Source organism: Platalea leucorodia (assembly GCF_965183815.1).
Source record: "Platalea leucorodia genome assembly, chromosome: 8".
NCBI lineage: Eukaryota > Metazoa > Chordata > Aves > Pelecaniformes > Threskiornithidae > Platalea > Platalea leucorodia.
The window spans coordinates 10856136-10928078 of NC_138830.1; the positions used below are offsets into that span (position 1 = coordinate 10856136).

The 71943-nt window shown below is 41.4% G+C and overlaps 4 protein-coding genes across 4 annotated transcripts in view; all 4 read right to left on the reverse strand.

Moving 5' to 3' along the window:
- KNG1 (kininogen 1) overlaps positions 1-2857 on the reverse strand; it is a gene marked incomplete at both ends in the record, with an annotated part of 17093 nt that extends 14236 nt beyond the window's left edge. Inside the window, one exon of the mRNA XM_082319017.1 lies at positions 2663-2857. Coding sequence (XP_082175143.1) covers positions 2663-2857 — 195 coding nt within the window. The remainder of the gene's footprint in view (positions 1-2662) is intronic.
- A 3566-nt stretch (positions 2858-6423) lies between these two features.
- On the reverse strand, positions 6424-16702 carry HRG (histidine rich glycoprotein; the record flags this gene model as incomplete). The annotated part of the gene is given in 12 exon segments (XM_082319018.1): positions 6424-6576; positions 8063-8179; positions 9856-9870; positions 9874-10022; positions 10543-10564; positions 10568-10630; positions 11638-11745; positions 15202-15209; positions 15212-15380; positions 15382-15394; positions 16273-16428; positions 16659-16702. Coding segments are annotated over 12 exon segments (1017 nt in total).
- Positions 16703-24258: 7556 nt separating this feature from the next.
- LOC309593882 (fetuin-B-like) lies at positions 24259-34030 on the reverse strand (the record flags this gene model as incomplete). Its single annotated transcript, XM_082319019.1, has 7 exons — positions 24259-24666; positions 25148-25237; positions 26155-26268; positions 27154-27320; positions 27862-27949; positions 29347-29457; positions 33809-34030. 7 exons carry the CDS (start codon positions 34028-34030, stop codon positions 24259-24261), a joined length of 1200 nt encoding a protein of 399 aa, XP_082175145.1.
- A 5794-nt stretch (positions 34031-39824) lies between these two features.
- Positions 39825-46358, reverse strand: AHSG (alpha 2-HS glycoprotein; the record flags this gene model as incomplete). The annotated part of the gene is made up of 7 exons (XM_082319238.1): positions 39825-40109; positions 40981-41061; positions 41861-41974; positions 42264-42427; positions 43303-43387; positions 44624-44734; positions 46155-46358. 7 exons carry the CDS (start codon positions 46356-46358, stop codon positions 39825-39827), a joined length of 1044 nt encoding a protein of 347 aa, XP_082175364.1.
- Positions 46359-71943: the final 25585 nt, after the last annotated feature.

Below are 71943 nucleotides of genomic sequence, written 5' to 3' on the forward strand. Positions count from 1 at the left end.
GATATGGTATGCTCAACTACCTCCATTTTAACTTGTAGTACCAAGGGCTTTAAAACCACAAAGAAGTGATTAGGTTTATACTTACATTCAAATGTACTCCCAATAAGCACATTTGGGTTGCTGCTTAGCTAGTTAGCATAATTACCAGCTTGGACTGGGCTCCTGTCTGACTGCCTCACTCTCGCTCTTGGCCTCCTCCCAGATCTGTCTACTTTCCTTCTGTACAACTCTACAGGCAGCCCCGAACAGCAGCCAGCAGCCCTCAGGCAGCCTGGCAGTGCCCAAACTGCCTCTGCCCTATGGTAACAGGGTACGTAAGCTGCCCTGCCGGCGAGGGGGGCATACGCTCCGGAGACTGCCTTTGGCGGTGCCTGTGGTTTTCCTATAGGCATTAAAGGCTGAGCTTCTCGTGAGGGTAGCCTCAGGAATCCCATAAGATGAAATGCAAAGTATTAAGCCAAGTTTGGCCTGGCCAGTGGAAGCGTTTCTGATGTTGGTATATCAGCAGGGGGGCATTTTCTCCTTGCCATAAACTGAGTAGTGAGCCTATGCCTACAGGTAACAACACACTGTGAGGTTTGTGGCTCATCCTTTCAAGGAGGTACAAAGCCAGAAGTTACTAATGTTTTACAGCCACTAAAAATGCTCTGCTGATGCACCTTTTCAAATACAAACACAGGCAGTTGCTGTACTTTAAGGCTGGTTATCCTCAAGTGATACTGCTGGGAGAATTAAATGATAATTCTTGCCTTAGTTGGTACCAAGAAAGCAACGCTGAGCTGACATGGGTGGAATATACTGGATTTATGCTGGTGTAGACACAGAATTGTGTTCTGTGTTCTCTCAAGTCCTGTTGTGTGTTGCTACAACTATGAAGAGGTGTAGAGGTACCTGACGTAATGGTTGCAGGTTGTAAAACAGGATGAAAGGGTCTCCAAAAATGTAATGGACTTAATCTTCAGCAGGTATAAATTGACATTTATGGAGCTGCATCAGACTATACTATCTGGGATGTGGACTTAAAAAGAACCAAATTCTGTTCTCGGTTACACTGTTTTAAATCTGCAATAAATCACTCAGTGAGTAAACGAAATAGGTGAGAGAAGACCCTGTTTCTGTATGTTATTTGTTGTTAGTTTATTTCATCATTATTATTACGAACAGCTATGCCTTTAAGTGGGGCAGGCTCAGTCTTTCGCCAGTCAGCTTTTATGTTTTATTACCTTATCAATAATGAATGTACATGAATATGTAATAACCAGCTATTTAATTAATGCATTCAACATTGTGAGACTAGTGATGAGTAAAATCTATATTCTTTTTAGAAAAGAATATTGAATATGAGGAAGTCTCTATTGCAGATTCCTTTTCACTGTTTTTTACTTAGCATCATAGTCAGATCAATGATTAAAAGTAATAATTGATTTCCACCTCAGATCTTTTAAGAAACGGAAAGATGGATATCTAGAGAAGGAAAGATGAATAATAATTGCAACAAATGTGTATTCTTAAAAACATATCATTGTTTAAGATAAAATACCAAATCTAATATCTGTCCTTTGGGAACATCAGCAAAAGGAAGGTGGCGTTACAGATCTGATATAAAGGTGTTTGCATTTGGCTGTTGTTGAGGATGTGTGTAGTTCAGTGAAGACAGTGGGACTATTAATTTGTTTAATATTAATTGTATAAAGGGTTTGCCAGGTTTTAGTCTTTGTCACTACATGCTGAAATCTCCCCAGTTTGAAAACAGGAGAAGCAGAGGGTAGGTGCCAGGAGATGTGGGTCGTTTGCTGTAAGGCATTTAGCAATTCATGTCCCCTTTCTGAGGTTAATTTCTATCTGGGTAAGTGTCTTGTGATTTTTGGAGTGCAAAATATTCTCTCTGACACTGGCTTTCTTGTGTTTTACATCTGAAAATCCAATCCAGTTAAAAAAAAAAAAAATGCTAATGTTGTTTTCAAGTAAAGTGATGCTTGTCATTATTATGGTAATATCATCTTTGAATGCCTCTCGGAGGTAAATACTCTTTTGTTAGATTAATGCTATACAGGAGGACTCCAGGCAAAGGATCATGTTTCATTCTTTTTTTTTTCTTCTGTAATTTTAGCTGTCACCCTATTTGACTAAAATACCACCCAGTGCTTTTAGATAGATCTGTGACTCAGGACGAGTGTCAATCAAATAATATTCACAAACAATTTATTCAGAGTATTGCCAAATGTTTATCAGGTCATTCTTTTTTATGTGTGATACTAGCTTTTCCCAAGTCAAGATAACATTCAGGTTTTTCAGTAAGTGTGGTTTTTGCCATTGATCTGAAAATCTTACTGATGATGGAAAGGGGTAGAATTCCCAACAGAGAAAGGAGAAAACAGAGCGGACTAGTAAAACAAATTGTGTTAGTGATAGAAATTTTCTATTCTTTAGTCCTTGCGTTAATGAGCAATTCACCAGCACACACAGTTGTATTGATAAGAACATAATATACATCCCTGCTTGTCATGGTAACGAGTATCTTACTGTGCAAGTCACTTCTTTGATTTTTTTTAAAACGTTTTTGGAAGACATTTTGCTGTCATGCCTGCTCTCTTATGAACGAGATGATCTGATTCAGAGTGCATAAACAATTCCAACATTTTTTTTTTTAAAGTCTACTTACAGTTCTCTTGGCTTCCATCACCATGTATAGAGCAAATTGATTACCAGTTGCTCTGTCTCCATTGTATTTCTTCAGTGCTGTGTCGACAACTTTAAAGACATCAGGGTCATCACAGTCCAAAAACTCAAATGGAAGAGGGGTGGCTCTGCTAGAGAAAAAACTACAGCAGAGTGCTAGTACAATGAAAGGCTTCATAACTGGACAAAAAAGGCCCCCTGAATTAGAAGGCTCTCTAAAAACCAAATGGAAAAGGAATGCCTGACAGGGTTTTAGTCACTTCTTCTGTTTTTCAGGAGCAATAGCTAAGTAAACAGAATGAGTGGGTTGCTGGGGTTGGTCAGTTCTCATCATACTCTGTTTATACTGCAAATAAACTTCTGAGTTTATCTAAATAAACTTTGTGTGGTCACCCGAATGGCACTAAGGTTATCCACCTGCCATCAAGATAACAGGCTCAATGGCTGCAGCTGGGGACAGGTTTAGACTAAGCAGGATGGCCCCTGAGCAAAAGAGAAAGAAGAACGTTTGTAGCTTTCTGGCTTCTTTTCTTAATAGCTAAACTGCTACTGAGAATAAATTTTAGAAGGCTTAAATAAAACACCCAAGAAGGTCACAGTGGCAATGAAGTTCTGGTTCTGGACAACAACCCTGTAAATTTTATAGATCTGTTTAGTGTTCAGACTGCAATAGTTCTGAGAAGTCAGAACATGTTTGAAAAAAGCCTTTGGACAGATGCATATCATTGAATGTCACATAACTCTTCAATAACACTTGATAAACCTTGTCCTTCATGCTACTGTTGGAAGCGTCCATCTTTGCCGCCATGTGGAGACTGCCTTTGGACCATGGATTAGTCAGTCTTCATAATGTTTTGTTATCATTACAGATAGGGAAAGTGACACCCAAGAACAAGGGATTAAGTACTGTTGCCTGTGTCTGGCAGAGCCAGAATTAGAGCTGGCTGGGAACATCTGGTGCTTGTCTCCAGTGCTGAGCACCAAATAGCTTTGCTTTGAATCTGTGAACACCTTGGGATCACCTCAGCTCCAGTGCTCCAGTTGTGTCTTGCTACAAGTTTTGGTTAAAGAAAATGCACTTTAGAGACTTTGTGGATAAACTAGGCCAGAAATAAGGTTGTTTGTACATAAGGCAGTTTTAAAAATTAGACAGCCTTCACTCACACAAAATGCTGTCCCCATTTTGTTTCTTTTTTTCAGTGTAGCCCTCACACTGTATTTTACTTTATGCCATTAAAAAGCTACTTTGAGGACCAAATTACTAATTTTTTGAGATTAATCCCCTGTTCTTGCTTATGAGATAACTGTTCTGAACTATTTCATTGGGGTCCCAGGTCTGTCTGAATGATGGGGGGCTAGAGTACAAAGAGACACCAGTAGTCTTTCCTCCTGCTCCTCTGAACTCAGTTTCCAGTGAGGAACGTTCAGTGATAAAGAAAACATTTACATGAAAGAGTTATTACATGCATCTGCTTTTCTCCTCCCCTGAGAGCAATTATGAACTATTTGAAAAGGGCTGTCCTTGAATGCGGTATTTCTGGTATATCACCACCAGCAACTGCAGCAATGGAAGTACCTGTGCGGGCCACCCTGCAGTGTTACACTAGAAGTCATTAACTGTTCTCAGACCTTTTCAAGATAATGGTGGTAACCCAGCTACCATCAGTCAATTTATGCTCATGGTTGCTTACTGCACAGCTAAACATTCATAGTAACAAAAAAGAGAAAACTCTGGCAACAGTGCTTACATATTTTTATTTTCTTTGAATCTTTATAAAGCATGAATGTAGTGCCATGGATTTTTTTTTTTTTTTAAATGAAAGGTGGTCAAATTTCCTCTAGGTCAGATTTCATCAGAGAAGTATGTTATAATTATGAATGATGAGAAAATGAAAGATTTTAGATGGTAGTTTTTCACTATTGGGGAATTTTCCTTTTTGTCAGAACTAAAGGAGCATTGTTTGCTGGGGAGATTTGTACCCATTCACATTATCTGAGGGACTTGGAATTTTGAGCCTTTCAGTTACAGTGGAGTCTGAGATAGCTGGGATCAAGAGGCAGGTTGGAATACTTGTTTTAATCATTGTTTTCAGTGCTTCTCCTCCCTAGAAATTGTATGCTTTTTCCCCTTCTCCATGTGCTGTTTTCATTCATTGTACAACTGTTGTTGGCCCTGCAACTCTCAAGCCAGGAGCATCTTTCTCTGAGGTCATGTAAGACAATTTTCTGCCATGGAGCTACATGGAAATAAGGGCAAAATTTTTGGAAGAATAAGTTTGGAGTTTCCTGGGCATGACTTTGATTATGTAGGGTGATCTGGAAAACCTGGAGCTTTTGGCATCTCCTTTAGGCTTGAGTCAGTGAAGGGAATACCTTCACCAGTGCTGGAGGAGTGAGGGTTGCTTTGGAATAGCTCAGGAAAGTCTGCGCTGGGAGGTGTGAGAGAATTCTGCTGATTTAGAACTGGAATGCGATAGACAGCTCCTGTTATTTGGAATATAAAATACTGTCCTGATATGCTTGTCTTGTTGCAGTGATGTCTGTAATAGTAATGCTAGAGATGAGGAGGGTGATGTGGTCCATGATGGGGAGGAGAATGGTGGTGATGTGGTCTATGAGGAGGGGGAGGATGATGTGGTCCATGATGGGGACCAAGAGGAGGATTATGTGGTTCGTCATGGGGAGGAGAAGGGCGATGAAGTAATTCCTCTTGGGAAGGAGAAGAATGATGTGGTGCATCATGGGGAGGAGGAGCAGAAGGGGGATCATATGGTTCCTTTTGGGGTGGAGGATGTGGTCCATCATGGGGAGAAGGAGGAGGGTGGTGATGTGGTCCACCATGGGGAGGAGGTGGAGGACAATGGTGTGGAGGGTGAAGGTGGTGATGTGGCCCACCGTGGGGGGGAGGAGGAGGAGGAGGAGGAGCAGGTCCTTTGTGGCTGTCTTGATGTTCTTTGTTGAAACTATGTTTGTGCTTGGGGTCTTCAAGCCTGGATTGAGAAGATGGTGGACATCCATGCCTGTGGCAATGCCTGTGACCAAAATGATGATGAGGATGTCTGTGTGGCTGTCGCAGAGTTGAATATCTGCATCTTTGTCCATAGTCATGCTGCTGTTTATAAAAACACCAGGGGAGGAAGTATTGAGATTTTAATAGGACAGAAGAAAGTGGTGAGAAAAAGAGAGAGGTGGGAGTTAGTGGGCTTCCATTTACAGTTCCGGTGATCTGTAAGAAGAAGAAGAAGAAACAAACAAACAAACAACCCCCAAAAAACAAACAAACAAACCCCCCAAAACAAACAACAAAACCCTATGTTTTTTTCAAGATAGAAGGAGTAGATGATAAAATGCCAAATTACTGAAAATCATCTGGAAACACTACATCATAACAAAATGAAATGATATAACCAACTGAGCAAAATTTGTGATGGATCCAAACAAAACCCACACTGGAGTAGCTGTTTTAATATAAACTGGAATACCAAATATGATAAAGATCCTCTCCCCTCCTCTTGCTTTCTAAAATTCCTTTGAACTTGTTTGCCAATCTCTACTCACTTTAACTAAGGAGCATGACTGGACTGAGAGAAGACACCCTTGGAGGGAGTAGTAGGGACAGCTCAATTCTAATGCATCCTCTGATTGACCTAGCAGACAAAATCTAGTCTGTCCTGCCATGCTGCATCACACCCAGGCAGTAGCAAAGGGACATAAACCACTGTTGCAATCATCTGTCAGTCTGGACTAAGTGAGGTTGCTGTAGCCTGCGTGAAGATATGGCCAGAGACATTTCAGTAAGTGAGTGCGTACCCAGGGATGGCAGATTTCACAGCTTGTATCTGTTCCGTCAGGTTCATCTGGATCACTGATAACTTTTGCCTTGCAGAATCCCACATGCTAAGCAAGAGAAAAGAAAAAACTAATGCACATCTGGGTTCTTGTGATGGAGTTAACAGAAGCTACTGAAAGTTCAACATTTTAAAAGTTAGACTAGTTCCTTCAATACCTAAGTATGTTTACATAACTTAGCTAGATCCTGAGCTTTCTGACCAGTGACACTTGCCAGTGATTAATAATGATTAAAATATATGCCATTTTTGAGTGTTCTTGACTGTGAAGACCACTTTGCCATGTGCATCTAGAGGGCTACTACTCTCCATCTTACTTCTCTTTTGATCTCTGTGAGAAATCGGTCAGCTACTGATGTCTCCAAAATGAGTACTCTGTGGGTGACTGATTTTTATTCCTTTTTTTCTGTCTTTGCTTGCCAAACATTTGTTCAGATCGGGCTATTCTGAAATTTTGTTCAGAGCCCTCAAAAACAGACAACATGTAGCTATGCTGTTTCAGACAAAGCTTAAGGTAGAGCTTTCTTCCATATTTATCTTTTGAAAAGTAATTGGTTGTAATCTTTTAGCATTACTTCCCTTAGCATCCTATTAGCTGTGACTTTCACCTGCTGCCCAGTCGTGTGTGGAATTGCTCATGTGGAAAAGCACAGAGCTCGGGTAAGGGCTTCTGTGTGTGCTTGCTGTGGTGGATGCTTTATCTTGATATATGTTTAGTAGCCTATTACGATCAATGATTACAGATGTTAATAGCCTTTTACATACACGCCAGTGGTGGCAGCATTGAGAACAGAATTCAAAACCTCTAGCTATCTGGCTTGTGCTTCATTCTAGTGAACTTTTGGCTCCGCTACCAGTTCATTCACAACCTTTTCCAGTCTTCTGCAGTATAAAGAGCCAGAGAAGAAAATGGATGTAGATAAAACAAAAGTTCTACATGTTCTATTTTTTCGATATTTTTGTTTCATTCCTTCAATTTAAATTCTGGGGAATAATTTATTCTGAAATTATGATCTTGCCTAGTTGTTTCTTTGGTGTAGACTGTTGTTGTAATGGGAAGGTGGGGCGAGGAGAGTGCTTTGATAGTAATCTGCAGGCAAGCCTGAATTCTTCCACTCTCCGTTCCCTTGCAGCAGAGGAAAGAAAAGTAACCCTGGGCTCACTGGGATGACAAAATATGTGTATTTTTTTCAAGATCTATGACTCGTGTTAGTGTAAAAATTTTTAATGAAAATAGCATGAATGATTTACTAGGGAATGGCCACAATTTGAATGCAAAAGCCAGATCCAAACTGAAAAGCTCAGCTCTAGGTCTGTAATATGCTGGAATCCAATTACATTGAGATTTGAGAGTTCAGACTGGCTCCTTATAGAATGAAAAGGAGCAGCTGTAAAACTAGGATCTGGACTTGGACGTGCTGGATTTTTAATTTTGAGTTTGGGGTGCATGCTTATAGGAAACACTTGGAAATAATGTGGGAAGATCTTCCTGGTGACACCCATTGTATCAGTTTATGTTCTAAGACTTAACTTACAGCATGCCAGTCATCTGGAAAATCACATTCCAGTGCCTGATCTTCTTGTTGTGTGGTTTTGGAATAGTTGGTCTCTTTTATAGAGAATCCTAAAATGTGACCTTTACAGGAGGCAGTCTGAAAGCAGGAGGTCAAACAAGAAGTGGTAACTAGGTGTATTTAAAGTCCTGTAATTTTAAAAGCAACCATACTTTATATTGTTGTCAAAATGCTGTCTACCTCATGCTTCCGTTGCCTGTGCTGTTAAAATGTTCACACATATAAGTGTATTCAGTAAGGAAAATAGATTAGATAACTTATACCTTACTTGCCTCAAACCTTTGAGTTCCAGGGATGGTTGCTTTATTTCTTTGTCTAGTATGTGTATGTTACAGAACCTGTTACTCTTACAGCCTGTGTTTATAGAAAGTAGTGTCCTTCGAGTCTTCTCCCTAAATTGAACTGGTGCTCCTGTGAAAATACAGAGATCTACTGGATGGCAACCACCCTTTTCCAGTGATAGGAATGCATAGTACTACAGTGCTGATGTTAATTTGGGATGAAATTCTGCCAGTTGCTGTGAGATTGTTGCTTTCTCTGTTGTCAGTGGCATTATTCATAGAGACGGCATTACTCCATAAGAACACGGGAGAAGGCCTTTGTGATCCTATTAAAATCCATAAAGGGGTGTTTCATTTTGATTTCCAACTGTAGCAGTAGTTTATTTCAAGTCTGTGTTGAAGATATCCATAGAATGTGTGTGCACACAAGTTTCACTAGTTTAACTAAATTGGTTAAAAGCAGATGCACATACTTTATGGTATATTTTTAAATCATAATTCATAGTTTCTAAGTGTTATGCAGTCTGAAATCCAGTGATGCAATCTAAATTGTCACTGTAGCTAAAGATGGCGAAGTGTGAAGACAAAGCATTTAGGGAGAACTCCATGAATCCAGGCAATCTGAAAACAGCCACCTGCTAAATGGGAGTAGGGATCCATCCTGCATGGGACTACAGCGTAGAACGCTGTCAAGTTTCCAAGCAATATCAAAAGCTGCAGGGAGGTGGGGTTGGCATGCTATAATTTAGGCAGTTTCCAAGATCAACATGTATTATGGTAGGGGCCATGGGACATCCTTACAGAGGTGTCCTGAACTGACACGTGTGTTGGCAGAACGATCCTGTGCTGTTTAAGTGAAGGTCTCCAGTATCTACCAACAAGAAATTGTGATGTGAGAGTTATACTTCAAATCACCCAAAGAATAAGTCTTCATGTCAACATCACTCAAAGATGGAGGAGTTATTTACCAGAGCCAGTAGCTCTTCAAGAGGTATGGCACAGACACAAATTTATGTCTTGCCCTTCAGAGCTCTGAGTGCTGCTTTGCCCTGCAGCAGAGAGTCAAATTTATCTGACTTCAGTTAACAGAATGTATGAGTCTGATAATACACATGACTGTACATCTTGAAGAACTCTGGTCAGTAGCAAATAAACTCTTGTATGTTATGATAGGATTGGTAAATAGGCATTCAAAATAAAAATATGCCCACAAAGAAGGCTCTGACACTTTGGATGCCATCACACTGCCATAGTTTTTAGTGGATGAGAAATCCTTTTGCTTTCACATGCCTAAATTAAAGTTGATAACAAGTCTTTGCAGAAGTAGGACCTCCAATTTTAAGCAGATGTTTATGCTGAGCAGTGACAAGCAATAGTTCTGATCCTAGAAGGGTTTGAGTTGTGGTCCCATGGTTTTGGAGCTGCTCAAAAAAGTTTCATTCATAAGTAATTCTAGGACAAAATGCCACTTACCATCTTTAAAATCTTTTAAACTTTGTCCATGTCAAAGTAGTTTGTGTGGTTATCCTCACAGTTGAATTTCTCCAGGGCCTTTGCAGCAACGTTTTTATGTTGCTCAGTGACTTCTAAGACTTCAGCTTTCACAGGACAATCTTTGCACTCTAATAAATCAGGAGGAACTGTGGAAACAGAGTTTACTAATACTGCAATGGATATTAATACTCCTGGGAGTGTGCATGTGCCTTTAATGTGAACTCACAACAAGAAACTGAAATGCAAGCGTTTCCTTGGAAGTGAAGTACCTATCCCTCACTCCACAAATACAGATTTGTCCTGTAATGTGAAAAAAAACCCAAACCTGTGAAAATGAATAATCTTAAGTCTTTTAGCTCCACCTTAGAATCCTACCGCCCCAAACAGGCATTCTTTCCAAGTTTACTTTTCTGATATTCATTATCATGTTTTGGTGGACTGGAGTGGTGGTATCATCTGTCATTAATAAAGTCTGCTTTGGGAAGAGTAGGGTAACCTTAATTCTATTACTCATTCTTAACATTCCATTTGAATTATCTAAAATGTGAATTGCAAGCAGATGAATGAATCTGTTACGGTTACCATACGCTAGTAGTGCACAGATTTGTCATTTGGTAGTAGGGCTGGTTTGAGGTATGCACTGGCTTACAGCAGTGGTTATTTTACCTGGACTTACTGTACAGTTAAATTAATACAGTTGAGGTTTCATCAGCAGCTGGCTTGTATGTGTGATAATCTTATGTTGCCCGAAGTCCTGAGAGGAAAAAGAGTATGTGATTATGACGTTATTTTCACTGGATTTAATTGGATATAGGTGATCGTAGAAATTATGCCTCCTTTTAATGTACAGTACTTGTAAGAATAACAGATGTGGTCGTTAATGGAATGTTTGATCTGGTACCACTCAAAATTTGTGTTCAGATAAAATGGGATCTCCCTCTACAAGAGCCTTTATTTTAATTCTCAGTTTGCATGACTGAGTAGATAATGGAAAACTTAAACCAGCCTTCTCAGTCATTCTTATGATTTTAATCATACTTATTTACAGTAAGATAATACTAGCTAGCAGGGGAAGTTAGGATGCCAGACATATCCAAGGTTACATAAGTCTTTATAAAAAGAGTGGATGGACCTTTTCTTCCATTCCTTCTCCCCATCTTAATAAGAAGAGTAAATGCCTTCTCTTCTCACCTCATGGCCTTCCTGTTTTGTCCTGTGCGGTAGTATCGCCACTCTCCTATTGAAATAAAATTTTGGACTGGTAGTTCTCATCCCAGACTGCATCACTGGACTGCAACAATAAAGGACAAGTATTGCCACATATCAGATGTGTACTGACACTATCAATATTTCACATTGTCCTACCACAAACGCTATGACAGAAAACTGACAAAATATAACACTAGTATTTCTGGCTAATATACTAGGAACATGCTTAAAAAAATAATTTCTATTGCCTTTCAGTTGTCAGCAAATTATTTTAAAACACCAGTGCTGCTACCAGCAGTGGAATGTAGAGTATAGCTCCTTTGAGACAAATAGTTAAGTAAAGCTGTTCTTATTGGAGGAGTCAACCCTTTTCCAAACCTTTAGCTTATGTTTAACAACCCTAGAATTCAATAGATTTTATTTTATAGTGAGCCATATTAAAGCCTAGTCTTCACTTCGAGATTTTGTGATGCAGAAATTTCTGGGCAGTTCAGATGAAGATCAAGTTCATGCATTATTAACATATGAGTCTGCCTGGGTGACGTTACTTGCCATGGAATAGGTGTCGCTGTACTCACAAGACTCCCAATGTATTCTGGATACTACAGAGTATTCAGTTTCCAGCACATCCAAAGTCAGGTAGAGGACTGATGAATTTCCCTGGAAGAGAAGTGCAGGTAAAAAAGAGTTTGTACATAAGAAGTTTGGTCTGAAAGAAACACTTTTTGAAGTAGATATGTTTAATCTTTAATGTAGCTTCCCTAGTTCCCTAGTAAGGTTTGTCTGAGCTGACAAGTGTAGAAAGGGTTTAGGCTGGAAGGGACCTTTGGAGGTCATCTTGTCCAGCTACTTGCTCAAGGCAAAGCTAACTATAGAGTTAGATTCAGCTGAGGTCTGTGTGTCACCATGGCAGATGTTCTACAACCTCTCTGGGCCATTCCAGTACTTTACCAGTTTCACCATGATTTTTTTTTGGCCTTACGTCTGGTCAGAATTTCCCTTCCTGCAACTTCCAACTGTTGTCTCTTGTCCTGTGAGAAGAGTATGTTGTTAACCTGGCATCCATCAAGTAAGGAAAATGCCAATGTTACAAAGTTGCCATTCCCTCTTTCTGATTTTCACATAGAACATATTGATCTATTAGGAAATCTGTTGTCTAGGCAGCCGATTACATAGCTACATCCATTTCAAATGACCTTAGTGACCAGATACTCTTTTGGAACTTTGCTTCCTGCTCCATTTATTCAGGGAGTGATGCATCAAAGCTGTAATAATCCCTACAGAGTCCAGAGCCTTAGCTCTGAAATTCTTCTAGTATGTTCTGAGCAAATAGGATGGAGAATCAGATTTTGAATTTGGCTGCCAGCATAATGGGATGTGGTGTTAAGAATTATCTGTGGCCCATAGAAACAGTTTTGTATTTTTCTGCAGGAAAATTAATCTCAATTCACATTTGGAATGGATTATTTAAACTTCATGCAACCCCTGTATGGACATTTGGAATGAACACAGACATATTTTATTTTGTCATTTAGATAAAATGATGCAAAGCCCTTCACTGTGAATGTGTCCTCAGGTTTTATGAAATGTCATCCATTTAGATTCTGTTTTCAGAGTGTTTCTGTATAGATGAGACCTTGAGAAATAATTACTGCAGTCTAGTGTAATGTTTTTATTACTAAGAGTCCAGCAGTGTCATGTTAAACACTGGTTTTGCATTATGCGTATGTCTTAGCATTGTCCCTATCATTAAAATAGGGGCTAGGCGATTTGCACGAAGACACATGTTATTCAATGGCAGAATCAGGAAAAGAATATAGTTGTCCTGGACACCCATCCTGCCCGCTAGCCACATTCTCTGCTTAAGGGTAGTTAGTTTCTATTTAATAAAATAACTTTTTTAGTTTATAAATCCCAATAATTTCAAGCTGCTAGTCAACATATTAGTAAAGGGCAGACAGAGATAAGAATAGGGCCAGTGAGAAAGACTATTTGTTTTTTCTGATTTGTATTTATGGAATTGCACTGAATGGAAAGGTAAGATAGGTAAGACAGCCTTTTGTAAAGTGTGCTATTCACTAGGAGCTCTCTAAAACTGAAATGACTAAATACATTCACTTTGTCATCCAAACTTGTGAAATGCTAAAGAAGCCAATTCATCCCTGACAAATATTTATTTTCTTCAGCAGGTTGCATTTGGATTCAGTAAAGCCTAAAACAGATCTTGGTGCGATTAAGCATCTACATCCAAATACTCAGTAGAAAATTCCTCTGTTCGTCTGTTAGATAGCTCTTGGAAAAAAAAAAAAAAAATTATCTTATGTGGTGCCTACTTGGTTGTTTTAAAAGCATCTTGGGCACCAGAGTTCTGCACTGCACAAGCCCAGAACTGTTGTAGTGTGAATACTTGAGTATCTTACGCTTCTAGAACTCCAATGTACACCCAGTAGAGATCTGGCTGCTAGGAATTGCTCTGCTTAAGTTTCTAAGGGGGTTGATGTGATAGACTTGATGCACAGTATTGCATGGAGATAATCAAAATAGTGTTCTGGTCTTTTCTTGTATGTTTTTTTTTAATGTCATCTTGGTAGTGGAGCCAGTGTAACTTCTTGCACAATAGTGTATGTATGTGATCAGTATGCAGGAGACCACATCTGGAGGCTTTGGGTCTAAGAAGGTACAGAGACCTTATAGGTAGAATTCTTTAGCAGTAAGATAGATGGAAGGGTCTTTTCTGTTCTTGTAGACTCTGTGTGATAGCAGAAGCCGTGGCCCTGGACTGCAAAGACGGCAAAATTCATTAGGGGTACGAAGCAAAACATAAGCATGGTAACATAAGTGGTTATAGCATTCATCTGGAAGTGTGAATCCTCAGCTCTGGTCCCTATTCCAAGTTATGGTTCTATAGTTTATATAGTCAATAATTGGTTAAAATGTAGAAACACTGTGATTTTTCTTTTTAGAAACAACTATGGTTTTTCTCATTCATCCAATGAATTTTGCATGTCGTACTGCCCGGTGGTTCCACTTCACAGGGGTGGCACACACTTGGCTGCATGGCAGCAGCATTCTTCAAGGATGGGAGACTTGTGGGTTTAAATCTCTTAATGCTGAAGAAGACTGATTTTTTCCTAGATGAGCGCTTTAACTACCTGGCTATTGCATAAACCCCAATAGTACCCCTTGCCACATTCTTGTCTTTGAAAAGCAAAATAATCCATCAGGTTTTTTTGAAAGTATACCCAAAGACCTGCAGGAATCTGGGCTTTGGGTCACTTTCTGAGCTCTTTCTTGTCCTAACAGGCAGTCTTCAGCAGCTCCATCAAAAACTAGCCTGTTTTTTCTGTTGCCATACTGAGATGTGTAATACTCTTCTTAAGCAGTGTATGTGTGCCTGGATTCTAGTTTCATAGCTAAGCAGCTAAAAGGTAGCCAGGCGCATTAGTAAATCTGCATGCCCTTGATCCATTTTATCCACTAGTTAAAGAAATTTGGTATTCTATTGCTTTTTCTGCTATTGGTTTTCTTTGGCATTTAGGCAATCATTGAGAAAGGCTTACGTATCCTCTCTAGGAAACAGAAATAGCAATAGGAAATGACGGATATGGATTCTCTATCTAGCCCTTCCTCTGTTTTGCTGAGTGGCATTTTCATCTCCTTTGGCTTCTTCTGCCTTTTTCCTTTCCCTCAAGTTATCCAGCTATCTCCAAAATTAAGATAATAACAAAATACCAGTCTCGCAGGATACATAGATCTAATTAATGTTAGACATTTGTAGAATAAGAAACCCTCTGAATATAAATTTTGAATACAGCATCTGAGACCTGACAACAGACAGGACAGATTAATTTCTGGTGTTGTATAAAGCTGTTCAGAGCATCTCTTACACTAACACCCCGTTGGCCAAGAGAATAGAGGGTGTTCAGCATCGTTCAAAATCAAACTTAGGTACAATAAATCATGCAGAAATGAATACTGAGATAGTGTAAATCAGAGCTGGTTCATTTAATTACTTTTAACAGAACCATGTTGATGTAATAAACATAAACTTCTAATGATCTGGCTCATTATTTTAAAATCAGTCTTGTGTAAATCAGACTTTAAACTGATACTTACAATATGTATTCTTGTGCATCAGCAACATGGAATAGACCAAAAACATAACCATCTCTGTGATGTCTGTGGACCAAATCCAAGGCCACTCCTGCAGCTGTTTCAACGGTATTACAGTCTACAGGTGTAATGTTTGTTTTGTTTTGGGCATTAAAGCACTGCAGTAATGTTAGAGGAAAAAAAAGCTGAAGCTAGAAGCAGCGTTTTGTTTGTGGTGTTGGGTCATTTCTGCCTTCATGCTCTGATAAAGCCAGTAGGCTGCTTTTAAATCAGAGTAGCCCATCAAAGTTATAAATGAATGCTAAAAGGGCATGGTTTTATACAAATTTAAGTGCTGTGTCACAGGGCCATTGCCTTGACCCTGGATTAACATTTGCAAAGGGTAAGTAAATGATTATATAGTGATTGAGCAGATTTTGAGGAAAGTAGGCCTCATAATACTCTCTGGACTACCCATCAAAGGGACTATGTGATTCTTTAAGCAGGTGTTGTGCCATAGTGTTTTACTAAGAAAAATACTTCACTTCTAACAGTGTGCTGCTGAGCCTGGCATTAAGAAGGTCCAGTTTATGTATGCAGGTATTATGCAATCTTGGTTTTCTGTTTACTGTAAAAACAGTTGAACTGAAAATATGCTGAAATATTTGGGGTCAAATGATGGCTATATCCATATCCCTGTTTTTACAGATCCTTACCTAGCAGAGAACTAGTGAAAGGGAAAGAAGGAGGTGACTCAAATTTGGAAAAGCGATGTAGCTCAAGGTGCATTTGCAAGCTGGTGGTCCATAGCTTCTATGTGAGCACCTGCTACTCTTTCAGCTCCAGAAAATTTAGAGCAGACTTCTATCAGCTTTACCTCATTTCAGACTGGTACATAGAATGGGACTGACTGGCTTAATACTGCTGTAATCTAGACATGGCATGAAGCGACATAAAGCTGCCTTCGCATTCTTAATCTGAGCAGTTTTGTGTGTTTTTTTTGGCTGTAGTAGCCTTCATAGACTTCTTTAGAGAATTGCTGGTAATTTTTTTTTTTATTTATTAAAATAATTCAGTGTATACTAAGATTCATACCTTTCACAGGATATGCCGATATCCTCTGCTAAGCAAAAAGGAGATGTTGTTGTCTCATTGCATTCAAAAATCTTTTTTTCGGGATAGTTTAAGACGTTCTTAAAAGGCAGTAATCGCTTGTCAGGGAGTGCCTGAAGTTTGATTACAAAATTCACTCTGAATAAGAAAATACAAAAATTCCATGTGAGTCCAAAATGACAAGGTCAGATTCAGATGAGATTTTCCAAATCCTGATTGGTGTGAAGGGTTGGATCAGCTTCTCATAGAAAAAGGTGCTGGCTATATAATTGACTTGGGTTCATATGTTTGACTTTGAAGTTTTTCTTTGACTTATTTTTGTGAGGAAACATTGGGAAATATGAAGGGTAACCATCCTTAACCCTTACCTCTTTTCATTAATCCTTGTTAAAAAAACTCCAACATTTAGCATGTCTGGTGTCTAAGAAATCACATTTTAAAATGCATAAAGCTGAAGCGGTGGCTTTCTTTTATGGGTAGTTCAAGGGACATTTAACAGTTCTCTGGTAGCAGATAAGCTAAATGGAGAATCTTACAATATGAGAACTGGGGGCACTCAAAACTAGCGTGAATCAGTTTAAAATGAATAAAAATAGTCCTCGCGCAATGGGTAGTGAACTTGTGGAACTTGTTGCCACAGAAGGATGTGGAGGCAGATAGTATCAGCAGGGTCAGAAATGGCTTAGAAAAGTTCATGGCCAGCAGGTCCTTAAGTGGATACTAGAAGGAGTAAGCAGATAAGTACTCTCTTAAATCCCTAGTACAATGATTCTGAGTAGTGGAAAAGTACAAGGGGAATGGTTTACAGGAAGGGGGCAGGCCACATGTTTCTCCTAGCCACAATTGTCTTTTGCCACTGAGAGAGATGAATACTGGGCTGGATGAACCACTGCTCTCATGCAGTAGCGCATTTCTTTTGTTTATGTTTTTATAATGTTTCATTATAATAATTTGGAATTTGTTCTGGAAGGTTGAAAAAAAAAAGTGGTGAAATAAATGTTGTGTAAATAATCAAAGACATTTGAAATACATCTCATCAGTTAAAAATAATATTCACATCATTGTTGTGTTCCAAATCACACCCTCATTCATTGCTTACAATACTATTTAATTTTTCAAATGGGCAGTCATATTGAAGAAAGGCATCAGATTAGGTAATTTATAACATAATTCCCTTAGTCGTCTATTGTTTGCAGATTGTTTGTTCTTTTTTCTCCTTTTGTTCTGTGCTGTTCATTGTGGCACCGATCATTTTCTTGACAGTGGCTTATGTATTTTTTATGTATGAAATAGAAATGCTATGAATAAACAGTAGAAAGTGTACAATTCCTGCAAAATTGGCTGCAGAAGTGAAAGTAAGATTCTGTTCCCACTGTAGAGAGTTTTGTCCTTGGTTTCTTTGTAGAAGGAAGATTGGGCTCTATTATTAAAGTACAGCGAGGGCAGGACTCCAGGCACAGTCAGAGCAGTTAATTATATATTGCTTGTACTTGAGTCAGTATAATGTATTTTTATCATTTCTCATCCAGTTTGGTATCGTTTTAAATACTTATTTTGCTTTTATATTCATTGCTCGTAAGTTTTGTGTGTTGTTTTAATGAAGCTATTTCTATAAACACATTGCTGGCAGGAATAGGAATATTTATCCAAACATGACATTTCTTTTGACTAGCTTATCAAAAGCTTGTTTATCTCTGACTTTTATCAAGGTTTGGCTTGCAACAGTAAGAGGTGATCCACATTCAAACTTTAAGGAGCTGGTAATAAACATCCATCCTAAACTTCTCTCCAGAAATCTGGAAGAACACAGCAAGAAGGGGCTTATCTTCCCCACTTGAAAAACAGGGTATCAAATGCTTAATAAATAGAACTTTATTCTAGGGGGAAAAGAAAGAGAGCTGACAAATAAAGGAGATAATATTCCATAACCAATTATTCCTTTCCTAGAGTATAGCCATAACTATTTACAGGTATCTCTGATTTCTTGGGAGGACAACTGCTATGCTAGCTGACTCTTCTCAGCCTTCTGCAGTAGCGCTTCACTCACAGGCTGGGATTATCGAATCGCACAGCTCAGTCAATTGTGCAGGTGGCGAGACCTTATCCGTCTTGTAGCCCGTGCTGCTCTGCAGCCGCTGCTGTTTCCGCTCCTATGCGAGAGCACAGCTAACAAAGACGCATGCAGTTCCAGTTGCTTACAGGAGAATTCTTTGCTAACTTCTCTTTATATTTTTTTAGCCTGTGATGCCTCATAGCTTCAGACCAGGGTGGCCTGACTTTACACCTTGATGAAAAAAAAAAATAAAAAAATAAAAAAATAAAAAAATTTGCAGTTTTTGGGATAGCTTCACATTTAACAGAAATGCCTGCAAGTATGATGGAAAAATATGTAAATGCATCATATCTTCATTCATGTCTCACTTTTATCTGCTGGGTGTAAACAGGGTGCCCTCTGATGCAAATGCAATGTTATACAAATTTGCTTTGGTTATGGTCTTCAAAGCAGCAGCTGCAGCTATACCTTCCCCTCCCTGCCTGCGGCTTATTTGTCTTTACCAGTCACCAGTTTTTGGTGTTTTTTTTTTTTACAAACTTTTAGAAGCTTCATCACCTTGTCCATCAAATTTCATTCAAACAGACCCTAAGTTCAAAAGCTATTTGGAGGAGACCAATTGTCAAGTGAGCAGGTTGACCATGTAGTTACGACAGTCTCGTTGCTTAGGAGGCCTCAAGAACGAACACAGGGAATGAAAAGGGTGCCAGTATTCCTTGTCTTGTCCTCGCTGTCTTTGGCTGCAAATTGCTTTCTAGAAAAAAGCCACCCTAATTGTAAGTTGATGACGTTCAGGATCTGTTGCAAGACTGACCTGTTTGCTGAGGGGCTCGAGAGGCTGGGGAAAAAGGCGGGGTTAAGAATCTGATCTTAGGAATGAGGTCAGAGGAAGTTTCAAGGGATGTGACTTTTTCAGGGCTTGTGGCATTATGCTGTTCTTAAATTCTAAGCTTTAACTTGTGCTTGTAAGTTGTAGTAGGTTAACATAAGCAAAGTATTGGCACCTGTTGTGATTGTATAGTATTTATGATTATATCTAGTGGGAGGTCTTTAAAATGTACCTTTGAAATCATAGTATATGTATATTCTGAATACAGCTGCTTAGCATGTATAATCTCAGAGGTGTAGAATAAAATGTTTAACCATGAAGCATGTACAATGGATAGGTTGTAAAGTCAGACAAATAGAATTTATAATTAACTTATTTTCTAAAAACCTTGATTCTTAAACCCATCTTGAGAACTTTAATGTCTGGGCCTTACTTCTTAAAATCTTTTGATTGGCTAAAGATGAGTGTAGGAGAAGGGTAGCTGAAAAATCTAAACAAATGTATAGCCAATGTATGCATAAATAAACCAGCATATCTTATTCTGTACCACTTGAATGTTACTGCCTCTTCTTTTTTTGCCTTCATGATGCCTCGCCTATATTCAGAGATAAAGCCTTGATAATATCTGACAAAAACATCTACAGTCCTGGAGGTCACTGACCATTGGTTATCTGTGCCTGAATAAAAAATGTTGTCTATATGAAACGGGAATGTTTGCTCAAATAAACATCAGACCAGACTTTAGCTGGACATTGCCCAGATAGCAAGTTAATAATGGATGATATAATATCATAAGATCAATAAGTGCTGAAAAACTGTGAAATGAAATTGAAAAGTGAATTGGGAATTGTCTGCCAAAATCCACCCACTTCTTATCTCCAGTGACTGGATGGAGGGCTTCTGTGTGTTACTGGTCCATTTTCTGCTTGACAAGGAGAAGCAATGCTTAACAGTTCACGGTTCTGGGAGGATGTGCTGGTTTTGGCTGGAGTAGGGTTAATTTTCTTTATAGTGGCTAGTATGGGGCTATGTTTTGGATTTGTGCTGGAGACAGCGTTGATAACACAGGGATGGTTTAGTTACTGCTGAGCAGTGCTTGCACAGAGTCAAGGCTTTTCTGCTCCTCACCCCACCCCAGCAGCGAGCAGGCTGGGGGGGCACAAGAAGCTGGGAGGGGACACGGCTGGGACAGCTGACCCCAACTGACCCCAGGGATATCCCACACCATATGGTGCCATGCTCAGCACATACAGCTGGGGGAAGAAGAAAGAAGGTGGGGGGACACACATGTTCAGAGTGATGGCGTTTGTCTTCCCAAGTAACCATTACACGTGATGGAGCCCTGCGTTCCTGCAGATGGCTGAACGCCTGCCTGCCGATGGGAAGGAGTGAATGAATTCCTTGTTTTGCTTTGATTGCATGTGTAGCTTTTGCTTTACCTATTAAACTGTCTTTATCTCGACCCACAAATTTTCTCACTTTTACCCTTCCGATTCTCTCCCCCATCCCACTGGGGGGGTGTGAGCGAGAGTGGCTGTGTGGGGCTTAGTTGCTGGCTGGGGTTAAACCACGACAGAGGAGAAGAGAGCAGTTGGGGTGTGACTGAAGGTGCATAGGGTGTGTTACTGCCAGCTGTTTTGCTCAGTTTGGCTAGAAAGCGAGAGACCAGGCCAGAAGATGGAGAGGTTCAGCACTACCTGGGCATGTTTTTTAGAGGATTTGCTGCAGTCCTGTCTGATCATGCTGTCACATAGAGTAAATGTGTGAGGACCAGATGCATTGCATCCTGTGCCCTTATCTGTCCATGTAGATATGTTGGAAGGAGAAAGCCACAGTGCTGGCCTGCTCACAGATTGGCGTAAATCTGCTGAATCAGCAGCAGGATTTGAAGTAGTGATGACTGAACATTATCAGCTGTTAATTGTATCAATGCCACCTGGGAGTGTGGCAGTACCTAGGTACCAGATACTGAGGACAAGTATGAGTATATGTCCTGAGGACAAAGGACACACAGAAACTATACGTCCTCAGTCTCCTACTTGCGGTTCAAGAAGTCAGTCTGGACATTAGTACCAGGCCTTAATTATGGTAAACGCTGATGGTGGCCTAAGTGACACTGAAAGCTGGGTACAGGAATTGCTGTGCTGGAGTGGCCACAGCAAATCAAGGAAATGCCCGTGAATCTGCGCTGACTGCAGGTGCTTGCTGATCTGCACTGCAGATACAGTTACCACTTGGATAAACACCCCTTCTGGTATTTGTTTTTAAATCATAAAAGTCTTTGAACCCAAATCTTGGATCCAAGCTAGGGAAAGTATTGATTCAAATGTCACTTCCGAGCCTTGTCTGCGGAACAGGCTAAAGAGTATCCAAATGCAATGCTAAAAACTGTGGATCCAGACTTTCAGATGTTCTCTTTAACTCCCCCTGTTTATGTTCACACCAACTCCGCTCCATTTATCTTCACTTGCTGCTGTTGCTGTTCAATTTACTATTGTAAGCAGCTGGAGTCAAGAAAAAGAACTAGCTGAAACGGGGTATTCTTGGCTGTGGCTAGCAGTTAATGAAGCCAATTTCTTCCCCAGTACTCCTTTTGGGGAAGAATCCGGTTACATATGTTGATATAAATCTCAGTAGTGTCATTAAACTGATGGAGCCACAATGAGATTAGAATCAGCATGCAAACAGATAATAAAACAGACCGCAGTATAAAATTGCAGAAGTGAGAAGTACGGCGATTAACTGAAAAGAGGGGCAAGAAAAGCATTTTGAAAATCACTGAAGTGGGACAGGCTGTTGCCCCAATGCTCTTGTCTTCTGAGTGACTCAAGCCGACGGTGCTCTGTGCGAGGGCGTGGAGTGACGCCTGGTATCCCCGATTTTGGCACGCGGCAAATCGGCCGTTCCTGCGCAGGGAGGGAGAACGCGCTGGTCGCGTTAGGGAAACCGGAGCTGGCAAGGGTGAAACTTCCCAAGGGAAAGACAAGATGCTGTCATTTGATGACTTGATAAAAAGGGAAATGCTGACACAGCCTAGAGCTCATACTGCGATAAGAATTGGATAGAATTTGAATTTTATTTTTTTTTGAGAACTACCTGATTTTGAATTGTTTTCTGCTCTGAAATGAATGAAACCAAAACATGCTGAAATTTCTCATGATGTGGAATTGAAATGGCTTTATTTTTGGCTCAGTTGATGTTTCACACATCACTTTTTGGCTTATTTTAATCTTTGAAGCAATTAAATTACTCCTTTATATAAAATTTATGGTTTTAAGAGTTTTGCAAACTGAAAAAACAAACATACTCGTAGTGAACATAACTCCATACAGTATTTCAATATTTTGTCTCTGCTCAAACTAATACTTTTATTTATATTTTATTTATAATAATATGTTTTAATTAAATTGTGTAATGCCAGAATACTTTAACAAACCCATAATTTTTTGTTGAAAGGCTCTCTGAATGGAGAAATTATCCAGCATCTCTAGGGGTGATTGAGCAGCATAAAAGCTTCAGAAACAATAATATTTTATTGATTTTTGTTTTGAACAAATGATTTTACAGATCTGGTGGCAACTAGAGAAAGGCTCTGTGGTCTCATACGAGCCCCGTAATTATTGCAAATATCAGTGTACTCCTGGCCACAAATGACATTTTTTTCCCATGTTCACTACTTCTTGTCTTCTCATTTATTTGTATTTGTTATTGTCAGTACAGTTGCTATGTCTGGCTTTAGTGAAATCGATTTTTCTTAGCTACAGGCTGTAGAGTGTCCCTGTGGTTTTTATTATAAGGCAGTTAATATGACCTATCTCGAGAAAGAATTAGGCTGATTTTGTAAATCATAATTTTTCCTGCACAGCAGGGTCCGTAAAGCATAAGAATCTGAATAGCCTGGGCTTGATTCTCCACCAGCCAGATTTATGTGCGGAGGTTTCACACGTGGGTAGCCTTTTCAACTTTCTTTAAGGGAGGGTATAAAGCATTGGGGGGGGGCGGAAATCTTTCTTGATCTTCCATGGGAAATAAAAAAATAGGCTAAGCTCATCACATTATAATTATGACGTTAACCCGTAAAATAATAGAAACCCACTAGCTTTTAATGCTAAACTGTGAAGTCCTCTTCCCCGTTTATACACCCTTACACCAGGTGTGACTCTGTGAGGGCCCTGAGAGCATCCCCTCTCCTGCAGGCTTGGCTGCCGGGGCTCGGGGCCAACTCAGCCCCCACAGCCGGGGCTGTTCCCCCTCCCCTCGGTGGCCTTGGGGACAGGTTCCCAGGTAGCGCTACGGAGGGGCCAGGACCAACTTGACGCCCCCTTCCCACAGGAACTGCTTTAAGCTGAGGCTGTAGCATTTTGGGTCCCGCCGCATCGCAGCGGTGCCTGTGCCTGGCCACGGCCCCTGTTGATCCAGACCCAGATTTGGACCTGCAGCCTCTCTTCCTGGCCTGACCTCAGACCTGCCTCATCACTGGGGACTTGCTTGGAGACCACTGGGCTGTGTCTGACTCTGGGTACCATAACCAGCCCTGATTCTGACCCTCACTTGCTTAACTCGTGTTCCTGGCTTGACCTCAGACCTCGCCCATGAACTTGCGTGGTGATCTGGCCTCTTCCTATGACCTGACTACCATCCCCGGGTCTGCCCTGCTCGCCTCGCTCGGGGCCCTGCCTTGCCAGCCTGGTTATCATGCTCGGCTCCATCTCACCATCCCCTGGGGAGCAGCCGTCCTGCACTGTGCCCTGACAGACTTTTGCTACCGAGAATACTTTTTTTTTTTTTCTGATGCCTTTGGGTTGTCTCAGCCCTGCAAGTTCATTTACCCTCTGCAGTTACCTTTCCTTCATGCTCTTACTGATGGGAGGAATTAGAGAATGAAAAGCCAAATTCTTTTGTTGGAAAATGCCCCAGTTAAATTTCTTTTTCTAATCTATTCTTGTGCTTTCTTAAAACTGAGAACTCCAAAGATGAAGACTGTAATAAGCAATTTATTTATTTAAAGATCTTACACAAATTGAAAGACCAGGTTGCCATCGTGGCCATTATTTTGTTGCAGGTAGTTGAGGTGACTGGATGCAGGCTAGGCTTTGGTAGGCTTTTTAGGCAGCAAACGCTGGAGGATGGCATTTACCTCCTTTGCTTCTCCTGGGCATGAGTCTGATAGAGAAAGTTCTTCAGGAAAAGGGAGAATAACTGGTCCAGTGATGGGTTTGGTCAAATCTGGTTTGTCTACTTGAGTCTTTTCTCCAAGATCGGGCGTAGATCCTACAGCCTCAGGTGGAACTGGCTTTCCATCTTTATGTTCATTTTGACTTTCTCTTAGGTTTTGGAAAGAGATGTCCTCTGTTGAAGGGGGTAGAATTTTAACGTAGCCCACTGTTTTTTCTAGGTGTGGGGAGAAAGGATCAGTTTCTGAAGGGAAAACTTGTTGATTCTGGCTGGATTTTCCAGGTGTCTGATTAGCTGTCCCCTCTTCAGTGGCAGAATCCTAAGTAAAAGGCAATAAGCGTTATCTATGTTGAAGCCATTACAAATCCTTTCAGCTATGAAGAGGGTCACCCTTCACACTAAGGACCTGCTGCAATTCCAATCTGCAAAGACCAGCTGCAGACCCCAAGCTCAAAGGACAGACAGATGGAACCACTTACGCCAGTGGAGATGGGTGCATGAAACTGGGGTAACCACGCAGTTATTGCTCTTTGCATTCCCCTTGTTATTTACGATTTCTTTGTAAAGCATTCTGAACACATTCTGTATGATTGACTCTATTCTATTGCCTTTTTATCCACCTAGCAACAGTCTCTTTTATCAAAAGAGAGATTTCTTCCTGACTTGGCCTTATCACTTTCTTGAAGCCCATATCTTTGTGAATAAAAAACCCCTTAAAAATGGCTGGGCTTTCAAGAGTTCAATTCTTGTCTTGTAAAGGAGTATTACTCTTGCAATATTAAGATTAGATTAAGAAATACCTGCAGATTGTAGATTTCACAGGATATTTTGACAAACTGTTGATGTTCGAAGTCACTGTTTATTACAGAGCCTTTGCAGAAACCTGTTTTCTGGAAGAAGAAAATGCAAGCATTTTTTCACATTGTAGCACTGATACTTAGCTCCTGTCTTGTAAAATAAGTGATTATGAAAGGCTGAATAGTTGTAGCTTCTACGTGTATTTGTAGGGATAAGCAGCTTGGGCAAACTTTTATTTTGGGATTGGCAAGCTTACAAAGGCAGGCAGCATTTTGAAAAAGGCTTTATGTTTGTAAAGGATGGTTCGGTAACGTGGTAGTAAAAATAAGCTGGCCGCTTAAGGCCCAACTACAACAGCACACTTACGTTCTGCTGCAGCAGAATATCCCCGTGCAGGCAAGTTGTATAATAGAACATAATATTGTTTTTTAGGCAAAAACATTTTCACGCCATACTAGTGAAAGAAACCATGAAAAAATGTTTCTAATAGTTGTGTTTTTATTGGGCTTGTAGGTAACATGGCTTGGATCCCATTTAAAATGGGGCTTGAAATGTTATCTTTTGGCAGCGTGCCCATTCAGTCTTTCAGTTTCTCTTATAATTTTTTTCCTTAGCTCCTAAATGTTTTCCTTAGCTGGCCTGATTGTAGTATGAATATACTTTATGCATTGTTTGTGATTTATTGTCTATGTCTGTTTACTTGGAAGAAATCCTTAAGAATGATTCAGTTTTGTAAGGCGATGGCTACCCTGCCTTTTTCTGGATGGTATTTTTTTTTCTGTTTTCTCTGTTCATGGACTTCTAGGTAAGAATTCAGAACCCTTACTGAAATGTTTTCTCTATTCTAAAGCAGTTTGCACAGTTGCAAGAAAGTACAGAGCTACAACCTGTAACAAGACACCTGTGGGCTTTGATTCTTGTCTGCAAAGAACCAAAGGGCTAGGCTAAGTATTCACTGAGGAATCATAGTGTCTGAAAAATAGATGTTTATACAAGGAAAAGTACTTACAGCTACTTCTTGTGAAAGTGGCTTGCACTTGGAGATGTCAGCAATCGTTTCATTTTTGGAGCAGGATGTCTCCCGAATCAAAAACTCCACAAAATACGAAGGACCTACAACCCACTGTTAATGAGAGACCAGTGGCAATTAGACCCTGTGCATGTGTCAGGAAGAATCCTACAGACCTTGAAATAGATGTAAAACTCCTGATAGGTGTGGAAGGAGCAGGTTATGCTTGGGGCATTACTGTTAGTTGTATTACAGGAGAAGTGCTGCTTTATTGCCTGGTTATTTTTTACTTCTTATATATGCACAATCCTGGTAACTCATGGATTAGCTATAGTTGAAATTAGTTTGGTTTTTGTGATGTTAGCATCCACATAGAACTACATATCCAAAGACCCTCTTTGATGCCTTGTTGATAATTTCTGGCTGCTTTAATGAACAGGATCACTTCTTCTATTTCTGAAATGCAAGGACCTCAGGGTTGGAAAATGGGAGTGGTTAAATACTGTATTGTAGTAATACCTAACAGTTTGAGACAAAGACTGAAAACCACCTTATTGTGGTAAATGAACAGCGTTTATCCAGGAGATCATTAGCTCTCTGTTAGTCTAAAATTAGTTTTAAACCATGTTTAAAGTCATTCAGTGAATTACAGGTATGTGTTGGAAGGGATGACTGTGCTTTATTAAATACTTTCTATTAGGGAGTCACTAATTCCTGGTGGTGGTAGAAGAAAGAGCTCACAGTGAAGCTTTCCTAAACATTGGAATGCAAATCTTTGTCTTGAGTTTTGCATAAAGCCCTTATTTTGCAATAAATGTAGTCAAAGTCTTGGATCAATGCAGATCCTCACTTCCCAGAAGAATTCTGCATGGAAGTATTCTCTGTACTATACAGATAAAAATTCTAAACAATCTGTAAGACATAACAAATCATATGAAGTATAACAGCTGGATCCTTACTTCTTGAGAGCTAAAGCAAGTCAGGTAAGCCTTGGCTTACCTGCATTGAAGCTCTTGTGACATTGAGGACAGAGAAATAATGAGTTTGTTCACTCTCTTCATTGAATTTGGCAAGGCTTTGAACAGCAGCCTCCAAATATTCAGGCCCAGTTGGACAGGCATCAACTGGGCAGTCAGGGCATATTGTCGAAATATACCTGGGTGGAACTTTTTATTCAAACAAAAAACAATGTCAAGAAAGCATAACCATAAGAGCATGTTGATTAGTGTAGGTCACTGTAAATGCATCTCTGCCCCCAACCCTACCCACTTACCCTCCAGTCCCCTGGAGTGACAATATGTGGCTTGATTCACTCAATGATTTTGAATCTTTATGAATTTGCAGACCCATAAAAACGTTGCAGTGGAGGCAGAGACACTGCAAAAAAAAAAGCTCAACCTACTGACAGTGGGCTTGCTGTTTTTACTTGCCTTTCACAAACCCATAAAAATGCTTTTTGGACCAGAGGGTAAAAGCCCATATAGAGGCTCTGATGGGTTTCCCAGAGATGAAAACAGTTATTACTGCACTGCTTTGAGCTGCAGGACCACACTGAACTTATGATCACTGACTTCAGAAAATTAGGGCAGCTGAAAGCTAATGGAGATGCTGTGGTGCCATAATTGCAATTAAAGTTTAAAGTAATGCTATATAGCGAAGAGTGTTTTTCCAATCCTCTTTTAAAGCGAGCGTGTTAATTAGACATACCTGGTTGTAAAATGCACTCGTAAGTATTCAGATGAGCAATATTTCTTGCCTGATTAATGTAGATAATTGCTTTGCATTGACCATAAACCTAAAACAATATAAACATTTAGAAACAATTAATATTGCACCCTTTGCACTGATCATCTAGCACCTAGACAGGGAGTGGTTCATTTTCTCCTTCCAGTCATGAAATTCTTTTCAAGAATAAAGCTGCGTTAATACTCAAATGGCAATGAAGAACACTTCTAAGTATCTCCTTTAGAAATAGAAGGCCAGATCTTCCCTTGGTGTAATTCTGAGCTATGTAGGTGCAGTTCTTGTCTGCAGGATGGCCTACACAAGGCCACTCTTCTGGCAGCCAAGAAGTGCCCAGGTGTCACAGCGTGCTTTCCCTGGCCGTGCCCCGCACCAGGAGCTGGGTCTATGTCTAAAACACAGAGAGCTTAAACCTGGAGATCAGCTCAAGTGTCTGGATCCAGTCACCTGTCCTGCAGCTTCCTGCTTTTCCCTATGTCCATAGTAAGGAAGGAGAGTGGTAGGAAAGACCCTAAATCAGTTTGGTGGCACAGTAATATCACCCTTGCACGTAAAGAAACTCTGACTTTATGGCAGAAAAAAACACTGGCCTATTAATATCTATTGCACCTTTATTTTTAAAAGTTGAATGTATATTTTCTGAGTGTCTCTTAAATATTGCCACATGTATGATCAAGGCCTCTAGGACATATGTTTCTTGACTTCCCAGAAGCCATATCAACCATAGTCTTTGCACCCTTTTCCTGCTAAAAGCGCTGTAAGCAGAAGTGAGCAGAATTCTTTTTGTTTTTTCCAGTTTTTCATTTAAAAATGAAAACCAATTGACCTAAGAAGCAGCCCAGGATGATTTAATCATAATTTTTTTTTTTTTTCCCCCCCACATGTGAAGCTTCTTTCTCGTTATTCTTCACTTTTATAATTTTTTTTCACTTGTTCAGAATCGTTTTGGTCACCTGTAGCAAGAGTCTTAAATCACTTTCTGTCTTTGCAGCTTGTCTTGCTGAGCTTTCTTTCTTCTTCTCTTTCAGTACAATTTTTGCAAAGTTGTCAGAATAAAGGTGGAACTAAACTAAACCAAAAATCGCACGTTACATAAAAAGTGAGTTTCTTTTATTCCTTTCTTGATAGGCTGTCTTTAAAATAAACTTTTACAGTGTTGCTATAAAAAGTAAACCATTTATTCTAAATAGTGTCCTAGCATGCCTATTTAGTTATGTCTGCTTATTAGCTCTGGTCAAATTTCTTTTCATTTTCATTTTTTAAAAAAATCTTACCAGTCTATAAACTGATTAGAAAGTACAGAAGAAAACTGAGAACCTTAAAAATGGGTTTTGATTTCTTCTAAGCTCTGCTGCCTACTAAAAATGCATGTGTAGGGATTTTGCTGTCATCAGTAGTACCTGAGTAACTCATCATACCTGAGATTAAATAAGAAAATAAAATCCTTACAGTTCTATGAGCAGATCTGGCCACACAGTTCTTCCACAACTTTCTGCTGAGTACATGGCATTCCGTATCTACGACATCCAAGATGAGATAGAAGACAGAACCAGTGATCATCTGAAAACAAAAAAAGAAAAGGTCATATTCCAGTTTTGTACAGAACAAAGCAGGGACGCAGAAAAGGGAGAGATGGCGAAACACAAAACACACAGGTGGGACACACAGATATCCTGAAAACTGAACATTCTGTGGGACACGTTCTCAAGGGTGGCAAATCAGGTGAGATTCAGGGCCTGTTAGAACAGGCTTGGTCATGCATCTAGCCAGCTTTTAATTAAAGAACAGCCTTTTAGAGTCAGTTTTGTCCTGATTCTGGTTCCAAACAAAACACAAGAATAAGGACTAAATATGGTGATGTTCTCATTGTCAACTGCATTTTACGATTAGATTTGAAAGGTAGGTTATTTTGCCTTCAATAACAATGAGATGATGAAGACCACAAATAATAAAAAACTGCTACCATGGAACATTCCCAGTAGTCATTAGAAACAGAAATATCTTATTTCTTAGAGTCTTCTTCAAGTATGGATGCTTTGCACTTGCCATAAAGAGGCGATGACTGTGTTGATGCAGACAACTTAATTATTCTCTCAGATATCAAAGTGCTATGAGAGACCTTGCCTATCTACGTGGATGTCCCTGACTCGCTTAAAGCTTCAGTCCAGTGCTTGAGTTCTGAGCCTGTGCTTAAGCCCAGAAACCTTTATTCAGTTCACTGCAGCACAGGCGCACAAAGCAGTCAGGGCTCAACTTTTGGGCAAACGTGTTTCCATGTGAGAGACACACAGGGAAAGACTAGAAGTACAGCTCTGCGTATCTAGTGATTACGTTGTGTAGTACAGAAAGATGAGATGTTGCGTGGTGCAGCTCCTGGTTCTGCTTGCACGGTAGATATGGGTAAGCGCCTTTCCAGGATATTCATCAAGGATACAGCTTAGTAGGATCATCTTTTATTTTCTGTAGTGGAAAGCTGGAAAGAAGGCAGCTGTCATTTATAAAGAACTTAGATGTGAGTGTTAGCTGCGTGTTTAGGCTGAGATTATGCCTTTGCCGAAGAGGGAGAAAAACCAAAACGGAATGAGAGCAGTGTTCCTTCCTTCCTAGTTGATTTCACTGGTTTATGGAGAAAACGCTTTATGGGGCAAGTGGCTTGTAGAAGTCTGGGGCCAGTACGTGTACAGTTTTGGCTTCAGTTTTGATTTCTGTTTAACAGCAACTAAAGACCAGTCAAGAGGGCATCTAAAGGCTGGAGTACTGCTGGCTTTTTTGTTTTCATACTGCTTGGAAAAACACTAAGAGAGCTCAAGAACAGATATCTAAGGAGACCGAGTGATACAAACTATTCTGTCATGCAGTATAGAGATCTCTGGAAAGAGACTGGGAGGGTGATTTTATGTGAGCTCTACCATATATACTTGTAAATGTAATACTAAACCCTTTAAATATAAAAGAGCAAAATAAATAGAAAATAAATACAAAGAACGAGTAAATTGTTTTGTCAGCTTTGTCTCTAAGTGATATTCTTACATATGCAACTTATCATGCTTTATACCATTTTTTGTATTTTCATATCCTCTTTTTCCCCCCCCAAGTGTTCTATGAAGTAATCTGCCTACGCTAATCCTGAGGTTTACTTTTAAGTGTTGTTTTGAAGGTCGTGAAAAGATGAAAAGCTGTTTTGACAGTGAAGCTGAGGTGCAGCAGCACTGTGTACAGTGGCATGGCAGTATCCCCACACCTGGCTGCATAGATCCTTCTGTGGAAGGAACTAAGCATAATTTTCTGTTTACATACAAGGTACCTAAATACCATGATGATGTGTCTCCTTAATATGGTAGCTAATATAGGATGTCAGTAAACAGAAAGTAAGACTGGTCAGAGAGTAATTGCCTTTGCTGAAAATGTGTTTTTTGAGTAGTGCGGCATTTGGTACAAGCTTGTAACTTCAAATATATCCTCTACGAGAAAAAATATCACTAAGACTACCCTGCATGAAGAAGTAATAGCCAAGGAAAATGTGTATCTTTTAGGAGTCCCAAAGTTGGGACTGGTGACTTGAGTTTTCAAGTTGGTTGTTCAGGTATTCTGGAGGCAAAAGCACGCAGATATCTCATTAAAGAAATGTTCTTATCAAATGTGTTTGATGTTAGGTGGCTTTACTCAGCTGAATCATGAAGACTGATTGCAAAGCTTGGTGATCTTGGAAATACTAAATGCAGCCAGGGTGGACGGGATTGTATTTCCTGTTGCCTGTAGCTCTCTTGTATAATATCGGCTCTAATACGCAGATGAGGTTATTATAAAATCTGCTCATCTTTTTGTCTACCTGCTTCTGTATGTATCATCCTCCACTGGGGAAAGGATAATTTGGGGTTTATTCAGAGCTCAGCAGATCTCTGAAGGTTTCATTATCCTTATTTTAATTTTCATTAAAAGACCGTTATGCAAAGGCCTTTTGATATCTGCTTAGTATTGAATAAAAAACTTCTCTCTTCTGCATGGCCAAAAAGATTGCTTCTTCAGTGCTGCTGGTGCTAGGATTGCTGCTGCAATACATGCTGGGGAGCCTGGGAGCCAGAAGAGATGCGGCAGAAGCACAGCATCGCCGTTGCGGCAGGGTGACCTGGCGCAAGGAAAAGAAATTAAATATTTTGGCATGTTCTGTAATTCTGGTTAAGTGCCTGTCAGTGAAGTTAATCATGAGTATCTTGTATGAAAGAAAGGCTCTGTCCTACTTGCATGTGAGTTAATAGCAGATGGCTCATTAGTTTCAATTAGAGCAAAACTGAACCACAGGTTGCTTAAGGGCAGATATGAATCTGAAGTAACTTTGAAAATATTTTTATTCTGAGTATTGGTTAAAAAAATGTGAGGGAGGACTACTGACTGATAAAGATTTATTTTTTTTGAGGGGAATAGAAGATTGCATAAGGTTATTCCTGTCCATGAACATCCCTGACAGAGCTGACTGCTGCTTATGTACTCAGTCCCAGCAGCAGCAAAAATGTGACCAAGGGCTTAAATTGTCTAGTTTGTTATTGCGGTGTCTTGAAACGCCTTATTTACAGGATAAGCATATTGGATGCAAAAAATAAGAATAAAAATAAATTAAACCTCCAAATGAACAAAGAGCAAAGTACGCCCTAAGGCAGTAAGTTAAGTTTCTAGGGAATTAAGTGACAGACCAAGTCACAAACAAGGACCAAAATTCTCCTGTGCTGAGATATACTTGGTACAGGCGAAGGGAGAAGCAGGGAGATGAATGAAGTGGCTTACAGCATGCCTGCACCCATCATGCTGCACTCTAAGGTGGTCACAGGGGTGCTTTAATTATTGTCAGTAGGAAACAGCCCTAGGATGGGGGGCTAAGTCCCTAACTCCATGACTGGTGATGTGAATTCTGGGCCAGCTCAGAGGCATCCCATGTGGAAAAAAGTTCTCGAGAGACCTGACCCAGTTGCTTAGTGGGCACATTCTGTCATCTGAGGAAAGCAGTATAGAGAACACAGTGCAAAGCACAGTGAAGCGTGCATCTTTAGTGGTGAGATCTCAGACTGCTGGAGGCCGCAATGTGTCTGCAGAAACTACGTCCTTGTGAGAGCATCAAGTAGTAGTGTCATAGCCTTGCCAGTACAGATCTTAAAACATCTGGCGATGAGCCTGATTTTCTTTAAGGGTTCAGAACTCAGCCTTTCAGGTAAGATTATGGGAAGTGTGCGAGCATGGCAGGGAATGTTAGTAGCATGCTTCCACAGTGCCTTATGTGTTGTGGGCCTTGTGCACTCATTTCAGGTTGTCCCTAGCTAGTGCCAGTAGATTCAGCTGTTGTAACACAAAATAGTAATAACTTAAGCACACATAGAGAAATAAGATACTTGAGGATGTGGGAATGATATTCCATAGGTATTTCCAGTGTAATTTTTGCACTTGATCTGGTTTCAGATTTCTTCTAGAGAATAAGTCATCATTTAGAGATCTGTGAAGGAATTCCCTGGTCCCAAGCTGGACGTGTTTACACCTGTTAGTGCTTACATCTTCTGTGCAAAACACACGATGACTTAATAGCCTTTGCACTCCAACTGCTCAAGGCAGTGGGAGGAAGGTGTAAAATGAAATTAAATCAGAGTAGTGGTGTTCCATACCAAATTTGAACTGATGCCTGGAGCTATTCCAGGGGCAGGCAGCAGAGCATCATGACTGAGATTTGCTCTCTAATTGCCCACAGTGGTGATGAAACTGTTCCTAGTCATCTGTGCGTAAAGTTGACATGGCCTCTGGAGTCCTGTGAATGTAACTTTACATTTGCCTTTTGAAATATTTCTTAGTTCAAATAGATATTGCTAAGGAACAGTGATAGACACAGAGCTCTTCACGGGAGAAACAGATACAGAACAAGCAGGTAACTTACCTGAGGTTGTTCCCGGACGCTGAAAATTCGGTAGAGACTGAGTATGTAGCCTTCTTTTCGGTCAGCGTTGATCTGGCGAAGGGCCAGATCTGCAGCCTCCTCTACTGCTGTGTCATTGCAGGTGGGGGAAAGCAATGCAGTCGGTGCTGCTCTGGCAGGAGGAGAGGCAGCCCAGGAGCAAAGCACCTGGATGCCAAAGAGCAGTGAAAGAAGTGAAATCATTCTGCTTAGAAAACCAGTGCAGCAGATCAGAATGGTAAGTCAGTATGGAGGGGCTGACTGTGTGAAATAGCAGACTTTTGTAATGGAGCTATGTCTCTTCATAAACTTGTGTCCCCTTTTTATTACATACTGTCCATCACCTTTAAACCTACAGCTGCAACAGCAAACACTAAGTCAATGATTACAAGGTTTCACGAGAGTGATGTCGCTCCCTCTGAAGCCAGACAGCACTTTCTCCTTCTGGCTTCACATCTCCAATTCAGACTTCACTGAGCAGATCATATAACTTTGACCTCATCGCAAGGGACAAGAATATACACACAAAGCTGCTTTTGTAAGAAACCAGAATTGCCTAAATAAACCTAGGTGCAGGACAGGTCTGGATCCACCTCTGCTCTGTCAGTGGTCTAGTTCTGCTCCCCAGTAAGACAATGACAAAGCTCTCAGTAATTTGAATGGGAACTGGATAAGGGCCACAAGGGTGACTGATTTTACACTTTGTTAAATGTTAGCTGTAAACAAATATACTGACTCTGTTATATTCGATCAGTTTGGTTGGGATAGAAAGCTTGGTTTGGATTCATTCTTTGAGCATTTCTGCTCAGTTGGATACCTACAGATGAATGTTAGCCCTTAGCCCAAGCCATGCTAGCAAAATGCAGTTCACGTCCAGACAAAAAGCCTGTGGATAAATGGCCTGCTCAAGCTGTTAAATACTCTTAGATGACATGATAACAAGGCAATGTAAAGAATTAAGGGTTTCATCATGGTGTCTGCTTTTAAGCAGGAATTTCCATTGTGTTTATTTGGGACTTAACATTCACTGTAATTGAATATAGTAGCATAGATGTGGTAAGTTTTGTTCTCACCCCAAAGACTTCACTTCTGTTGGTGGGATTGTGCAAAATGAGCTGTTGTAAAAGGTTAGAAGAAATAGACAATAAATGAACCAGTGCTATCAAAATGGTCCTAGGCTATTGAAGGCTCCGTTTCAGGATTTGTTCCCTTTCAATGCCTTGACTCCAGCCCACTCGTCTTTTGTTGCCTAAAACTCTCAATTTATTGACACCTGCCTGGTATCTGACCCTTCGCTCTGATTTCCCTGAGCCCTGAACATTTCCTATGTCATTCCATTTCCCCCCAACTTCTGACTTTGGTCTCACTGCCGCATTGTGCAAAGTACTCTGTGAACTTGCCACCATTACATGCTGCTGCTGATGCCAAAGAGCAAGTCTTGTTTCCTTTTATCTCCTCCCATCTTAACTTTTTGGCTGCACCTGGTTTCAGCCCCTGCCTGGCAAAGTCTAGCTTTACATTCCTGTGGGTTTAGAGGCAGGTACAGTTGCATATGAACTCCACTGCTAATTCTAACATGCTGCTGCATTTTTATTGCCTGAGAACCAAACTTAGTGATGAAATAAGAACCATCTGAAACTATATGCTGAGAAGGGAGGGGAGAGGAAGGTAGCCCATAAGAAAGTTACAGACCTGGGGCTGATTACGCTTGTCTCTGTGCCAAAGGTCTGAAGGGAAGAATCTAGCAGAAAGAACTTTTTAAAGAAGAGAGTGTGTGTAACGTAAGCTGGAGGGTGAACTGCCTTCGTTTGACTTCTTGTAGCTGGTGTCTTCCTCCTATGCCACCTCTTTCTCTTTTTTGCCTGTAAATTATTCTTTTTGTACTTTGAATCAAGGAAAATGTACATCCAGTTGTTTCTCTGCCAGTTCACATCACCTTGCATAGCTGCCCCAGATTTAGTCCAGACTTCTCTGTGAACTGCAGCTACTTATCTCATAACTGCCTCTTGGCCGGATGATTTAGGACCTTAGTTTTCTATCTTGTTCAGTGTTATTGTCTCCCTTATATTGTATGGCCAGAATTGGCTCAAGGAAAAGAGTCTCACCTGCTTAATCGTTAGCTCCTTGGCTTCTCTAACCACTGCCACAGCCTACCCCAGTCTAAATTGTAGGAAGCCTCAGGAGAATCATAAGGAAATTGGTCCAGCAATGTCATTATTGTAATTATTTTAGCACTACTCAGTGGTCTGCTTTCATTCCCTTTCAGCAACAATAAATAACACAATCCTGATGTGCCTGGAGACTGTGACTCTGGGGGGGGAGCCATTCACTGACCCAGCTGCTCCCCCCGTAGTATCACAGAGCCCATGCTAAGCTCTGCAGGTTTATTCGTACCTTTGGCTTGTGCCCTCTGCTGAATTTGGAGGTTGATTTGCCAGCTAAGAGACTGCACTGTGGTCACTATCGATTCTCAGGTGATTTGCTGAGTACAGATGAAAAAAGGTCATGGAAAATTCTGCCTGGAGAAACTTCAGTTTGCAATGACAGCGGGGTGTGCCTTGGGGCTAACCTGTCAGGAACTCCAGGCTGGAGACAGAGGGGAATAGCTGTACAAAGAGCTGTTACCTTGAAGATCTGGAGAAGTGATAACCACCAGTACTTGGGGAGGATCCCAGTGAAAGTCATTGGTTTTCTGCTAAGGGGCAATTCTGCAGTATTTCACCTTGAAGGATACCAGAAGCTGGGTAACCATTTCCCTGGCCTTCATTTTCTGTCATGGGAGTCTCTGATCACAGCTATCTGCTGGATGACACTAAGTACCTTTAGGTTTGAGGGTTGCGCCTGTGTGAGTGAGGAAGGAAAAGTGCAGGTGAAGGATGTAGTTGTGTCTATTTAATACTACTATAAAGTTTGGGCTTTTTTTTTAAGTTTTATATGTTGTCACTTTTTTTACTGATGGTATGAAGAATCTCAGCTCTTTAGCCCAGCAGTGCTCAAAGCATGTTCCTCTGGGGGACAGCAGAACCTGTCCGGGGGAATGTCCATAGAGAGCTGGGTGGGACTATACATACAGCCAGGATGACCTGCAACAGCACTGGGGCTGAAACTCCTCTTAGAAGACTTTGGTTGGTGGCAGAGGTGGAAAACTCAGACAGAAGGACAGAAGGGGCACATGGCTGCTAGACTGAGTCAGCTCATGTATCGCCAGTTGCTTTGCAAACTTGGGGTGAGGGATAATGTACAGACTGTATCCTGGAGGGAAGGGGTACAAGGGATGAATGTTGAGAAACACTGCTGTAGCCATAGTACAAGAACAGCAGAAGCAGCAATGCAGACTCGCTCACATTGTTCCTTGTGCCTGGGAATGCTTCCCCTGCGGCTAAAGGATAATAACTCATTTTCTTTATCCATACAGTACATGGCATTTCTATGGAGATGGGTGCCAGTTAGTACTGGCTGTGTCGGTGCCTCTTATAATGGGGAATTGTTATATCCCTGACTCTGTTCTTTGTACTCTTCCTCCCACTGGAAAGGAAAAAATTTCTCTGTTGAAGTAGCTGACCTCAAAACATGGGCACAGCTGGGAAATCTGAGCATGTCCAGCTAAAGCAGCACATGAAGTACATATGCTGTAGCAAAACAGGGTTTGAAAAAGCTGAAAAGCATTGTCAGCCAGTGATACAGACCTGACAAAACTATTCATGCTGCATTTCAGGGAAGGAGGCATTTGGATTTTATGTATTGCCATTTCGTAGCACTCATTGCCCAGAGAATCTATTACTAAGGTCCAGGTGCGTGAATAGGAGGCCATACTGGGGGAAGATAAAGTGACTGCTTCAAAGCAGTCATGGAAAATATATCCTGAAGAGGGCCAAATGTGTCCTTAAGAGAGCAAGAGTTAAGGAGAAAGAAGATGAGGTGCAGCTACTAACTGCAATCACAAGAGAGCAATTCTGCTTTTTTTTCTTCCCGCTTTAGGAAACAACGAAGTAGTTAGGCCAGGTGTAGGAGAACATCTGTGAGGTGTGGAAGCCGCAGATGTTCTGCTACATATCCTTGCTTTGTGTGGTCGGAAAAGGCAACAAAAAAATGCAGCATTTCTGGAGTTCAGAGATCCCCGTGGGCAGGGATCCCTTTTATACGCATACTGTTTCTGCCATCAGAGAATTTTCTAAGCCTGGAAAACACTGTCTCTTCTATAACTTAGTGCCCACTCCATTATAGACAAGACAATTTGTATGGTTTGGTTAAGGCGGTTTCTAGCTTTAAAAATACAAAAGCTAGGAAAACTAATTGCTCCAGGTGAGTTAAACTCAGGCTCATGTTTCTGATGTTACAGTAATGCAGATCATAATAGTAGTCATTTCATTAAATCTTGTACTGTGTCACCTGCACTGGGATGGGAGGACCTTACCACTTCAAGACATTTATACAGCTTAATACTAGCACTTTTTAAATGAATGGCTGCATGCAGAACGTACTGGAGTCCCTGCCTTATAGAGAAGCAAAAACTCCCTGAGCAATTGCCTGCGACACACAGGAATTCGGCGTATTCTTGAAATGTGCGAGCTGGTGCCTTCACGAGGAGAGCTTGTCAGCTGTATGTTGCCATCACGTTATATTATGGCTTATAGAGTCTGGGCTGATTTCCCTTTTTCTTTCCCCTCCATGCACCCAGTTGAAGCACTGGTGCAAGTGCTGCCGGCTTTTCCTTTCCCCCTTGACACGGCAGAGTAGAACCCTTCTGTACAGCAACCTGTTGCGCTGTCACCAAGAACAAATGTTAGTTGTGTTGCTTACTGAATACTGGAAGGTTGTAACTAAGAGAACAGGATAGGTTATTTGAAACAGTTCAGAAATGACATGTGTTCTGCAGCTTTTTCTGCCTGCATGATAATTATCTTGTAGCGAGTGCTGTTCCTGGTTAAAGATTCATGACTGTCTTTGAGACTGCTCCCCCGGGCCTGCAGAATTCCAGTCTGCCTGGCAGTAAAGATCCTTCTGGCCCCCATCCCTTATTACTTCTCCACTTAGAATAGATTTTGCTTCTAACACATGTCAGAAATTCAGGGAAGATTTGACTGCTAGGACAATGGTAAATTGCAGTCACTGTCTGGGTCCTATTATATGAGATACATGTATGTAGTATATTTTTATTCCCTTGAATTGGTATTCCCTCATATGCATGCAGGCCATACAGTACCCTGTGATCATACTGCACCTGTGTATCTGCTGGAAGACAGAGAATACACATGTGTTTGGCTGGAAGGATTGATGCTCTCAGCCTGCGCAGCAATGAATGCGTCCTGATTCTTTGTTCTTTTCACAGGCATGGATGCTCTTATGCCATGTCCAAAAGTATTGAGGTACTTCTGGTGGATATTAAAAGTAGGTACATGCTAGGAAACACTACAGGTAGAAGGGAAAAATACGTTTTTCTCCTGCCACTTCTTTAGTGTTATTGGTGTGTGATCAAAAGAAAGGACTGACCTGATTTTCCGCAGTGCTCAGCACCCACACATCCCATTGAAGCTGATGAGAAGTGCAGGAGCTTACTGTTTTTGAAATCAAGCCCAGAATATGAGTCATCGTGCTGTGAAGGAGATACTTGACAACTAAATGAAAATAAATACAGATAGAAGGTACCAAAGCATTTCTATTGACGATTTTATTGTGAAGTAACCTTTCAGGTGGTGTTTCTATCACAAAGCTACAACTGTTGTAGAGCTCTTACAACAGTTTCATTGAAACAATATTTTTTTGTATTTTAGCTAGAGCACCCCTGTATGTAGAGAAAACAACTGCTATATGTCATAATCACCTATATTTTGAAGCAGGCCTTTGCAAGATCCTGGCCATGGCTCTGCCCTCTGGAGGGTAAACTCATTTGGGGTCAGGCATTCCCACCTATTTGCACCTGATGTTGTGGTCTGTGGGTTCCTGGTGCTGCTGCACTCCGATCCTTCTGTTATCTGTATTGCCATGTCTGTAACACAGCCTATATCTTGAAATGGCGAATCTTCCCAGGGCATGGAGGAGGAGGAGGAGGAAGCACAAAGCTAACAGGGCGAGGTACTTTGTCATGCTGAGCAACTTCTGCAACTGCTCTCTTTGCTACAGCTTTTGCTGAGAGCATGGAAGTAGGAAATTCTGAAGAGCTGGATTCAGATGCAACAGGGTTATTGTGGGACAGCCTGAGGTTATGGTTTGTGAAGCCTTGTACAACACTGGGCAGCAGTCCTGCTGATGTGTCTTGGCCTGGTTGAGAGTAGGTAACTCCAGGCTGGAAAAGAAAAACAGTTTATGTTCAGTGACTTGGGGCTTATAATAAATATACAGGTCGTTGATATCTTGTTAGGTACCCTGCTCCTAACTGGATACAGGTCTCCAACCCAGGTACAAAATGTTCCTGACAGTCATAGAAGTTCGATTTCCATTTGAACGTATACACAGGAGCCCAGGAACACATTTTTAATACCCAGTGGATCATCAGCACCAAATTCTGTGCTATATGAACTTTCAGGGCCACCTGTGCAGCTGGTGAAACATTCAAGACCAGCTGTCTTATTCTTTCTTTCATATACTTCCTAGACAGCTAATTATTATTGTGTTACCAAGAGCTCTGGTCCGTAGGAAGTATTCAACCACCACTTAGCCCTTCTAAGACCAAATAGAGGGTGAAATACCTGGAGAGCACTCGGGTCCAGTGCGTATATGTTTCCCTCCTCTTGCTATAGCAATGCAGGTCAGGCTCCCTGAATTCAGTCATGTCTAAGGACTACTAGCAAAAAAACCCCAGCCGATTTTATCTGCCATAATGGCTCACTTATATTTTACATCTATCTGCCCCTTCCCCCTAGCTGAGCAGAGTTTGGTTCCCTTTGCCCTACCAGACACGTGAAGCTCCCAGATGGTTAGGAGGAAAAACCGTGTCAAGCACAATTGCAGAGGTGATATAATTCCTGGCACAGAAAGCCATAGGATAATCAGGAGCTACCTTACCTTGTTTTTTAGGATACAAAGTTAAACTCAGGTTATCACAGATAGGTAATGCAGTCTACAGGGAAAGAGGTAAACTCTGCGTGACTGCTTCTAACAGTACTAGTAGGCTAGCATAATACTCTGGAAAGGAAGGGAATATCTGGCGTTGGTACCTGATGTCCATAGAGCTGGCAGTCCGCTCTGAGGTCCTGTGAGGGGCTCATTACCATTGTTGCTTTGCAGAAACCAAAATTCTGGAAAAGCAGAACATAGTCAAGAGAAAAAAGTTATAAAATAGAGAGGACCTGCATTACAGTTTTTGATTTCAGTACATTTAGAAATAGCTACATCTTCTCATGTTTTATCTGAGCAGTAAAGTGCTTGCTTTCTAGTCTGTTGGACTCAAAAGCCAAGCTGTTTATTGCATAACCAGCAAATAAGTGAAACGCCTGTATTCTTCTAGAGTAAGATCTTTTGTATGTCTGGATATGAGGGAGGGAAAGAATATATAGGAATCTAGGTAAAAGTTTCCCACCCACTAAAAATGCCTAGGACTCAATTTTGTCAGAAATAAAAGAGGAATTTTAGCATGATAAAGTACACAGTATAATTCTTAAGAGCCTATATTTCAGAACAAAGCATACTGACAGCACTTAAACTGTAGGAAGGCGGAACAGTCTGCCCTTCTGTTATGTGTTTGTTACTGTCCAGTACAAAGAGGTTGATTTTTCTCAGGTGCTCATGTTAAGAAGAGTAAACAATAACATATATTCTGTTGATTAAAAATATTTTGTGTTAAGGACACTTTGGTCCTCAAGCCTTTTTGAAATATTTTCCAATACATCAGGATTCAGTCCAGGTATCTCAGAGAGAAAAGAAAGGTGTGATATAGCTTTAGGAATTATACATTGAAAAGCAGATCATGATGGTATACACCTCTTGCACTTTCATCCTCACGAAGGTCTATTCCCGCACAAGTGCGGGCGCATCACAGCGTGCCGCTTTTCTACCTCTGAGCTGGCAAGATCAGGACTGATGTGCTGGCATACTTACAGACTTATCGTCAGGCAGCAGTTGACAAGCTTCCACATTATCTTTAGCTTCTTCTGCTGAGCAGTTTGTGGCAGCCACAGCAAACTCCACATAGACAGTATGCACTGGGTGATGCTGATAAAACAGGAAAATTGTTTAACTGACTTTGCACTGTGAAACTGCAGAGCTCCTGAGAAAAGATAAAAGGCAAATGTTGTGGCTTCTAGCTCTGCATCTCCTACTGAGGTGAAAGGGAATCCTGTGGCTAAAATGACACAAAATGCTTGGGAAACCAACAGCAATTCAGTAGGGCAAATTAGAGCAAGCTAGATCTGTTTGCAAACACAACTAGTTAGCACTGCACAAGTACCACAGAAGAAATATTCTGTTTAGGTGGAAGGCTAGACATAGTTCTAGCAATTACCTGTATATTGGCTCTTCCGATCTCAAGGAGTCTGAGGTAAGCATCAGCAGTTTTGCTGTTGTGGTCATTGAGCACAGCTGTAACAGCTGCCAGAACCTCGGTGTTGTTCAAACTTGCCAGCAGTGGGCAGCTGGGGCAGAGCTGCAGAACATCTTCACTTGAGTCTGCAGGAGGAACCAAACGCATTATGTTTCGATCAGATTGGAGGTTGCTTTGAAAGGCGTTATAGACCTATTCAGTCACACAAATCGCTGATCGTCTGTCCCAAATTATAGCGGAAGGAATTTTTGCAGTATAGTCTACAGATGGCAGTATTTCGCACACTGTTGCCATCCCAGTCTTTCTGCAAGCGAAAGCCCTGTGGACTTCAATAGCACATTTTGAATGGTTTTACTCAGGTTTTCATCAATTCTCTTTCTGGCAAACTATCCATGACACCAATGAAAAGATGTCTCAGCTCACACAAGGAATAGCAGAAAAACGAAGATATTTGAATTTATTGGAATGGTGTTTGCATGGGAGTGTTGTTTTGAAAGCAGTACTGAAGACATCTTGTACAGAGCAAAGAGACCTCATACAGAGCATGCAGAATAGAGATTCCCATTTCCCGTGGCAATACTGAAAATGCTGGGTTTACTAAATAAGCTGCATCTGGCAAAGGGGCTCTGAATATCAAAAAGCTCCAGTAAATTCAGAACAACAAGGAATCAAATTCTTGAGGCTAAGCTCCTGAGTGACAAGCCTTGGTACCAGCAATCTCTAGGTCAAATCTGGGACTTAATCCCCAGACAGTCTTATAGTACCTTAATTGTCATAGTAAAGAGGAGCAAAGAGAGAGGGCTGGGTTTGTAGGTGAATGAAATCAGAAAAGGGAAAAAAATCACTTTCCCAACAGCTGGGTTTAGAAAACCCATTAACTGTCATCCTTTATGCCATACGTATACACAGCATTTTAGAATCAGAAAAGCTAGTGAACTGTAACCGCTGCTATAATAATACTCCAGCCTCTAGATTCAAACTTAAAGAACAAAGTCTTTACCTGCATGTGAGTGGCATTTACTAGCAAGTACAGATAACTTTCCATCCAGCTTCTGCAGCTTCACATCACAGTCGCCCTCAACTGCCTAGAGAGAGACAAAAATCAAAGGGTTACATCGTTCAGATAAATAGGAATTTCTGAAAAGGGCAACTATTACTAAATTCAAAAGAACAGATCCTGGCTGAGTGTTCCTGGCAAAATCGGTCTGATTGCAAAGGCACTGCTAGGCAGTCCTGGAGTCTGTGATTTTGTAAAAGGCAGACCAGAGCTGCAAAATTTGGATCGAAATCGATCTCTGAAGTGCCAGGGTAGCCAGATTATGGATGTTTGGTTCAGGTTCCTCTCTTATAAAGAGCAAAGACTATGAATACTTATGAATTAAGACCTTCTGCAGAGCTGTTTGATAACATTCTCACTAATCTCGGCTGGTCAGTGGCCATGGTAACGGCAGAGTGTGCTGCCGTGTGTGAGCTGGCTCGCAGGCAACGCGATCCGGCAGGGGAGGAGATGTCAAAGGCAAAGCTGGAGTTACTGGGAAGAGGGAACAGTTAGAGTTACCTCCCACAGGATGGAAAATGGGATCTGAGCCCTGGTGAATACAGGGGTGGATCATGATTCAAATTTAGTCATGAGCTCTGTGAATTGGGCCCCATTCTAGAAACAGCAGGCTTAAATTGTCATTTGCTCCCTCTGCTTTCTGCTTAGAAACCAGAGCTGCCTGTACTCAGACAACACTTCCACTGCTTTGGTTAGGGAAAGCTTTTCACAGTTGGATCACACTTGCATAAGAATAAAATATTTGAGGCCAGTAAATTCCAGCTGAGCATTACTGTGAAGGCAGAGCCCTGTCTGAAGGGAATAGCTCCTCTGCAGTCTTGACTAGGACTAGGTGGTTAGACTTGACAGAATTTCACTAGGTAACACCCCATATATAGCCAAAGGAAGGTTGTGTTTATGTGGATTCACAACCTGCCCTGTCTACAGTTTGCAATGAGGCAGTGACATCTGGGCTGACCACAGGGGGCTGAATCTGGAGCCCCAAAACAAGCCCCCATGGCACTCGTGAACTGCATGTGGGATGCTATGCTGGCAGTGACCTGTCCTCTTCACATAACAGGACGTGAAAGAAATCCAGGAGTGAAATCCTTCATGACATGAAGGCAACCAAATCAACAAGGAGGTTACAAGTGATTGGGTGATTATAGGCTGTTACAGTGATATAATCTTTGCTTGGAAATCTAACTGATGATAGCCTGGCCTCTAGCATCAACATATTGAACACGCACCTTTGGACCGAGCTAGCAGTGTTTTAGATACTCACATGTTGCACGATGCTCCTCACCGTGCAATTTGCAAGAGGCGTAGGGCTGAGAATGTGGCACGTGGTCTCTAATAAGTCAAGTTCAAGAAAAATTATGTCATTATTCAGCCCCTGGAAGAAAAAAAAAAATAACAAAACGGGAATCGTAGTAATTACTTCACAAAACATCACTAGATTTCTTCTCTGGGGCTGCACTGTGGTCTGTGTTGCTGACTGTCATTGGGTAGCTCCAGGTAAACACTAGAGTAACTGAATAGGTCCTTACTATTTAACTTCATAAAAAACAGGACCCGTTTTTTTAGCTAGAGTAAGTCAAGATAGTAACACTGATTTTTTTCTAGCTAAGGAACTGGCCCATAAATTTTAGAAAGTCTAGCCTGTATGTAGTGGGTCAGTTCTCTTAAGTTAAATTGATTTTATCTTGTTGGGTAGTTTTAAAAAAATCAACAGCTGTCTTTGTTGATGAAAAAACTTTGTGTTTCTATAACCAGATACCAAATAAGCACTGGTACACATTGGCCTGTCCCATTTAGTCCATTGGAATGACACTGAATTGCACCAGCTAAGTTCCAGCCCCAATACTCATGTTGTTTATGGACTGCAGGATCTTTTATGGTTGTTCCTGAACCTTTGCAACTATAACGGAAGACATGTGAGTGAAAGGGCAGAAGTGAGGTTCCCTAGCTCCAAGATTGACTCTGAGGTTTGAGTCATGAGCGATTCCATTTAAACCAATGAAGTTATTTTAGTGTAAAAGTATTAAATATGAGCACAGCAGTGTCACCAGTGGTTTTGTGTGGGTAACTGTGGGCATGTTTCTAATCTCATTCACGTCTGTTTTAGTCTCTTGTAAATGGCTTTGATATCCTCTCTCTCATAACTAGTAGAAAACAGCCATGGAGTTTCATTCTTGTTAATATTTGGGACTGTTTTCAATGTTTTGAGAGAATCAAAGGTTCTGAATGGGTGTATACGTTGTATTAATGACCATTTCTGTAGCCTTTCTAGGTACCTACAACGATGGCAATAGACGTTAGTGAAAATGAGACTACAAGCCACAGTTATTTCCATTCAGCTTCCTTGTCAGCTCAATGAGATACTAGGTAAAATTAATGCCTGCTGCAAAATCACTAATAGCATGGAGTTATGATAGGTATGCATTTAGCCAATAAATAATTACCTGCATCACAAAGATTATTCTCACAGTTTTTTTCCAGATTAGCTACTGGGCTCATGAATCAGCACTTTGGATGATCTGCCCTAGCAAGCATGCTGCATTTGTAAACCAAGCCCTTTGTAGCATTGTACAAAAGTATCTGAACATTTCTGTCTCCCTTTCTGTTCTGCTCTTTGATAGATACATGCCAGTGACCTGGATTCTCAACTGCTACCAGGTGGCATTGCCCCATTTAAATCAACAGAGCCGTGCTGATTTACCCCATGTGAGGATACAGCCCTTGGCAAGGTTTGTTGGTCATTTCCAGGCATCTCCAGGTTAACATGATGCTCTGCCTGCAAGCTCCTCACTTACCTGGGGTAGCACGCGGATATTCTCAATTCTGTTTAAGGCAAACTTGTATCCGTGATGACTGTGGCCGTTAATATAACTCACAGCTACTTCAGCTGCTGCTTCAGATTCTGGGTCATCGCAGCCCAAGGGAGCAGGGGGAGCTGCTGGTACAGCTCTGTGAATTGGAAGCTGAACAAGCAATATTAAAGCTACTAGTGCCTTCATGGCACCCGAGAAAAAACGATCCCTTTCAGAAATAAAGATCTAAGAATACTGTTCAGATGGTAGCTAGGTAGCTAGAACTGGGGTCTCATTTATATAGTACATACCACAGACTTTGCATGAGCGCATGTCTGATATTTGTCCCAGTTCCAAGAGACATCGCAAACAACAAAAGAGAAAAGTAAATGTTAGGACATCAAGCTGACTGATTAATATTGGCCAAAGTAAATTTTATCAGGTAGGATATTGCAAAGTCTGCTAAAGCAGCTAAAGAAGAAAGCGTCAGCAAAAATGTAACATAATTTTTAGACGCTTTTCTACCAATCAAATACAGTACATGCAAGAGGAATGTGATCCCTCCTGTTAAATGTGTAGAGATGCTAGCTTTAATTAAGCTTTCTTGTAAACAGGACACGTTCTGTTAGGGCCCAAATCTCACCAGACGCCAGTCTAAACTGTGAGATCAGTAACATGATAAATTAGAAAATGGAATTTGAATCAGTTCTAAGGATCACATTCAACAGTAAATGTAATTATATAGCAACTTTTGCTACTGAATTAATTTGGAATAGGAAGTGAGACAGTTTCTAAACCTTTTGCATCAGCTCTTTGTTTCTCTGAATAATCTGAATACTTCCAGTAGTTCCTGGAATTTTATTTTGTAAAGCAGGCATCTTGTAGAAATTTTTCTGGAATACGTTGTACAGATTTGAGGATTTGGCATAAGATCCTAAAGGGCACAAAAGTGTTTTAAGGAGCATATAGCTGCTTAAATGCTCAGGAGTGCTGGACCCCAGCTTATATTTACATTCACAGTGTTCATGTTTACAAAACAGTAACTGGATAACAGAAATGTTCTATGGAGCAGAATATAGCTTCTATGACGTGTCCAGCATTTAAGGTCTCTAATTTCAGCTTAATTTATCTAGATAGACTCTAGCTCAAGCAGTAGAAAAGTTTTTCCTGGGGTGATTTCAGAGTAGGTTTCTCTGATCCATTTTATGGTGGTGATCAGACTGCAGACTAGTAAAGGTCCCTTTTGGCTTTAAAATATCTGCATCTCTGTCATCATTTTCAAGGAGTTCAGGAATTAGCTGCAGATTTGAGATGAATAGGAGGACTTTAGCATATTTAGAAGTTTTCACTTTAGATAAGTATTTCTTAGCTTGCAAGACAGGGTGAGGGGGCTAAAAGATTTGTGAAAAAAGCTGTCTTGAGCCATGCCTCTCTCTTCTAGAATCTGGAAACACGTAAAACAGCATAAATAGAAATGGTTCCGTTGGACAGATTAAGTGATGAAGAAGGAGAATGGGAAGCGACTGAAAAGATGGAATTATTTCCTTCAGCTGTGTTTAGGATGAGGTGAGTTTTGGATACAAGGATTTGCATATTGAAGAGATTCTTGGGGAAAAGAAAGTCTCTTCCTCTCTCTTGGATGATTCGTTTCTTCCCCTCACTTGAAGCAGGTGTTGTTTGGCATTTGTTCTGTTGTGTGGATGATCATTTGTCTTCTTGACTTTGGCTTGGAACACTTAATGGATGAAGGTTTGGTGTCCCAAAAACACACTCTGAGTGTTCCTCGTGGGTATCTTTTGAATCATGGCAAATTTATTTAGAGAGACAGTATTCTACGCTTACCTTTTAACCCACAGTTCAGTTTCTAACCTGTGAATCTTTTAATTCCCTTTTTCCTTTTCTGGTATGAAACATTGGGGTAAACTTGCAACAGGTGCAGACTGAAATTGGTTTTCACCTAAGTGACATATACTTCCCCTAGCGAAGGACTTAAACCATTATTTATAAATTTAGTGTGTTCATTACTCAGTTTCTTAGGTTACATCTTCTCTACTTCAGAGTTGCAAATACTGTAGGATATGTAACATTTCTGTAGTCAAGCTCTAGGTATTCCTAAATATAATTTATAGCCCAGTTCAGTCAACTTCAGGTTCCATTTTCAAACAGCAACTTTAAAAACTCAAATAGCAAACAGGATTTATTATCTTCTTTCTTCCCTCTCTATTGTCACGCACATTGAGTATTCCATTTACCAAGCAGGACAAAAAGGAAATACTTCGGAGTCCACTGTACCTCTTCTCAGTTTCTCTATAGGCTTACTCAAGACCTTCCCCTCTTGGCGACTGTATGAACTTTCTTTGCTGGCATATAGAGCTTCAGAAATTGTAGCATCATAGACTCATAGAATGGTTTGGGTTGGAAGCGACCTTAAAGATCATCTAGTTCCAACCCACCTGCCATGGGCAGGGACACCTCCCACTAGACCAGGTTGCTCAAAGCCCCATCCAGCCTGGCCTTGAACAAAGGCCCTGCCCTTAAGGGCAACAAAGTTGGTGAAGGGTCTAGAGAACAAGTCTTGTGAGGAGCGGCTGAGGGAGCTGGGGTTGTTTAGCCTGGAGAAGAGGAGGCTGAGGGGAGACCTTATCGCTCTCTACAACTGCCTGACAGGAGGCTGTAGGGAGGTGGTGGGGGTCAGTCTCTTCTCCCAAGTAACAAGCGATAGGATGAGAGGGAACAGCCTCAGGCTGCGCCAGGGGAGGTTTAGGTTGGATATTAGGAAAAACTTCTTCACCGAAAGGGCAGTCAGGCACTGGCACAGGCTGCCCAGGGAAGTGGTTGAGTCCCCATCGCTGGAGGTATTTAAAAGCTGGGTAGACGTGGTGCTTGAGGACATGGTTTAGTGGTGGACTTGGCAGTGATAGGTTAACGGTTGGACTCGATGATCTTAAGGGTCTTTTCCAACCTTAACGATTCTATGATTCTACTTCCAGGGATGGGGCATCCGCAACTTCTCTGGGCAACCTGTTCCAGTGCCTCACCACCCTCATAGTGAAGAAATATGCCCATGTGATTATTAATGCTCAGTGCAATGCAGAATGTTTGCAGCTAGCGCTTTTTGAGTGACTTGTGATATGTGTGAGGAAATTGGTATTTGGTTTTTATATTTGGGAATAGAGTTTGAAAGTGCAAACAGGTAGTTTGGCTACAGGTAATACGACAAAGGAGCCTTTCACCTCTTGGATACAGACTGACACAGATCTGCCTAATTATTCCCTTCTGGAAGTGAGATTGCTGATGTCAGTTCCCTGCAGGCCTGTGTCCCATCACGACTAGCCCTTTTTTGGCACCTTCACTCAAGAGGCAATCATTGCAGAAATAACTTCTCATTGAACTCAGTGCAGATCTATTCTCTCTCTTTCATGTCCAGGATATAGTAAAAAGTTGTCCTTTAGTAGTGGCTGCAAATAGTTCTTACAGCACAAGAAAGTAAGCTGAATTCCATGGGCTCCTGGACAGAAGGTCACATCTCGACCCCACGGAAGTGAACGTGTCTTTCACAGAATCACAATATGGTTGACATTGGAAGGGACATCTGGAGGTCATCTTGTCCAACCCCACTGCATGAGCAGGTCCACCTAGAGAGAGTTGCCCAGAACCATGTTCAGATAGCTTTTTAATATTTCCAAGGAGGGAGACTCCACAACCTCTCTGTGCCCATGCTTGGTCACCTGCATGGTAAAAAAAGTGTTTCTTGATGTTCAGGCAGAACCTCCTATTTCAGTTTGTGCTCATTGCTTCTGGTCCTGTCACTGGATACCACTGAAAAGAGCCTGACTCCATCCTCTTTGAACTCTCCCTTCAAGTATTTATATACATTCCCCCAAGATGTTTATATAAATATATAAAGATATTTATATAAATATATCCTCCAAGATCCCCCAAGCCTTCTCTTCTTTATAGAATCATAGAATCACAAAGGTTGGAATATGCTAAGTAGTCCCAGCTCTCTCAGCCTTTCCTCATAGGAGAGATGCTCCAGTACGTTAATCATCTTTGTGGCCCTTTGCTGCACTGTCTCCAGTATGTCCATGTCTCTCCTGTACTAAGGAGCCCAGAACTGCTCACAGTCCTCCAGGTGTGGCCTCACCAGTGCTGAATAAAGGGGAAGGATCACCTTCCTAAGGCTGCCGGCAATACTTTGCCTAGTGCAGCCCAAGATACCGTTAGCCCTCTTTGCAGCAAGGGCACGTTATTGGCTCATGTTCAACCTGGTGCTTGCCAGGACCTCCAGGTCCTTTTCTGCCAAGCTGCTTTCCAGCTAGGTGGGCCCCAGCATATAATTGTGCATGGGGTCATTCCTCCCCAGATGCAGGATTTCAGACTTCTTGTTGAACTTCATGAGGTTCCTGTCAGTACGTTTCTCCAGCCTGTCGTGGTCCCTCTGGATGGCAGCATGACCCTCTGGCGTATCAGCCACTCCTCCCAGTTTTGTGTCATCTACAAACTTGCTGAAGGTACTCTGCCTCATCATCCGGATCATTAATGAAGATGTTAAACAGGACTGGACCCCGGCATTGACCCCTGGGGTACACTGCTAGTTACTGGCCTTCAACTAGACTTGTGCCACTGATCACCACCCTTCCGGCCCAGCCATTCAGCCAGTTTTCAATCCCCCTCAATCCCCCTTTCACGTCAGCAGTGTTAGACTTTGGCCCTAGTGAATTAGGTTGCCTGAGAAACTTGACAAGGCTTCACTGTGATGGAAGTAGAACAAGCTGGGTTTGCTGCCCTTGTTACATAAAATATAGTATTGATTCTGTGCTCAAGAATTGAGGCTCCACTGAATCTCAGTTCTTAATAATTCATATAAACCAGAATGGAAAGGTGAGTTGATGGTTTTCTTTTTTGCTTTCTCTCTTATTTTTGTTTTGTTTTGTTTTGTTTTGTTTGTTTTTTGTTGGATGCTTAGAAAAACTAGTGATGATTGGAAACTTGCTGCCCCTGCTCAACCTCATCTGGAAAAAAAGCAAAGAATTGCTTCCACAAGATGTCAAGTTGACACCTTCCTGAGCTTAAAATTTGAACAAATTAAACAAGCAACAGATAAATATGATCTTTTTAAAGCTTCAGATCAAAGTTTAACACTTGTGGGGATTTCTGAGGCTCTCTTTTCAAATTACTAAAACATCATTTTTTGGTAAAGCAGACAGAACTGGTCCAATTCTCTGCACCACATCAAAAGATGCATTTCTGAGCAGTCAGGCATTGTACAGTACTGCAAAACTTAATCACCTCTTGCTTTACACTTGATTAAGTACATTACTTTTGGATCATAGAGTTCACAAGATATTGGAACATCAGGGCTGTCTTCTATATAGCCATCACCTACACAGAAACCTACACACTAGGGCAAGAAAATGCAGGGAAAATATCAGATAGTTAAAGTGACCAGTCTTGTCAAGGCAGCATATTGCTTCCTTTAATGACAGTATAATCATAATTTTAAAATAAAATGTATGAAAACCCATAGAGGTTTGAGAAAAACCTCAAGACAAATTAGACTAATTGATTTGCATAATCTTATTGGCCCCTCTCCACTACATGGGCAAATCTTCAGCATATGTAAGCTGGCTTCGATTCACTACAGTCCAAGTCCCCCAGTGTCGCTATACCAGAAATTTCAGGCTGCAGAAAAACCTGTGAAGTCTGAATAGTTTTACCAGGCTGTAATAGTAAAACATTACATATTAATTCTTCCCCCCCCCCCCCCCCCCCCCCCCCAAATATGAGAGTCTTTAAGGGAAGGAAGGCTGATCACCTTCTACAGTTTGCTGTAGTATTTGCAGTTGAGAGACTTCTTATTGTGAGAAATAAAATGTGCAGACACTGCATCTAATTTGGGAGGCTCTAGTTTTGGGTGCCCCGCTAGAGAGTCCTTTTCATTCAACTTTGCTGATCTCAATCTATTAATCTCTATTTTCTTTTAACTGTAAAACGGAAATAACGATTTTCCATTTTACTTCTGTGATCTGAAATAACTCACTGAATTTTGTAAAAAGTTTTGATATCATTGGGTAGAAGGATCTATTCAAAACATTAGAGGAATCTAAGAGTCAGGCAAAGCAGATACCAGTCAGTAAAAATTTAGGGATTCCTGGACTTACTGGAGATGTAGCAGGATTGAGAGGGTTGAAATTTGGGTTTCCAGATTTAGTATTGATTATTTCAGAGAAATTTTATTTGCTGGAATTTCTGTTTTGGTTTTTTGTTTTGTTTTTGAAAGAGCATGAAAAGTTGTCAAGAATTCTGAAATTTTTACTGGAATGGAAATTCTAATTTTTGACCAGCTCTCCCAGACAAAGCCAAGCAAGTCTATTTCTGGTCTGTTCTCTCTTGCTCTATTTTGCTCTTCTATTGTCTATGCCACTGAAATACTTGTGTGCCTTCCAGAAGTACATCAAGTGACACAACTAGCATTTGTTAAATGAAAGTCTATTCTCCTTCTCTTCCCAGTGGGAAGATTATATAAGATGTTTTGTCTTAGTGAAGTTTTTGATTGATTTAAATTTTCCTCCCCATTTCTGCATTTTCTCTGCTATGTGTTTTGATGTTGCAGTCAGTAACAAGAGCAGTTTTCAGAGTTGAGGGTTTTCAAGCCCCTGTATGACTTACCCTGTGTTACGCTGTCCTGGTATGTAAGACCCCCCCCTTCCTAAATTTTTATACTTTTTTACCCTTTTATCAAGGTCAAAGTTATTTATGTTGCCATGCAACTCTTAACAGTGGGATATTTTTGCTTCAGCCCTGTGGGGATGTCATGGTTCTCTCAGTATCATGCCTGTGCAATTTGATGGGTGTGGGAAAGCTGTGTTGGAGATGGATAGGTGGCAACTGTGAAATCAGAGATTAGCAGCTACTGAAATTTTTCTTTTGGCTTTATGTCCTTATGCTATAGTTTGGGCTTCCAGCTTATATGGGTGCTCCCCGTGATCATTGCTTCATATCGGAACCTAGAACAAATAAAGCAAGATACCTGGGAAGAGACTGCAGAGCTGAACAGCAGGAGCAAACAGTGGATCAGACAACAAAAACAGAGTATTTCTCACTGAGTAAACAGACACTCTGCAGTCAAACTGACCTCTCCTTGTCTCAGTGAACAGCACGTCAACCTAAGTGAATTTAAACTCCACTCACTATGAGCACCAATGACTGTCCTGGCATTACCAGGGTACCCACAGACATGTGGCTCCAGATTAAAAAGGCAAATTGAAACATGCCACATTAATTCCTTCTACTTACAGGAATGTTTGAAGATGTAAATGCACAATTGGCCTGGATGCTGTCACGTCCTATGATGCTATTAGTCTCTTTGATGGAGAACTCCACATGATAACTCCACATGTTATCTTCCCTTGCTGAGTTAAATCCCGAAATTTAGTAGCAAGTGTTAGGGAAACCTGCTGTGCTCTCTGGATTCCCACATGCTCAGCTGCAATGACATGTTTTTGATGTGAGAAACCAAGTTCACTCTTGGCACTGTAAGTGCATGCTTTTTCCACTGAGTTTGGTAGAAAAAGCTTTACATTCATTCTTACTCTGTGACAGTCTAAGAACATGAAGTTGTTACCTACTTATACTGAGCTACTGTTTTGAAAATGGTGTGTGTGTTTCCATGTGGAGGCTCGCTGGTGTGACTGACGGGAGGGTCCGTGCCGTTCCAGGCAGGGCTAAGGAACGGCAAGTGGGAGGATGGCAAACCGATGTGCTTTCTCACCCTGGAGCACTCCTTCAGGGGCATGACAAACTCGATCAATATCCCAGTGAGATTTACGTAATTCCGACAACCAAGGGAGTTTTTAAAAAAATTAAAGTTATTTATTTTTAGTGAGGCAGATGATGAAGAAGGTTTTCTTACTGCTACATGTCCCTAAATCATCTATTTATTCAACATTTTCTGCTGCCTTCCAGCCACATGGCTAAAAAAATGGAACTAGGATAGGAAACACGAGGGGGACATTTTAATCTAATAGCATGGAGGCAATATATTAATAACAACACATTTGCAATAGGGGAAGTGGGTCTTTCCAAGTTAGTGTAATTTGAAAGAAATTATATAGACATTCCTGCTTAAGGAGCTGAGATTTTGCATGTTAGACATAAAGCACAGATGAATTTTCTGACAACAAAGTAGCTAGACTTACAGCTTTCCTTGCTTAATTTACACAACATCAGATTCACAGCAGACAGGGACTCCAAGCTGTCAAGAGCAATAAACATGAGGCACTCTGAACACAGACAGGTGCCCAGGTGACCTCTCCTTAGTGTCGAAAAGAAAGGGAGATGTGAATGCAAGCATCGTGGCATGATTAAAAACAACATTCGGTGTCACATTTATATAAAGAGGGTGCACATCAACACCTTTTCCTGATCTGTTTGCGAATTTGTTAAGTTTTGTAATGCCAAAGGAAAGAGAGCTGTACCTTTGTTTACATTCAGCCCAGAAATTCTGAACCTAACAGTAATGTTAAATTCTGCTAGTTAGAAAGTGTACGTATAACTGGCTAGTGCAAGATGCTGCTTTTGTACTCATGGATTTATGAATAAAACAGGTAAAGATAACTAGGAGAACCACTTTGGTGAGGCTACAAGATTTTGTAGTGGGCACCTCAGCCTTTGCTTCTGGTATATCCCCTCTGCTGTTCTGTCAAGTGTTGTTTGGTCTCAATGGGTTTTGAATTTTCCTATTCATTATTTCCATTCTTCATTGCTGGTGGCAGCACCCTTTCCCCAACACCCAGGTCTGTCTCTTGAAGGGGATCTTGGGTCTTTTTGAGTCCTCTTGTTTAACGCAGTCAGTCTGAGCCTACATCGTAATCTCTTTCCTGCCAAATATATCTGAAAACGCTATTTTATCTGCCACTATAGCTCAAATTGTTCACATATATTGATTTCCATGCGATGATCTCTACAGCACAACTGCTGATCCGACTCCCTATGCTACTCTGCTGAGCGTGTCGTTGTTTCTCCAAGTGCTTCTCCATTCATGAGAACATCGAGCTCAATTTTCTCCTCTCACCTGCAAGGCCCCAGCCAAGACCAGACCTTCTCGTTCAACTGTTCACCTGGATCTCGCCTTGTCCCTGCTGCCATCACTATCTCTTTGAGCCTTTCAGCCATGTCACTGACAGATACGTCTCTTTCTTTCACTCTCTTCAGAAAGAATCCCATTTCAGAGCTTGTCCTTGAGGCAATCACCTCTCTGAATTCTCACAGGGACTGAAGAACTGCCCTTTGACACATTATCTATAGTAATGTGTTACATGACTTTTAAACCTGTGTTTATTATACAGAGGGCTGCACTTACACTGAAAAGTTTTTAGGATCCCACAAGTCAAAACATTTGAAAACCACCTGAAATGGTGAGTTTGCTCCATTTCTGTTTTGTCAGGTATTTGCCTAATCTGCCTTTAAGAGCGCACATGGCAATGCCACTCTAGGGACAGCATTATCTTCTTTGCTTACCAAGAGCGGTTTGGTATGAAACGTTCCTTTGAAATTGGATGTCTTAGCTGGCCCCCTCCTAACTTTTGCCTGCATGTTGGTATACGTACGGAGGGAGGAAACCATCCTGTAGTCCACACACAAGTCTCAAAAATGACACTGTCATGAAGGAAAGGCCTTCACTGACAAAATGGAACACATAATATTTACTTGCTATAGAAGAGGAATGAGGTCTAGTTCATACATTTTGAAACCTGTGAGTTCCTAACAGAGAAATTGTTAATGCTGGTCTCAAACATTGCTCTTTATCTTGCTGTATAACTCACCTGGAACTTGGCTGCAGCTGTAAGCGTGCATTAACACTGGAGCGTGAGGCTAGACTAGGATTAGGGTGTGGCAATTCCCAGGTATTTTCTGAAAGGAAACAAGATCTTTTGTTAACTTTGCACCAATAAGAATATAGTAGATGCTATTTGCCTTAAGTTTCATGACAAATTGTTCGCTTCATTGTATGAAGCTTCCATTATGCTGATGTATAATGATGCAAGTTAGGGATTCCATTTTTGAGAGAACTGCTGGGTGTTGGTTAGCAATCTTGCAATCTGAAATCTCACTCAGTAGGTATTTCCAGAGGAAATAATTTTCGGAGTGCAACTGAAGTACTGTTAAAAGATTATTGTGTGATGTTATGTGTGTATCATAGGAACAGGTAGAGACAGAGCACTAAAAGGGGATTTCTTTGCTTGAAATTCCTAACTGTTGTCAGTGTTCATCTCTTTCTTGGCTTTTGATATAGCCCTGCAAGTTCTTGATAGTCACGTACTTGGGGCAGGCTCATGGAAATGCCAGTACAGATGGACAGATGCGCTACATGTGCTTTGGAGAGCTAAAGCGCTGTTGCGAAGAACTGCTAGAGACTATTTGTACACAGAGAATCAAATAATTCATATTCCCTGCTCTGTAATCAGAAGCCATTCTTGGCTGGGGGAGATCCCTACGACATTCTTGCCTACCCTTGAGAGAAGGAAGCTAATGATTATTCCGTTACCCTTCATTATCATTCAGTGTGGTATAAACTGGCCAGGACTTGAACTCTCAAGTGCCCAGGAGGGCCAGTACATGAATATACCTTGTGTCAGCAGAGGCCATTTCAAATAATACAGATGATGACAGATTGATGTTGGTAGCTCATTAGGCAAAGCACTGACCGAGACATCAAATTCCTTTCAGCAAGAATATGGCTGGACTGTTTGCTGTTGTGCATTAATGGAGAGACGCATTTTTCTTCTTTGATTTCTCTTGCTTCCTGCTTCCCATGTTTGCATCAGACAGTGCCGGCTATCAGATCTGTCATCATGTTTGACTTTCCTAATGCGAACAGCTGTGCCAGAAGAATCAATGTGTAAAGCTAAACCCAATCTGTAGATATAGTATATATAGTACATTTCAACAAAAGGCCTGTGTTCACAAGCCTCCTGTGGCATACAGATTTTAATATAACACTTGGCTTCTAGCTCATCCAGATCCAATAGTACAATCTTCCCACCCACGCCTGAAAAGATAGAGAACAGCTTTCTGAAACAGTGTAAGGTGCGTTTAAATGGCTGTCTCCTTGATATGCTAACTCCTGCTCTTGTGGATTATGCTTTCACGCTTTTGGGGCATGCCTTAACACATGTGGTTAAGCTGGTAGCCTGTGAGCCAGATCTGGCTTTCTGCCTCTTCCTGAAGAAGATGGGGAGCAGTTTTCCAAGCAGCAAACACTACCACAGTTCTCTACCTACCTGTCGCAGTCCAACAGAGGAAGCCAGGTGACTTCTGCTGCCCTCCCCTTCCTCCCCAGTGATCTGTCTGGGGAGGAAGACAGAGTGCACTGGGCAACTTGCTGCAGTGAGGAGAGGGAAGTCCAAGATTTCTTGGGGGAAGGAATGCCCAGGCCATATTTGGTCCTTGTGCCCAGCAAGGATAAAATGCTGTGTAGTCTGGGGGCTAAGTAGGGGTAAATACATCTGAGGCTTGGTGGCCACTGTGACTACCCAAGAAGAAGGGCTGGTGCTGATGCCAGAAAAGAGGAGTCCGCAGCTGCTGAGAGGGACCACAGAGATGAGATGGACACCCAAAGGAATAAATCAAAACAAGGAGAGGAGGAGGGGAGTACTCAGGAACTGAAAAGATCCCAGGGTGAGGATGGGTGCTGAAATAACTGGGACTCTGATGGCTGCCTGCCGCAAACAGCTCATTAGCCCCCATGCACACCAGACGGTTGATCTGGCCTCATTGTACGGCATCATCTCTGGAGGTTCTTTGCAGCCATGCGGTTCTGTGGCTTCGTGATTCAATAAGTAATCTTACAATACACCAGGTACTTTATCCTCACAGCTGATATTATACTCAGTGCTTTTCATATCCAAAATGGTTTTACAAACTATATGGGTAATCATCCCTTGGAGGTAGGAAGAGAAAAACATTGCATTTATACAAAATATAATCCTGGAATAAACACCACTGCCATTCCAGCGTGGTAAATGTCAGAAATGGACCTGATTGCTATGATACAAAAACAATCTTTTAAAGTAAATATGCATTTTTCCCCGTTTACTGTAGTTTGCTCTGCTGTTAGGTCCTTGTCTTTCAGTTGTGGTCTAAGGTATACCCATAGGGTAAATTGCAAGACCAGTGATGAACTGCTTTGAATAGAACTGGCTTTAAATAAAGTCAGTAAGAAATGACGATATGGGGCAGGAGTAGCCTGTGAGACATTTCCCACATCTCAGTGTTTTGCTAGACATCTTACATGAAAAGATTAGTGTTAACATTACATCTAATGTTACTAATCTGATGATTCACATACCTTTTATTGATTTTGTTTGAAATGAGTTTGTAACTGTTGGTTTGGTCTTAATTTATATAACCAGTGGCTAAATGTACTGTTTTCTTAGTAATTCTTGCATTACAGAGATCTAGATGCAATGAGAGTAACTGTGCCTGGCAGTCTACCATCTGGGTACATGCTAATAAAATAATCATCTGCATAATTTTGGAAGTCATTGCAGATACTGGGGGAAAAATGTATTGGGTTTGATCTGAAAATTACAGGCAGCCCAGTAGAATAATAATGATACAAATAATTTCCCCTAAAATCCTGGAATGGTCTCTGGTGGGATTTGTTTTACATGCATCATGAAGCTGCCTATGTTAACTTTGCTTTGATATCAAAGGTAAATAGAGGGTGAATGATTAAATCATTTCTATTCAGTTTGGCTGAAAATAAAATTTAAGTCAGTACGAAATGAACAATTTCTGCTCTGTATTATGATAGTAATGAGGGGGGAAATGTTTTTTTCTTGCATCGCTAAATAATAAACTATTAGGGTCCTGTTGTTAGGATCAATATGCATTTGTAAGGAAAAGACAGTTCACTCTCCAAAGAATATATGCTCTTTGGCTTCTTCTGCGTTCTGAAATCAACTGTAACTCACCCCAAAGCTGCCCACAAATAAGTCTAGAAAAAGTAATAATTCCTTAAGAAGTATGTCTCTGTGAGAAGATATGTGTGGCTCCAACACATTAGTACCATACTTTATTCAGGAGTAACTTCCCCTATTCCAGTCCAAAGGCCCTTTCTGCAGCTGGAGCTGAACATTTTGGGGCAGGAGTGCCCACACATTAGGCTATTTCTGAAATAGCTGTTTCCATATTCAGTGCCCACTCTGTCTCTATCCAGTTTATCTTTACCAAGAACACTGAAGAGGGTGCAACAGCGCCTGTGGAAAAACCATTGGAGCAATGAGCCAGACTGGTTGGTATCTTGGGTAGAGCAGAGAGGGGGACTGGAGATCATCTGTTATTTATGATCTCGGACACCACAAATTGACTTCAAAGTAGCTAGGAACTAGAGGAGGTGCTGTCTATGGGCTTAAGTACATTTTGTCTGTAGCCAAACTCTCTTACGCTTATCATTTTTAGTGTTCAGAAAACTGTGGAAAACCTGCTCCAGCGGCATGTCCCAGAGAGGCATATTCTGGATTCGGGGGTTTGTACCTTCAGTGAGATGGTGAACGTGCTGAGAGAAAATGAAGGAGATGGTGCTAGTAGCAGGTATTAAGCACTGGGCTCAGGGACTGCCGCTGCCAAGTGTTTTGCAGCCACTGCTCTGTGCCTGCAGACCGAATGCCAGGATCCATGCCTAACGCTTCCCAACTGCAGCAAGCCCGGGGCAATCTGGCTCATGTCCATCAGAGGTACTCAACCACATCTGTGATGCTGGGACAGGTCAGGGAAACTGGGCAGGCGTGGAGAATGGAGCAGGCTCAATTCCCATGTCTGCCCCTAAGGCATGGGTTGACGTTACCGATCGGCTGATGTAGCCGCTAGCTGCCACGGAAAGGGGAGGTGCCATCCCCTGTTCCTAGCCACAGGCTCTCACCCTTCTCTGGCATTCCTCCGTCATTCATCTGACCATGTGGTGAGGTGATGCAGGGAGCTATGCCAGCAGAAAATGAATCATTCATTATGGTAAGGTTAGCGCTTTGGCAGATTAACTCCATCAGTTGGGTTAACAGAGATCCAGTGAGTGGCTGTGCTGGCACAAGGGAAACGACAGCAGCCAGTGGGGAACCTGGATAATCTAACCAGCTGAGTCACTGAATCATAAAAATTCGTTTGGAAGGGATCTCCGGAGATCATTTGGGCAAACCGCCGATGCAAAGCAAGAGTATCGCTGGCATTACAATGGTGGTTGGAAGCACCAGCTGTTTCAGCTTCAGTTTCTTTGCATGTGAAATAGGGGTAACTCCACACTGGTGAAGCCGAATAACTGTTTGGTGATGCGTCTGGAGATCTATAGGTGACAAGTACTGCCTTAGCATGAAGGACTTGCAAGACCACGCAATGCTGCTGGGTGCCAAGGATAGGAATTGTGTTTTTCCTGGCCCTTGTATAAGGTTTGTGATATAGGCATGCAATATGGTTTGTTTTAGGTGCAAGGCTGAATTTGTTAAAATATATTAAGACTTCTAAGCACAGCCTATGGAAAAAATACAATCATATGTCATTGAAGAGGGGAATATACACAGCCCTAAATATTCAACTGTTTCTCGGTAGGTTTAAAACCAGTGACTGCCTGGAAGCTATTCCTGATGTGATAATGGCTGTCATATTTGTCTACCTAAACACAATGATGTCAGAAAAGAGAGACCTTCTTTGCTCCTTTATAGTAGCTGTTTCAGACTGGATCAGTTATAACCTGTTCCTTTAAAAAAAATATTTACTTTTCATCACAAGTTTACATAACATCTCCAAAGGAACAAATACTGTGTTTCAGCATAGTTTGAAACATGGGAGATGGAAAAGAAGTTAATGAACAACATTTAAGTCAACATCAAAGCGCTTTCTTTCTCTAGTAAATACCCAGACCATCACGCTATGATGCAATAAGGAGAAGTTCACGGTCAGTCTCTTTCAGCTCGCTCTTTAGTACGTTTTTGAGATCTCATGCAAAAAATCCTGCACTGGCCTTGCAGGCCAGGTAATTGCAGGCAGGGAGTATTAATGCGTATATACGCCTTAGGATGAGCCTGATCTTAATAGAGAGCTCTGAGGGAGAATTATATTAAAATATTATAAGTAAATGAAAATGAGAGGAGAGAGCCTTAGAATCCTCTCTAGAGGAAGGAAAGGCCTGGTGACAGATACTGTGGGGTTCTTGGGGAAAAAAAAAGGACTGCCAGGCTGGAAAGAAAACAGAAAGGGGTGGAGGAAGTAAGAAATACCAGAAGGGTGGTGGCCTCAGCCCATGGCAGGGGTCTTGCCTGCGAGTCCTGTGCTGGGGCAGAAAGAGAGCTCGGTTTCCTTTCTGGGGGCGAGGATCTCCCCAAAACAAGCCCGCACTGTTTGGGTTCAGAACCGGAGACTGCTGGCTGGCGTGAGGACGCTTCAGTAGCTGAGCAGACCTGGGGCTGAGTACGAGTTCACTAGAGGACTGAGTCCTGAAAAGAGCCAGGTCTTTGTAGACACGCAGGAGGAGTTTGCGGTCCGTGCAAGGGACAATCCCAGCCTGTTTAAGCCTCGTGGAAATGATACATAAACCTTTTGCTGCATCTTTTTGTTATACCAGGATCTGGTGCCTTGCTCTGACTGTAACAGGAGTTAGCAGCAAACTGCCTCTGTTCCCCTTCCCTAAAGAATATAAAGCCATTGGCAGAGGTGGAAAAGAGAAATTATCACAGCAAAATCTGGAGAGCTCTGTGCACTTTCATGGAGGGCGGTGGGCACTGGGGACAAGGCACTTTTTGTCCTAGAACTCTGACAGACTGGGCACATGAAATTGTTTATCCCAGGCATATCTAACAAATGAGCAAATGGAACATCAGGCTTGTGATTGGAGAAGAGCAAATAAAAAATTTCCTGTATTTATCAGTAGTAAAACAGGGTTGCCAGGCTTGTAACAGTAGCATGTAAGGCTTATGAATAGACTTTGGAGGGAAGAATAATATGAGAGAGAGAGGAAAGCAGAATGAACTGTAACAAGCTTTTGCCAATGTCGGGTCATGTCACACACATTATTTTTAAGATAATCAGTTTTCATAGCTAGGGAAAATGTGGTAGATCTCCTAGCCTTTAGTTAGTATCTGATAGCTGCCATATGGGGAATTACTAAAGATGTTACTTACATGTTACAATTCTGCTAGCTAAATGGGAGACAAAAATATGTATTATAAATAGAAAAAGTATCAGCTTCGAGGAAAGCTGATAGTGACATTTCGCAGATAGGTTAGTCTTAAAATTGATCCTGCTTTAATATATTCATTAATGTCCTCAACACACAGGTAGGGACACATTTCTGCAAGTTGCTGGTAGCATTTAGAGGGCACCATTAGTAAAGGAGGATCAGGATATGCTATACAAAGGGCCAGGTGACCTCGAGAAGTGGAGTAACAGAAGTGGAATGAAACTTAACAAAGGAAAAAAGAGAAAAACTGAGCCATGTGGTTGGGAACATCGTCCCGTAAGCTCAGCAGTAGCCTAAATGAGGGGACAGGAAAATGTGGGCATTTAGCCTCCTTTCAGGATGATTGGACTGTTAGGATGAAGCACCTGGAAAAGAAATGCAGCGTCTGATGGTGTCCTGAGGAGCAGCAAGCCAGGGACGTGTGAATGCCATTGTCCAGGGAAGCGGCATCACGTCTGCGGTGCTGTGCCCTGGTCTGGTCACCCTGCTCAGGAGTGAGCTTCGGTGGAGGTGGGTATAGGAAAAGGCCTCTAAGATGAGCAGAGAGTCCCTTATACAGGAGCAGACCAGGGAAGAGTAGCTCTTTTATTCTTGGAAAATGAAGAGTAAAAGGGGGGAACAGCAGAGAAGGCCTTTTTTTTTTTTGACAGTACAGCCTGTCAGATATTATTGGTAGCTAAAACCTGGACAGATTGAACAGTCTGTCTGAAACAGAGCAGTTCACCTTTGCTTCCACAGCCTGTGTTGGCATTGTGCAGTGATCTGGAAGCCCTAGGCACGGGCCGGTCCCTGCAGGCCCAGCAATGACTCTTGTTAGAGCAAAGACATCCCTAATCAGGCCCATCTTAAAAAAAAAAACAAAAAAAAAAAAAAGGAGAAACTGCAGAGATGAGGAATAGCAATGTGGAGATAATTCCATCTCCCCTGTGTGGGAGGCCGGTGTGCACCGACTGCAGAACTATAGGTATTTGTCTATGTATCCTTTAAAAAAGAGAGTTGGAGGATGCTGATAAAATAGCTAAATCCTGAAATCTACTGCAAAGGCTTGTTCAAGATCTGCCATTACAGATGGATAAAACAAATGGATGTAAAGTCATGTGAATGTATACTGTACGCAGATCCTATGGCAAGGCGGTTTTATTTAAGCATGCCAGTAAGGGTACGTACCTAAGTTGATGGCTTGGAGTTGCGGGGGGGGAGGCTGGATTGCAGTCTCCATTATGCAGACCTGAATCTGGAGTGACTCTGCCGGAGTCCATGAGGTTATACCAGTTGGCTGTCAGCCCAGTTTGGTTCGCTTGACCAACTATCTTTTCACCTTTGCTCGCAAACAGCAGCAGATAAAAGTTGGCCTTGTCTGTGCTCTTTTGGGTGACTTAATCCCCAGCACAGGCTTACTTATCAGACCTCTGTACACAAGGCAGAGTTAATTGGCTCAGATCCACCCGAGCGGAGGTCTCTGGAGCTATGCTGATTCTTACTAGCAAATGTTCTGACCTAGCCACTCGATTTCCTTATGTAAAAGAGCTAGTTGGATTTTTCAGTGAGCTTAAATTAGTGATAAAAGATAAGTCTTTCCTCATTTCATGAGTTGGAAACATATTTATTGTGTAAGTATTTGCTGGGGAGGCGAGAAAGTTGTTCCCAAGCCATCGGGATGTATTTGTTCCATCTCCGCTGCTCTCTAAGACTGGACTGGGTTTGGGCTGCAGCGATGTGTGTCCACCTCTGAGTTGCTGAGTGTCGATGTCACAGCCCCTGCCTAAGCGGCCTCTGTTTTTATTAATCTTACCTTACGAGATAAGTAAATAATCTCGAAAGATAAATAAGCAGAAGCACAAAAAGCATGGAGACACACGAATGGCTTCAGGTGCAATACTGACTTACCAACAGTAGATGGTACTAATGCATCTCCAGTAACACCGTCTTTCGATGGATTTGAAAGGCCGAAAGAGGCTTAGATCTGAATCTGCTAAAAATCATACAAGCCAAAGGCTGTAGAATATCATCTCCTCAACATCAGAGGGTGTTTAGCAGCCCAGTCACGGCCATGTGTCAGTCTGTTGAGCTTTGCTGAGTTCTCAGCTGAAAAACGACCATACAGGAGAGTGGCAGGAAGCATAGCGGTTGTTATGAGACTTTGTGAATTTTAAATCTATTTTCAGGAGTTCATAAAAAATTCTCTCTGGCCTGCACTGGGGAAGCACTCTGAAAAATCACTGCGAAAATATGAAAGGCCAAGGTGGAAAACTTCTGAGATACAGCAGCATAGATTTTTACTCCTTATTTTAACCTTTTTTACCCTGCTGATGTTTTTGTTCCGTATCTTAATTATCTCTGAAGGAAATCCGACTCTTTCCTCCCTTTGCGTATAGGATCCCGCAAATGTCATTAAGTCACATTGTTTCATTGCACTAGGGAGCCCAGGGAGCATTTCTATCATCCTTATGCATGTGATTAACACAGATTTTTGTAATGGGTAGCAGTTCACCTGGACTGGTTTCCATGGTGCCGTTAGGCTGGAAGTGTGGGGTCTGGCACTCATTTGCTAAGAGCTGATGAGGAGTTGAAAGGGAATTTTCCCTTTGACCTCTTTGGCAGAGGTCACTCGTGCTCATCAATTGCCTTATTGGATTTCAAGCATTCAGGTACTCTTCTTAGACATACCCTCTGAAATTTGCAGTAAGGACTGATTAAAGGGAGACGAGCAGATTTGCAAGGACTGATTAAAGGGAGACAATCAGATCTGCAATATGATAATTCCTTTCAGCAGCCACTGAAATGTCAATCAAATATTTGCTAACCAGTATGAACCACTAGACTTCTCAGCTTCTTTAGTGTAAGGACAACTATGTTTTGGTTTGAAGGCTGCATTGCTACCAGCTAGTGACAGTTCATGTACAGTATAAATAGAAAGAGATGAAGATCTTAAAGAACAGGTTTGGTTTTGGCCAGGAATGCTTTGAGTGTAGCTGTCCCAACCTTTGGGCAGTGGGCTTGTATCAGATTCTCTTTTCTAGCCTGTTTTATAAGTCTTATAGTAATCTTCAACTATTCATTAAAATGTGTGAGACATTCAATATCTACTTCTCTTTATTGTGGTGGTGATAGGAACGGAAAGCATAGTTTATTTCTCTGCCACTGTTTGTTAATACAGCTTGGCAAGGTGAAAAGGTGCACCATTTATGTGCACAATAATTGGTAAAGAAATGGTAAAAGCAAGTTTACCAATGCCTACTGACTGATGTCTTGAGCATGTTTTTGTATTGCCCTTGAAGTTAAGATTGCTGAGCACTCAGTTCCTAGTCATTACTTATCTCCAGGTACCTGTTGCTAAAAATTTTAGTGATTCACATCAAAGCTAGCAATCAATCCGGATCCCAAGGAAATCAGTGAAAGGTTCCTGTAGATCGTATGAGCAAACAGGTTGGTATAGTCTGACCGAATACCACTGAAATCAATGCAAGGATGCTTATCCACTTCAGTGGATGAACAGAGTCAGGGTCTGCGTTCTCTCTGTACATATGCACCCTCACCTTTACACCCACACACGTGTGCATGCACACATAGGCCTACAGAAGACATATCCCTGAAATCTGTTCAAAAACATTTTTGAGGTTAGGACTCATCTTCAAGGAGTTTTGCTTCATCCTAGAACAGTCAAAATTAATAAACTTTTTGTCTAAGAACATACACCAGGTTTCAGTTTAGAGGTATCTGTCAGAAACAAATGCACTTCATTAGGAATTTAGGGGACTTTTTTCCCAGATAGCTGTGAAATAAATAATGTAAATATTCTCACTTCCAGACAGGGAAAACATATTTAAGAAATGGTTAAATGTACCCGTGAGAGAACTACCAATCAACACTTTTTTTACTAGTTTTGTTTTGCATTCTTGTCTGACTAGTATGTTCATGACCAGCTGTTTTTAGAGCTAGTAAAAATTCTCCAGCTCACATTAGGAAGGTTTTCAGTTACATGATCTGTAGCTACAGTTGTTAGAACACTTGGCATGGCATTTAAAAATGAGAAAATTGTTTTTGTTGAGTAAAGCACCAAAGCTCTGAAATAATATTTCACTGGACTTACAGAAAATGTTTTTGAACTTTGCTCTTAATGACCAAATGATAGGCAACTTGCTAGGCAGGGAGTTTCCAAATGTGACTCAAAGTGATGTCCATTTAATCTGTGTGAATATTAGACATGTCAGTGCACTTATATGGGAAGGACTTGTACCCATTCGACCTTGACCGCTATTTCTTTAGCCACACCAGCTCATCTCACGCAAGAGTTGCCTCCATATTGGTGGTGAAGTATATGTGCAACAAAAGTCTCTCTTGTCTTTGTTGGTCACCTTAAATGGGGAAGCTAGCAAAGTTTAGTCAAATCCTAGCAATTTTTGCTCTTAACTGTGAACTGCCTAATAATGTTTCTTGTTTTCTGGGCAGAAATTACCTATCCTGTGTACCATCAGTCTCTGCCAGGTGGCTTGTACAAACCTCTGTTTCTATTACAGAAGCGAGCACAATGAGAAGCGTGTTTGGACTACGGTGATAGAAAAACTGGGGCTTATAATGATGCAGTGGCTTGTTGCTCTCTCAGATTACTTCAGACTCCAGAGGGAAAATAAATGCTGGGAGTTAAATGAACGTATGAAATTCGGAAAGGCTACACGAAAAACTAGCCTGCCATTCTCAGAGCAGCAAAACTAATGAAATAAGGATGGATGATTGGATCTACCACCGAGATTCATTAGGCAGGATCATTTCAGGATTCCTGAAACACGGTGGAGGGCACAAATGCCAGTATTGCCAGTACCACTGCTTCCCCAGGTGCCCATGGGTAAAGCAGGTCTTGTGAGAGCACCGAGATGGGCCAGCCTGCTTTGTCCCTTCCATATGGATGTTGTTGCAGAACAGGGGAATAGCTCTGTCCTTCTGCCAGCCCCTGTGACATGGCAAGGAACGGGAAAACTAATGGCCTAGCTTCAGCCAGGTCAGGAAAGCAACTCAGACCCTGGCTCTGTCCCTTGCAGGGACCAAAGCATCTTACAGCTAGCAGCAATCGAAGTCAGCTCTGCCCTTGGCACCCAGCTCCCAGGACTTGGTCCCTCTGGCAGTGCTTAGCACTTTCTCCAGCAGGCTCTGTCCTACGCACCGCCCTTTTGGTGCACCCTGCAAGGTATGAGGGTCCAGGAGGTGCTGGGAGCAGGTGGGGGCTGGAAAACAGGAGAAGGAGAAGGCAGTGAGGACCCTGCCCAGCCAAGGGTGAGGATGTGTGGGGAAGGCCCCTTGCTCCATCTGCACCCAGCCATGCCACCCTCCTTGCCTCTTCAGCCCTGGGCTTCAGTGCTGCTTGCAGCCCCACAAGCATTGGGCCATCTCTACCCTTCAGTTGCCTGCCAGCCTGTTACCCAAAACACTGGATGCTCCCTGTGGAGGTGGGACCAGACTACAAGAGCTTCTTGCTGGTGTTACAAGCCCCATCTCCCCCTCCTTAAACCCAGCATTCTGCAGGTACTGGCAAGCTCTCAGGTGGTGCTTGCCCCTTGCTGGGCTGGCAAAGCCCCATCTGCAGTGCAGCCAAGGGACTGGGGGACACCGCCAGCATGGTGAGGGGGCAGCCCTGCAGAGCCAGTGTTCACTGGCAAGAAGGGGAGCTTACTGGCCCATCTCAAAGGCCCTGTGATTAATTCCCAGCCCTACTATTTACTCCTTGAAAAATATTTCTGGTTATATGCTATAGTCACTATCTCCATATAAAAATTCAGAAAATAAAGCTACAGAGCCAAAATAGATCAGCATAAGTAGTGTCAAAGTATCTGGCTGATGGTTTTAATTTTAGGATAGAAGTGGCCATTGCTCTGTCTGTGAGTGGACAGAGGATGCAAAATCCATAAGGAAACCAAACGTTTGGTTTCACGTTCAGACATCACTGTGTCTTCTCTTAACCAATATTGCAACTAAAAGGATCAAGGAAGTTAAATATCAGTGGGGCCGGTTGAGATTTTGTTGTGGTTCTGTAATGCGAAATATGGCATATTCCTGCTTTTTTTGAACAGAGAGTCAGATGGAGTGTAACTAACATTTGTCATGGTACCACGAGTCAAGTTAAATACACTGGAGTGGAAGTGGGGGGGAATCAGGAGGAATAATTCGGTCCCACAACCGTAACTTACAGGCTGGAAGCAGGACAGTATGGAGGCATGACAGTTCCCTGACAGTTACTTTTGTCCTGCCATAGACAGTTGTAACAATTACACTTACACTTAATTAGTGCACTTAGGCTGTGGTAGGCTAAAGCACTCAGTAGGATAGGAGGTGTTAAGAAGCAGAATGCGTTTTAAATTTAGAAAATCCCCTTGAGAAATATCCTTATTTCACACTTATTATTAGCAAAGCCAGCTTTGGAGAGAAAATCTTTGCTTCTATGACTGGAACCAGTGTCTTCAGCAAGAAGCAGGTGTGTAGAAATCTCTCGTATGGGGACATCGACTTTCCATTTGCTCTGAAAATCTAGTAGCTGCTGACTCATCTTCCGTGCCGTGTATATTTGACATAATTTTTAAAGGTTATCAATACTGGGGCACTCCATCCTTAACGGATAGGTTTTTTTTATCTTATTTCATTTTCCTGTGAGCCTGAAAGTAAATACCTGTCTGATCCTGCTACTGTTAAATTCAATGACTAAAGTCCTTGTTTGTTCCAATGGTGGAGGATTTAATGGTGCAAACTTAAATAATTGAAATAAGTGACCCATAGTGATACAAGGCACACATCCAACAGGCAGGTCATTTTCCTCTTAAGCTGTTTATAGGTGTGAATTAAGATGCCTATGAAAAATGCTTTACTATTGCTTCCATATTCACCCATGTAGCAAAATACATGCAGAGCAAGCAGAGTTTGCAGGGGGAGGATTGGAGCAAAAAACTACAAATAACACATTGTGCAGCTCACAGTCTTGGCTGAAGCTGTCAGCACCCAGCAGTTTCTGTTGGGCTGCTTATGGGCTGAGATTTTTGGTATCCTGTGCTCATTGTGCACCTTGTGCATTGGGCTCCTTTGAAAATTTGGGTACTTGTTTTCCTGCCTAATTGGAAGCAGAACTCATTTGAAAATGTATTCGCTTTCCCTCCAGGGATGGTACTATACCAAAATACAGTGTATGCTTTGGCTTAATTTAATAAGTCATAATCTCTTCTCATATTTTATTACATTTTAGTGCGAGGTGATTTTTTCCAGAGATGACTCAAAATAATACAAAAGAAACAAGCTTGTCCTGTGAACAAAACATGAATTATAGCTGATAAAATCAAGATAGTTTGAAGGCTTGCCAGCACAAAGAATGAACTCCCTCAGATTCCTAACTTACAGAGTAATGTTAGCAACCCCAAATTTCCCTTGTAATTTTGAAGTTCAAAGGAACCTTAAGGACACTCTAAGGAAATCAATAGAAAGAAAAAATTCCCTGTTAACGCAGAAAAGAATTGCTGCAAAATGAGGAAAAGAATAAGGTGATTTCTGCTGTTTTGATGAAGACCCACAGCTTACAGTGCTCTTGGACACACTTAACCCATGCCTTTCGGATGTGGGTGGTGTTATGCTCGTTGGAAACTGCCATCTCAAGAAAGTATGTAAAGCTGTGTGTGGAAACGTCAGCATAAGCAGAATGAAGAGTTCACTTGGTTTTCTGAGTTTCTTCCATGGGGGATATTGTGCTGAAGCTCCGTAGACTGCATTATCTCACAGCTCCTCACCAGGTGCTGTTCAAGATGTGAGCTTTGGCTTTTAAAGCCATTTATGGGTGGAATACAGCAGACTGTGCCGGCTCAGGCTGCAAGCCTTCAGATGGAGGTGTAAATTCAGCATGCAGCTATAACCGAGCATTCAAAGATTTACATTGTGAGTCTCATACGATTTGGTACTCTGGTGGTGCTGTTGTTTATTTTAATGCTGGAGAGCATCTTTCAATCAGGCTTTTCTACAAAAGGAAGTGGAACTGCTTCAAAGAGTGAATATGTTGGCTTTTTCAATGTGCTGAATTCATGTTTAAGGATCCCAATAAATTACTAAAAATTCATCCTATAAAAACCTGTAGAAGAGTCTGTCTTTGTCCTCATCAGAATGCAAGAAATCAGCTGATTTCAGTGCAGACTCTATCTTGCCAGCTGAAATCAGCCCCAGTTCAGTAAAGAACAAAAAGAACGTATGTAAGCACTTTTACATTAAAGACATGCTTAAAGGTTTTGGGTGTAGGTAGAGTCGTGCCTAAAGCGAAACTTGTGTTTTGCTAAACAGGTTTAGGTGTGAAAGAGACAATTGCATAAAGCGTGTGAGGCTCTGTCCCAGCAGAGCACTTCGGGATGTTCTCGGGAACTTTCTCACACTGGAACTTCTTTCATAGTGCAGGTGACATATGGTCTTGGTATTTTTAGAATGAGAAATAATGCAAAAGGCTGTTCTTACACCATGGCAGATCATTCATTTTTCTAGATGCGTTACACGAAAGTTTTCAGAAGGTATCCACTGACTCTGAACCTCAGTGCCATCTGCACAGTTTGAGAGATTTATAATCCCCGTGCATCTCGGCCTTGTGCTTTAGAGATACATTCTTGAACATTCCCCCCAGTCTGATCTCTGTTGGTGTATTTTGGGCCTCTCCAAAATTGTAATTCTCAGAAATTAGACACCTTAAGCCACTGGCAATATTTTAAAATGTCTGAAGATCATATTCCAGACTTCCTTTTTAACCTTGGGCAAGTTGCTTAACCTCTCTGTAGCTTCAGTTTCTTCACCTGAAAAGGAGGAAGAATATCTATGTTGTATGCCTGCTGTGCAGCTTAATTCAGAAATGTGAGCAGGAGGTGCTCTGAACTCCTGGGGTGCAGAATGCAATTAAGCTACAAAATATTATTAGTACTAGTATTAGTATTAAATAACAATACACATTTATTCTAAATATAACATTCCCCTGCTTCATACAATACTATCTAAAAGACCGTTCACATTACAGAGACATGCCCTGTGGGGTATGGGTAAAGTCTTAGCTTCATGAAAATTTTGCCATTAGATTACATGGGGCCAGAATTTCACTTCATGGTCAATCTTAAACCTGTGTAAATCCATGCAAGATCAAGGCTTCTATATTGTGAAAATGTGAGTTGTCCTTGATTTTTATAAACCCTGCAGAACCATTTATTGGGCATAAAATACATTTAAAAGGAGAAAACATAACTATATGTTTCAAATCAGTTAAATATTGCTGACATTAAATATATGTTAGTCTTATGAATAATTTGGAAATATTATTTCAATGGGAAGATTCATCAAGGTTCAGAAATATCCCAGAGTCAATGATACTCATTGCAACTGCTGTCTGAAATCAGTATGTACTTTCCAAACTTTTCAGAGGACTAGTCCCTACTCCAAAGAATTTAAAGCCTAAGATGGGGAGAGAGAAATCCCTGAAACAAAAAAAATAGCCTCTCAGTGTTTTTCAGATATTGAGATTGGAATTGGTCGAGGTTGATGGCAGCCTGCTAATGACTCTCTTATCCTTTA